This window comes from Passer domesticus, chromosome 15 (assembly GCF_036417665.1).
Source record: "Passer domesticus isolate bPasDom1 chromosome 15, bPasDom1.hap1, whole genome shotgun sequence".
Classification (NCBI taxonomy): Eukaryota; Metazoa; Chordata; class Aves; order Passeriformes; family Passeridae; genus Passer; species Passer domesticus.
In genome coordinates, this window is record NC_087488.1 from 16318064 (window position 1) to 16386842 (window position 68779).

At 52.7% G+C, this 68779-nt stretch overlaps 2 protein-coding genes and 1 long non-coding RNA gene across 19 annotated transcripts in view; all 3 read left to right on the top strand.

Moving 5' to 3' along the window:
* The first annotated feature begins 8539 nt into the window (after window positions 1-8539).
* On the top strand, window positions 8540-36604 carry RBBP6 (RB binding protein 6, ubiquitin ligase). 6 transcript variants are annotated; one of them, XM_064390616.1, is made up of 18 exons: window positions 8541-9286; window positions 14272-14371; window positions 16222-16260; window positions 16898-16934; window positions 21478-21522; window positions 23888-23976; window positions 24097-24193; window positions 24737-24876; window positions 25741-25913; window positions 26764-26867; window positions 27304-27656; window positions 28488-28581; window positions 28661-28739; window positions 28828-28873; window positions 29963-30325; window positions 30672-30773; window positions 32153-33898; window positions 34590-36604. In XM_064390616.1, exons 1-18 carry the CDS (start codon window positions 9121-9123, stop codon window positions 36181-36183), a joined length of 5367 nt encoding a protein of 1788 aa, XP_064246686.1. In that variant the 5' UTR covers window positions 8541-9120; the 3' UTR covers window positions 36184-36604. The 6 variants fall into 6 exon arrangements, with proteins under 6 accessions (XP_064246688.1, XP_064246686.1, XP_064246689.1 ...); XM_064390618.1 differs by lacking the exon at window positions 30672-30773 and having other exon boundaries at window positions 8540-9286; XM_064390619.1 differs by lacking the exon at window positions 29963-30325.
* Window positions 36605-39818: 3214 nt separating this feature from the next.
* On the top strand, window positions 39819-42031 carry LOC135281462 (uncharacterized). Its single transcript, XR_010348095.1, has 3 exons — window positions 39819-40588; window positions 41332-41400; window positions 41480-42031. It is a non-coding gene; the product is annotated as an uncharacterized LOC135281462 (long non-coding RNA).
* Window positions 42032-64771: 22740 nt separating this feature from the next.
* Window positions 64772-68779, top strand: part of TNRC6A (trinucleotide repeat containing adaptor 6A) — a 41072-nt gene continuing 37064 nt past the window's right edge. For 7 of the 12 annotated variants that reach the window (XM_064390724.1, XM_064390729.1, XM_064390732.1 and 4 more), the window contains exons 1-3: window positions 64773-64942; window positions 65599-65646; window positions 67881-67916. In XM_064390724.1, the coding sequence (XP_064246794.1) occupies window positions 64938-64942; window positions 65599-65646; window positions 67881-67916 (89 nt within the window). In that variant the 5' untranslated portion in view covers window positions 64773-64937. Of the gene's footprint in view, window positions 64943-65569; window positions 65647-67880; window positions 67917-68779 lie in introns of those variants that run through there. The other 5 variants (XM_064390725.1, XM_064390727.1, XM_064390728.1 and 2 more) reach the window with 5 other exon arrangements.

Below are 68779 nucleotides of genomic sequence, written 5' to 3' on the forward strand. Positions count from 1 at the left end.
GGCAGGTAGGAACTTCCCATGCAGAGCAAATATTATAAAAACATCTCCTGACTGGAGTTGTACAGTCACAACCCCAAGCCCCCCCTTTGCTGGTCCTGCAGCAGCAAAGTCTGGGTTGAGAGTCTGAATTTAGATCCTCTTCATATTTATTTCACAGTAATAAGAAGAAAAATAAATAGAGGTAGAAGAAGGGCATTGAGCTGGCTCTGTGTGAGTGGAGAAGCCATAAATCACTCTCAGAGCGTGTCCCAGAGGCTCTCACCTTGGTTAATAGGTGCTTTTAACCTCCCAGATCACAGAGACCCTGCAGCCACGCTGTTGGGCCCCAAAGAAGCCTTTGGGGCAGTTTTTCTCAGCTGAGTTAGAGTGGGTGCCCTGTACAACTGCCCCTCTCCCAGCCAGCCCCTTCAGCAGCCTCAGCTGCAGCCTCTCCTGGCTCTTCTCCCATTCCTCCCTGCTGATCCAGCTGGCAGGGAGCTCTCTGGAGTGCTGGAGCTGCCCCTGCCCTGGGTTAACTGAGACTGCCAGGACGCCAGGGCATAAAACCCAGAACAGAGAAAATTATATTAAACAACTGTGAAAGAAATAATTTATTTCCATATTGTCTGTGTTTTGGGCTGGAGGAAAAAGCCCACGACTTTTCCTGCCAAGCCACGAAGTGGCAGGCGGTTCGTTAGCTTGGATCATCACTGCTCAGAATGTAATCATCTTTAAAAGGAATAAAAATGTAAACCCCACTGATCAGAGGTTGCTGAGGGCTCTACACGTTCAGCATCCCCCCTCCAGCACCCCAGGGGTGTTCAGTGATCCCTGGAGTGCCCATTCTGGGGCCTTGTGGGGTAAGTGCTTCCTGCTGGGATGCTGGGCAGTCACCGAGCAGACCTGTCCTGCTGTCCCGACCTTCCCCTGCCTTCTCCTGCCCTCTCCAGAGCAGCTGGGAATCTGGAGCCTTTCCTTGTAGCACAGCAGGGAGCACAGGATTGCACTGGGAGCTGATGGAGCAGACACTGCCATGTTTGCTGCAGGGTCTTCAGAAAAAGGATCGGAGAATCTCAAACCGGTTTGGGCTGCAGGGGACCTCAAAGACCATCCCATTCCACCCCTGCCATGGCAGGGACACCTCCCACTGTCCCAGAGTGCCCCAAGCCTTGTCCAGCCTGGCCTGGGCACTGCCAGGGATCCAGGGGCAGCCACAGCTGCTCTGGGCATCTGCCAGGGGAGTGTTGGTCAAGAGCGTGGGCGAGTGCCACAGGGCGAGTGCCACAGGGTGAGCCAGGTGCTGGACCCTGCTGCTCTCAACAATGGTGTGACCCCACGATGGGCCAACGGGGAGCCCACAGGCTGGGCTGAGCATGCCACGAGAGGCTGTGGCCATGGGATGGAAAGGTCTGGATGGAGAGGAGAGCTCAGCACAGCACCCACTGCCAGTCTAGCACTGCCCTGCACCCACTCCGAGCTGGTCAGTGCAGCCCAGGAGATTTGGTGCTGGAAGCAGGGAGGGAAAGGAGTGTGGAATCACGGAGTGTGGAATCAAGGAGTGTGGAATCTGCCTGCAGGGCTGGCCAGAGCTGCGGGGCACGGGCACTGGGACAGGCCTGGAGGGGGCTCTGCCAGGCTCTGCCAGGGCTTCGTTGAATATTCATCTGTAGGAAATGGTTATTCATGAGCACAAGGAAGATGATCGTTCTGAATTCCGAGCTACTCAGCCCAGCTCCTGTTTGATGTGGTGAGGCTCTCGCAGTGCATTTGCATTAGAGAAAGCATTACTACTTTTGATGAGGAGAAGGATTACAGGAGAAATCTGCATAAATTTATTGGTAAATGTCATTTAGCATGTGTCCAAGTGTAATTCATCACAGGGCTGTAGTGCAGCCCAGTGACTCATACAGGGCTGGGGTTCTTCAATAGGCAGATAAATAACTGTTGGGACAAAATTACCTCATTGATATTAAATCACTAGAGTTGCAGGTGAGCAGAGCCTGCCCGGGACAAGCTCCTTGGGGAATGCCAGTCGCAGGGGAAGAGTGATGGGAAATGCCCATCCTGGGGGATGCTCGCTGCTCTTCCTCTGCCTGCTGAGCCTCACCCAGCTCTGCCTGTGTGCCACCAGCCCCGCAGGCCTCTCCATCTGCCTCCAGCCTCCCTGCACACTCAGCACAGAACCGTGCTGAGGACATATCCCGGCTGCTGCTCCAGCTGCCAGGGGCATCCCTGCCCTCCTGCCCTCCCTCCTGGCAGCCCCACAAGCCCAGCCACTGCCAGGGGCACTGAGGGACCTGCAGCAAGCTCCTCAGAGGGGCTTCCTTGCAAATCACCAGCTGGGTGCCCACCGAGGCTCTGTGGGGGTTCATTCCACAGCTGCAGGGGTTGCTGTGTCCTTGGTTAACTCCCCGAGGGAAGTGCTCATCCACAGCGTGTCCAGCTGCCTCGCCTTTGATCTGCTTGGATTTCCGTGTGCTGTAAGGATGTTGTACAGGCTGCCTCTGACAGGGTGGGGACTTCTGACAGCCAGCAGCAGCGCTGGCAAGGCTGGAGCCTGAATCCAAACCTCAGTGCCCCAGCCCAGGAACCCCTCCCTGCTGTGGGGCATCCATGTCTGCAGCGATTTCTGCTTGCACACATCTCTCCAAGCAAGCAAACTCCAGCTCCATCCTCACTGCCTGATACGCCTTATCGTCGTGTTAGCAATTAATATTAGCATGGTAGAAATTGCTAATTTGTGATATACAATAATTAGAATTCAATTTAATTGCTCTCAAACTCTGCATACAAATGTGGCTTCCACTCCCTGGGTTAGGGAGAACAACAGAGGAGGAGAACATCCTCCCTGGTGACACGGCTGAGGCCAGCAGAGCAGCGTGTCCCACCTGTGGGTGGGTGGAAAAGCTGGGAAAGCAGAGCAGCGTTGCTGGGGGCTGAGCTCACTGCCAGGGTGGGTTCTCTAGATGGGCTGGACCAGGGCAGGCAGCACCCAGCACTCACCTCTGCCTCACTGCAGGAGAGGATGGGGCCTTCCCTCCTGCTCCTGGGGCTGAGGCGAGGCTGGGAACAGGGATGCTGCTTCTGGAAACAGCAGAGGCTTCATGGATCACTGCAGGTACCAAAAGGAAGTAAAAGAGTGGGAATCAAAGAAGGTTCCCCAGGGGTTGATGCCCCTCAGAGATCAACCCCTGGGGATGGCAGGGCTGAGATGGCAGAGGGTGAGGGCATGGCCAGGAAAGAGCAGGAGCAAAGGGGAGCACATCCCAGAGCTGGGGAACTCTGGACAGGCTCGAGGGAGGGGGTAGGTACCAGCACACACGAGCCCAGTGTGATGATGTGGCTCAAGCTGGTCCTGGGTATCCACAGGCAATGTCAAAGCAATTCTCAGAGAAGTTTTCCCTGCACGGCACCAGTCAGACCAGTAACATCCTGGGGGCAGTGCTGGTATCTCTGCTCCCAGCAAGGCTGAGGAGCTGCAGAGTCCTGGCAGGAGCTGTGAGAGCTGCTTGAGGGCTGGAAATCTGCCATGGGTTGAAAGATTAAAGAGGTGAGTCAAGGGGGTTAAAGATCACTCCGTTGTGGTCTCCAGTTGCCATATAGGAAGTTTCTGGTGATGGATGGCACAAGCAGCTGTGTAACTGAAATATTTAAGCTGGGATAAAACACATTTTAAGAAAGGAGAAATTAAAGTAGGAACAATGTACTGACAGATGCATAGAAGGTGTTAGAACGAAGAACACAAAGGATGCTGGAGTTCAGCTCGCCCTCGCTGAGGGAGGTGTACCAGGCACAGGAGGGTCCCTCTGGTCCTGCTGCTGGGGATGCTGTGCTGGGGAAGGGAGGAGACCCCCAGGCCCTGGAGGAGAGGAGGAGCAGGCACGTTAACCCACGTGAGTGGGTGTCCCAGGGCTGCTGAGCAGGAGTGGCTGAGAGCCCTGGCTCTGGGGAGGCTGGCTCCCAAGGTGGCACGGAGCTGGCATGACAAGCCACCCCACAAGTGTGTCCTGGAGTGCTCCCACCTCAACCTCAGCTCACACGGATTTATTCCTGTTTTGAAGAGCAGGCAGAGGCAGCAGTACCTGCGTGGAGAGAGCTGGATGAGGCCCTTATCTCCAAGGGATTAGCGCTGTGTGACTCACAAGGAAGATGACTCAAAGACAGACAGGATCCAGGGATAAAGTCAACCATGGTCCCATCAGCAGCCAATTCCACAAACTCAGCAGCGTCTGCTGAGCGATTAGTGCAGCCGCGCAGGGAGCTGCAGAGGAGCCGTGCTCGGGTTGGCCCTCCCTCTGCTGCTCCTCGGCATCTGCAGCCGGCGATAGCTGCTGTGTGCAGCCAGCCGGGCACGGCCAGCCCGCCAGGGGAGGGCTCCAGGGGACAGCACAAGGGCCCTTTGATCCCCCTAATTGATTCTGGCTTGAGAGTATTGAGGAGTTGAGAGTGAGGAGGGCAGCTGGGGCTGCTTTGATGTGAGTGAGTGGATGATGCAGACAAGAGGCTGCACAGGGGGCAGAGATTCGGGAAGCAAGAAAGGCGGGAGGCAGGGAGCTTGGGCAGAAGGGGTGATGGTGCTGGCAGGGATGGACACACTGGTGCTGCCACAGGAGCTGGTGGCACTGGGAGCAGCGCAGGGGCTGCCAGTGCCCGGTCAGTGGTGCCCAGAGGTGTTTGCTCTCTGCAGAGGGCTCGGACACCGTGCCCCTGGAGCCCCTGGGGCTGCTTGGGCCAGGACTTTGGGAGCAGCCTCGTGCCCGGGGTTCTGCTGGCCATGAACCATTGCTGATTTTGCTACCGGGCATGACTGAGTTGTATGTCCATGACTGGACATTTCCTGCCCTTCTGAACAGAAACAACCACCCAAAACAGGCACCAGAACATTTTTTAGCTGTAAGGTTGTTCAGCCTGGAGAAAAGAAGAAGGCCTCAGAGCCCCTTTCTGTGCCTAAAGGGACTCCAAGAGAGCTGAAAAGGACTTTTTACATGACAAGGGGGAATGGCTCCAAACTTATATTAGATATTAGGAAAATATTCCTCCCTGGGAGGGTGAGGAAGCCTGGCACAGGTGCCCAGAGCAGCTGTGGCTGCCCCTGGATCCCTGGCAGTGTCCCAGGCCAGGCTGGACGGGGCTTGGAGCAGCCTGGGGCAGGGGAAGGTGTCCCTGCCCAGGGCAGGAGTCCCCGCCGGTCCCTATCCCGGTGCTCAAATGACCTCTAGTGGCAGGCGGGGACGGGGGCGGCGGGTTCGCGTTCCTTGAAAAAAAAAGACCTAAGCTAAAACAAAAAGCAAATTGCGTCGGGGTCGTTCTTTCCTCAGACAGCAATGGTCAGTTAATTTTCCCTGTTCTTTCGCCAAGCAGTTTAATTAGTGACGGAAATCCATGAAGCAAGGTCACCCCGGTGCTGTCACAGCGAGGCGGATCGGGCTGGGAGGTGGTGCCCGGCAGTGCCGGTGGGATAACGAGGCGGCTCCTCCCAGAGCTCTGCAGTGCCGGGAGGAAGGCGGGATGTGCCCAGCAGCAGTGTGATCCCCTCTGTGCCCACCGTGCGGGCACAGGGAGCGCAGGAGAGGGCATGCTGTGGGCTCTGCTCCCAGCCCTCCCTGCCAGGGCACAGCGCTCCGTGGGCAGTGCCAGACCAGGGCTGAGCTCATCTCGGGCATCCTTCGGGGCTGGGACCGAAGGAAAGCCCTCTGCAGAGGAGATCTTGCTCTAATTTGGGGTCACCACCCAGGGAGGGCACCGGCCCCGAGAGGATGGGTTCACTGTGGGGTGCTGGAGCCGGGATCCTCAGGTGGGAGCAGCCCTGCTCTGGCACGGGCTCCTCGGGACACTGCTGGAGCTCTCTGGAAGGCTTTTAGGGCTTCCCCAGTAAATTAGCTCTGATTATCAGGGAGGAAGTTCCTTTTACTCTGATAGTAACTCCTATGCTGTTCATGCAGGGAGGAGTTTGTCCTGCTATATTATATATTTCTGACTCATTCTGTGATGAGGAACAAGCTCTCATCTTTCTGACTCATTGATAGGGTAAATCTTCTCCTTAGTCCAGAGGGTATTAAAGTCAGGCTGCATGGGGCTGTCCAGGGTTGGGACCCTCTGAAAATGGGGTCAGCACCTGCCTAATCCCACACGGGTGAGCGGGGTCAGTGGTGTGCTGGAGGGCGTAAGCAAAGCCAAGGAGGAGCAGCTCCCTGCGCCCGGCTAATTACAGACTGGGTTTGCTCGTTTGCTTCCTTGTTTGTTCCTCACCTCTGACCTAAAAGCAGGTTTCTGGGTTTGTTTCAGTGTTCCAGCACAACTCTTTCAGTTTCCCTCAGTTCTGAGTCCCTGGAGCCTCAGGGAGCTGGCAAACACTCACGGATTGCAGGCTGGTAGGAGCTCTGGGAAGCCATCAGCCACTCCTAACTAAAGCCTGGCTTGAGGCAGCGCCTGCCCCAGCAGCTGGGCTGGAGTGAGGGTGCCGGGCTGAGGGAGCAGAGCTGGCCCTGGGCTCAGCCTCGGCAGGTGCCGAGCTGGGCTGGGGTCTGGGGGCACCCAGCCCCGAGTGCCCAGAGCAAGGCGAGCTCCTCTCCCCTTGCAGAGCTCACAGCTGAAGTCACAGAATGAAAACAAGTGGAGGCATTGCTGCTGACAGGACAAACCGGAGGAGGAAATAGAATTCCACACCCTGCCACCTCGTCAGCCTGCTTATCCAGGAGACCTGTCCGTGTGGCAGGGAAGGTGCCAGACCTGATTTGTCCTGCTCGGCTTTGAAGTTTTGTTTGTTCCTCTTTGTACTGCTCAGTGGTACAACAGGGACAGTTCTGTGTCAGCCTCAATCCAAGGCTTGGGAACGAACGTCACAGCCTTAGACTGCCAGAGGGCAGGGTTAGACGGGATTTGGGGAAGGAATTGTTGCCAGGGAGGGTGGGCAGGCCTGGCACAGGTGCCCAGAGCAGCAGTGGCTGCCCCTGGATCCCTGGCAGTGCCCAGGCCAGGCTGGACACTGCGGCTGGAGCACCTGGGACAGTGGAATGTGTCCCTAAACATGGCAGGGGTGGCACTGGATGAGTTTTAAGGTCCTTTCCCAACCAAACCATCCTGTTATTCTGTGAGTCTACAATTCAGGCATTTGTGTATTTGACAATTAAAGCAGCAATGACCAAAGCTCTGCCAAAGGTGCTCTGAGCAGCAGAACTGTGCTCAGATAAAATTGCTTATAAATCAGCAAAGTACTAAAGGAGATGAAGTTCCCACACAGCTCCCAGTAATCCATCATGGTAAACACTGAAACTCCATGTTACAGCAAACAGTTTCTGTTTATTGCTCTTTTTATTAACTAATGTCTGAGCATGACCTAAAAAGTGCCAACACATTTTATGTTGTTTTGCAGAACTTAGGGACAAGTTTACTGCTGAATGGATTTGAAGTGAAAGAGTTCAAAGTTTCAGAACTAATTTAAAGCCCTGGTGCCACAGGTGTGCAGAGACCACCAAGCTTCAACGCTGCTCTAGTGTTTGCTGGCTTGCAGAGTAACCCACCCCTCCCAAAGCCACGGGGTATTGCCTTGCCTCATCAGGAAGTTCGCATTTTGTGTTTTAAAGTTGTGAATGTGGGTGGCTGAGAACACTTGATGTGACATGAGCGTTTCTGTCGCGTGCAGGAAGCAGCCTGGAACAGGCACATCAGGCCTTTCCTTGGCTCTGACAGGTTTGTCCAGGGCACGGCAGCATTCCCTGAAGCAGGAGCTGCTGACACATCCTGGAGTCACGGACTGCTGTGGGTGGGAAGGGACCTTAAAGGACATCCATCCCCTGCCACGGGCAGGGACAGCTTCCACCGGCCCAGAGTGCTCCAAATCCTGCCATCCTCTCCTTTAGGAACCCCAGGCTGGCAGTGCCTCTTTGGGCTATAAAGTCAATATTCCCCTCAGTGCCACCCTCTCCTTTAGGAACCCCAGGCTGGCAGTGACTCTTTGGGCTATAAAGTCAATATTCCCCTCAGTGACACCCTCTCCTTTAGGAACCCCAGGCTGGCAGTGCCTCTTTGGGCTATAAAGTCAATATTCCCCTCAGTGCCACCCTCTCCTTTAGGAACCCCAGGCTGGCAGTGACTCTTTGGGCTATAAAGTCAATATTCCCCTCAGTGGCATCCTCTCCTTTAGGAAGCCCAGAGCCGGCAGTGCCCCTTTTGGGCTATAAAGTCAATATTCCCCTCAGTGCCATCCTCTCCTTTAGGAAGCCCAGGCCGGCAGTGACTCTTTTGGGCTATAAAGTCAATATTCCCCTCAGTGCCACCCTCTCCTTTAGGAAGCCCAGGCCGGCAGTGACTCTTTTGGGCTATAAAGTCAATATTTCCCTCAGTGACACCCTCTCCTTTAGGAAGCCCAGGCCGGCAGTGACTCTTTTGGGCTATAAAGTCAATATTCCCCTCAGTGCCATCCTCTCCTTTCCCGCGCCTTCATGAGGGGAGCACTCCACGCGCTCCGCTAGGGGGCGCACGGCATCAAGGGGGCGGGGCCGCCGCCCCCACGTGGCCCCGTGTCACGCGCGGCGCCGGGTCACGTGCGGCGTGGCGGACGCGCCTCCTCTGCGCATGCTCGCGCGGCCCGTGCGGTGTCGGCCGGGAAACCCCTCGGCGCAGCGCTGAGGGCAGGGGCGGCCGCGGGAGCCGCCATCGGGGCCGAGCCGGGCCGAGCCGAGCCGAACCGGGCCGAACCGGGCCGAGCCGGGCCGAGCGCGGCCGATCCTGAAGCGAGCGGGGCGGCGCCGGGCCGAGCGGGCCCCAGCCCGAACCCGAGCCGAGCGGGGCCGAGTGCTGGTCGAGCCCGAGCCAAGCGAGGCCGGACCCGAGGCGAGCCCGAGCCGAGCGGGGCCCGGCCCGGGTCGAGCGGGGCCGAGCGCAGGAGCCGGGCGGGCGCGCCGCTCGCCGAGGGCCGCGGTCGTTGCGGGGCGGGGGCCGCGGGCTCGCCACGATGGAGAGCTGAGGCCTCCCCTGCGCTGAGGCCGCGGCCCGGCCATGGCGCAGCGCCGCGGGCTCTGAGCGCCGCCCGCCGCCCCAGCGCCGCCGCCCCGGGCCCCGCGGGCCCTGCCCGGCCCCCGCGGGCCCTGCCCGACCCCCGCGGCCCCGCCGCGCCAGAGCGGGCGCCGCCCGCGCCCCGCCATGTCGTGCGTGCACTACAAGTTCTCCTCCAAGCTCAACTATGACACGGTCACCTTCGACGGGCTGCACATCTCCCTGAGCGACCTGAAGCGCCAGATCATGGGCCGGGAGAAGCTGAAGGCGGCCGACTGCGACCTGCAGATCACCAACGCGCAGACCAAAGAAGGTGCGTGGGGCTCGGGGCGCTGGCTGCGGGGGCTCGGGGCTTCAGGGCTGTCCTTTGTAGCTGCTGCTCTCCCGGCACCGTCCGAGCAGTTCTGCGTGCTGGAGGAGTTTGGGGTTCCTGGAGTTGTAGGTACAGAGGGGGGCGGGATGTGCGACCATAACAAACGTGCCGGCTTTCTTTGCAGTCTGGCAGAGAAATGGGAAGGTTACCACAAGGAGCATAGCGCGTGGCTAATTTGAATGAGGGAAGAAAAGTGTGTTTGATGACTGCACTTTGTCGTCAATTCCTTCTTGCCCCGCTTTATTGGAAGGTGCTTTGCTGCTTTTTTCACCAGCCTTTCATTGAACGCAAGTGCCCCTTGCAGTAATTGCTTAGAAGCAACAATTTGTATCGAGTGTATCGCCGAGTTACAATTTCTGCAGACCCTTGAAGCCTCTCCCACAATCAGCGTTCTGTGTGGCGAAATTACTCTGGGGAATTCCTGTTAATGTAAATTTCCCAAACAAAAGACACCGTAGTTTGGGTACTGCTGAGCATCATTTCATCATTCTTGTCTAATGGTTTGGGTTTTTTTCCTTCCTGGCACTCAGTGTTTGCTGTATCGGGGCAGTCATGAAGTTTTATGGCAGAACATTTACAGTGAATATGTGTAAGAAATGTTCATCGGGAAGTCATAAATTCGCTTAAATCTAATAAATAGTGCTTGATTCTGTGGTGTGAATATGGGCTTGTGTTACTATGGTGCTTCAGTTTGGTAATCTGCCGTCCTGCTAAGTTTGAATGTGATTAAAGATTTCAGAGTGTGACTTTTCAGAAATAAAAATAATTGTATTTTCATTCCTGCAATGTTAAACCTTTTTCTTTTTCCCCCTGTGGTTCTGTGTCTCAGAAGTTTTTTTTCTTTAAAAGTTGTAAGACAAAAAAAGATGCTTGTAAGTGTCCCCTGATAAAGTATGACTGCACATCCGTGGTACCAGATTTATCGGGGTGTTACTTTGTTTTCATGTGTAACCAGAGTCCTGGAATGGAAAGGGGTTTGCCTCAGGGTGAAGTTAAAAAGGATTGTCCTGGGTCCTCTAGGCAGGTTGTGCTGCACTTTAACCTCTGCAAAATGAGTGTCAAATTATAAATGTATAACTATGTGAAATACATCATTTTAAATTCTAGGTTAGTGATGCAGATGGTTATTGAAGCTTTCCTAAGGGTGTTTTCCACGTGAAAAGGCAAAAATCCCTCGGTGGTTTGCAGAGCATAGCTAGAGAATGTATTTCCAAAATCTGTGTCTGTCAGATCTTTGGTTCATATGCATAAATGTGAATCTCAGTTTTTATTAATCAGATGTAGATGCTTAGATTAACCTGCAGAAATTAAAATAACAACCATAGGATATTCTACATATGTGGGATGTTAGGGATTCTTACGTGTGGACATAAGTATTGGGTTTTTTTAACTTTGTCTATTCAGGAGTCTGAGTAAATGTTAAAAGGATCTTTGGAAAGAACAAAGTGAGCCATGAGTGGAGATGCACTGAGTATTCAGACTGGTCCAAGGTCCTGGAAGCTTTTACAGTTCTGGAGCTGTTACTTTTCCTAATGGAAGGGTAGTAATAGGAGAACTGCTAACACAGGCCAAAAGTACACAGGATTTTAAATATGGGTGGGAAAAAAGGATCTGATGGACTGGGTGAGATTCTGGGAATGCAGAGTGAGTGGGTGGGACCTGTTTTATGTAGGGGGTTCCTCTTCCATACCTGCCATCAAGGCGTGTTCTCCAAATCCTGTGCTCAAGATTGGTGCTTTTAAACTTGCCTCCATTTCATTGGATCTGGATTTTTCTACCTGTCTTCTGTAACAGGTGTTCCTAGAATATTGTGGAAGAGCTGCAAGCTCCACAGCTGAGGTGTCTGTGCTGTGACATTCTGAAACAGAACACTTGGAAAATGTGCCATACTTACAGGGCAAAATACAAAGAAAATAAACCCAAAAGTTTGCTCTGAGCTGGTGTGGGATGGCTGAATGGTTTTGAGGCAGAGTAATGCCCTGGCACTTCAGCCCCACGCTGACACCACACCAGAGCCGAGAGGGCCTCAAAGCAGAGCCGGGTGCTGTAATGAGATTAATGACTGGGAGCTGTGGATTTGATGGACTCATCCCTCCCGAGCAGGGGCTCTTGTGGGGCACAGTGCTGTGTGGGCACAGTGCGTGCAGATTCCCTGGGCTCTCTGACCTCCTGAGCCAGCTTGTTCCAGGTCAGGGATCCCGCTCTGGGGGAAGCAGAAAATCCAACAGGAGTGGCCCTGTCTGTTACTCTGGAAGTTTCAAGGCTGCTTTACAGCAGTGGCTTGTTCCAAAGTGAGCAAGTTGTGGTGATGAGAGCAGAGTTAAATCCTGTCTAGGGAGAGAATGTGTTCCAGGGAATTCCCTGTGTTCTGGTGGGCACACAGAATGTTGGCAGGCATTGCAGCTCGGACCTGCACATCCTTCCCCCAGCAGCTGCTTAGCAAGGCTCTTACCTGCCCTGGCACACCTCTCCGCTTGCTTTCCAAGGACTCCTGCTCAGTTGTGCACCTCACCTGAGTGAAAAACCCCTCCAAGTGCTCAGAGCTGCTTGGGCAGTGCTGGCAGATGAAACCATGGATGAAGGCAGGCCAGAAAATAACGTGGGAACTTCTGTCAGTAACTTGTTTATAGCATTCGTAAACAAAAATTATCAAAACTAGCAGAAATTCTTATAATAGATAAATTAAAAAATGGGGTTTTTAAATTGCTCATGCAATGTGAGGCAGCATAAACTTGCCAGCAAATCTGAGCTCTTGGCACTTAGCTGTAAGAAGGTTGTGAACACTAACACAGTAGTTGATGTCAGATTTCTGTGTCAGCTGACTAACTAACTAGTTTGCCTCAATTCATGCCTTGAAATACTTCTTTATCTGGCTTCTTTCAAGCGACTGTTTTCTTGTAGGGTAAACAAGCAAATTTTTCTTGTAGGATAGACAGTAAGTTTTAGACTGTTGTGTCTCTTCTGCTCTAACCTTTGAGATCCAGATCTTGGTTTTTACAGGCATTTTGCGTTAGTTGGGTTCTTTTAATTACAGTTCAGATTGAGAAATTCCAGTAGCCACTTCCCAGCCGTCACTGGCGGTAAAACAAGTTTGTGCTATATGGGAGTGGGCATGAACAATGCTGCTGCCTCCAGCTTTGAGCGTTTCTGCTGGAGCTCTGCTTGGACACGTGTGAGCAGTAGCTGTGTGGAGCTGGCCTCCCTGCTCCCCTGGAGGTGTGGAGTCCTGGAGAGACAGCGACAGGCACAAGTACCAACAGCTGCTCTGGCCTTCTGGAACTGCAGCTGGCAGCATCTTCCAGGTGTTTGTCTCGGCCTCAGCACTGCTTGAGCTCCTTCTGTATCAGAAAGTGCTGCTGTGGCCTCTTTGACAGGTGGCTGTGAGAGGAGCCGAGCTCCAGGGCTTGTGTCAGGATGTGACTTCTGCAAGAGCTGCTGTTTCTGTCACTGCTAGTCCTTTCAGCCACAGTTTCAAACTGCTCTGCAGTCCAGAGGAGTCTCTCTGTTTGGTTCCCTGGGGGGACGATCAGGAATTAGTTTCAGCTAAATGATTTCTCAGTTTTCTGAAGAAATGTTCTATTAGTTGGAAATATAAGTAAAATTTTAATTTCATGGTTGAAGTGATGTCTTCTGCTAGGTATGTTTTGGTGTAAGGGAGGTTCCTGCCTGTAGGAATAATATACTGGAAAATGGAGCATAAATTGTGAGGTACTCGTATTTTGTGTGTGATCACTGAGCAAACTCATCCTGATAAAGCTTGACTAGATACATAACAGCTCTAGGTTTCAGACCAGTGCTCTGATTCAGTCTTCAACAGTAAGGGATTGGAATAACTAACACTGCAGGCAGATCACAGGGAAGGGCTTCTCATGGTGCTTTACAATATTTAGTCATATCCAGCCTGTGTAAGTTTCATATAAAAACCATTCTTATGGAGAGGGCTTTGCATTTTAAATTTATTCAAAGTGTGTCTGAGAATTGGATTTTTGTTTGTGCCTTATGTAAAAGGTCAGGGGGCTTTTCTTCTTTTTGGACAGGCAGCACAGTACAGGCCCAGGCAGAGCAGGGATGGCTCCAGGCACATGCTGCTTTCCAAAGGCTTTGCAGGGCTGCCTTCAGAAGTCGTTTTGTTTGTCTCGCTTCTCTACAGAGAGTGAGTGGAAAGAACTTGTATTCCTTTGGTTAATTCAGACTGGATGGTGAGTTAAAGGGGGAGCTGCCCCTTTGGTTTGAGCCACTCCTTGTCCTGTCTGTTGTGGCAGGCTCAGAAACCCCCAGGTCTGTGTGCTCCAAACTCCAGTGCTGTCAGTTCTGGTTGCATTTCTCTGTCGGGCCTTGAGCAGCTGCCCAGCCGGGGTGGGAATGGGGCAGCTCCAAGCACAGAGCTGATGGCTCTGCTGTTCTGTCGGGCCTGAGCAGGGCAGCAGAGGGGAGTCGGGTATACTTGGCATGCTGAAAGCACTGCTGCAGAGTTTCCCTGCTTTAGCTAGTTCCTGCTTTGTTCAGGACAAGCAGGCACAGACTTCGCAATCTGCTTTATGCAGGTGAGGCTTGGCTTTGGTTTGTTTTTCTCCAGAGATCTCTTGGTTTCGTAGCCAGACAGAAGCAAAACCAGCTTAAAACAGATCAGGGAAAAGCCCCATGCATTATATTACTCTGCTTTAGTGTAATTTGAAACCATTTTGCTCACAGCATTCAGACTAACTTTAAAAACTGAAAATTATTTTGCTGCTTGTGCTTGGTAATCAAACCTGAAGATTCCTTGACAGGTGCTGCTGGTGTGTTGAGAGGATGAAAGCCTGATGTTATGTATAAAATTTTGCTTTTAGATCTGTAAAGGGATTCTCAAAAGTGCTCTGTAATTACACATTAAATACATTCTTACAAATCGAGTAATGTTTTTTCTGTGTTGATGTTGTTTCCAGAATACACCGATGATAGTGCTCTGATTCCCAAGAACTCATCGGTGATTGTGAGGAGAATTCCCATTGGAGGAGTTAAAGCTACCAGCAAAACATACGTTATGTAAGTACTGCAAACATTCTCTTTTGGGGAGGGGTCAGTGTGCCCACCTTGTTATTGACAGCACTTGCAGAGGCACTGGGCTTGTAACTTGCTTGTTAAAACTGCTGCTGGTGTTTGTTGTCATGGGGTAGCTTTCATGTGTCTGTCCCAAAGGAGACTTAGATTTTGGTGTTCAAACACCAACAGTGGTAACTTTGGAGATGATTCTGTTGAGTTTGGTTTGGAGTTTATTTTTCTGAGATTCAAATTTTCTGAGATTCCTGTTTCCTCTACATGGGGAGATTCCTTATAATATGTGTCTGCCTTTTTAACAAAGACAGGTACACATTGTAGTGTGAATTTAGCATTTGTTCATGTCTCAGAAGAGTTTGATTCTGAGTGTTGGACTGTCACCTGCATTTGGGGGAGGTGGGGCAGGATATGACAGGTGTTTTTCTGCCTCAGATCTAGGGGGCTATATAGTAGTTGTAGAGAACAGATCGAGGGTTGCCAGCTGGTGAACCATGCCAACAAGGAGTTCCATTCCTAAGTGATCCCTGTGTGTTTCCTAAACACACAGTGTCTGTTTGAGGCAAGAGAAAAGAGCCATACCCTTAAGGGTCCTGGCTTTTGTGCAAGTACCATGAAGAAACAGTTAATGCTGTCCAAACTCAAATCTCAAAAGCAGTTTAGCACATTACCAAATGTACTGGTTACCTTTCTGAGTCTGTCTGTACCCCAGCTGGGATCTGTGCTCCATGTTTTAGTCCTGTATTTCTAAGGTTTACACCCAAATCTCTGTCCTCAGTATTGATTAAAATCACAGATACTCAAATTCAATCCTGACTCCAGGATTATGGCTGCATTGATGTTCTCATACTCCAGATTTATAAGAGCTACATCAGCTCTGTTGGAATGGGCATGTTTTTCAACCTCCTTAAAGCCATGCCTCTTTACCACCAGCAGGAGATATTACTAGCTTGTGGTTTTGCCATGTCTTTCTAATGTTGGTTCTCAAGAAAGTACCCTGAGGAGTTACAGTGTGTCTTGAACAAACAATACAGCAACATCCTGGTACCCATGAACCATTTGCAAGCAAAAAAACTCCTGAATGGATGTGGCTCTGCATGTAACCTTGGGGCATGTTACTGCAGGAGTTGGTGCAGTGCTTCCCAGCTCTCCGTCGGATTGTGCCCCCACAGCTTTGTGCCTGTAAACACAGCCTTGCTTTGGGGCTCATTTCAGCTGAGTGCTGTCCTGCCAGTGCACCTCGCCTGGTGCTGTAAAATCAAAGCTGGCATCAAAGATTCTGTCAGTACTGGCGTGGGGGGATCAGGAGAGAACAGCACTGCTGTGGTAGAGTTGGAAATTATCCAGGCAGATGAGCCCTCTGTTCCCCAGCTGGAAACACTGCAGAAACCACTGGTAGGGTGGTTAATGTCTGGGGCTGGGGAATGTCTGCTGGAATGGTGAGAGGCCTTCAGAAAGGCATTACTCACCTTGCAGTAAATGGCTGAAGCAGCCATTGTGTGCTAATCCAAAGTATGTGCTTCCTCACCTTGGGAGGTGTAATTGGGAGCCTGGGGGTGTTCAGCAGGGGCAGGAAGCTGAGCCTCTCCATCGGCATGCTAATTCCCCAGCAGCCTTTGCATTGCTTCTGCTCATGGGACTCTGGATGATGCCTGCATTGTTCGTTAGCTCTCAGTGGCTGCATGTCTGGTTCATGCTGAGGAGCATGCAGGTCTAGACCACCGAGTATGTGGAATCTCAGCAAGTTTTCAAATGTAATACATATTTCCTAAAATATTGTAACGTATTCAAGATTATCTTATAGCAAATTCTGGCAATTAAGACCTTTTTTTTTGTCACAGGACTCCTAAATCGCACAAAATCCTAGAAACTACTTTCAGGTGACATTTCTACTACTACTTTTAGTCAATATAGCATATGTAACATGTGTAATATTTTGGCACTTTGATGGCTAAATATAGTAGATCTCTGAACACAGTGCTCGGGCTTCCACAAAGAAACTGTTCTGGCACTGTTCAGTGCTGCTGACACTGTTGTGTTGCCCCTTTGTCACGTGACTGTGTTTTTCACTTGAGCAAACTTGCACTTGTAGATTCTCACTGTCCTTTCACAGAAACTGAAGCCCTGTACCTGGTACCTGTGTGCCTTACAGGGATGTACATGATGGCCAAAGCTGCCCCGTGCTTTGGTGATTGATTATTTGAGAACACAGAACTCTAGTACACACTTCATGGATTTGATACCTAGAGAGCAGAGACAGAATGTCTCGTGACTTCCTCTTGCACTGTTGTGTTCTAGATCTGTAAGTCTTGAGTAATTTGTGACAATGTAGAAATGTGGTTTTTGGGGAGTTTTTTAGTTGCACCGAATGTACCAAGAGAGAACAGTTTATGTTACAAATAAATGTCTACATTCACTAGAGTATTGGAGCATAATGTGATGTTCAGGTTCTGGAATCTTTGTGTTGGGTACATGTGATTTGTTTGAAATTCTGATCACCTTTATTTCTTCTTCTAGAAGTCGAAGTGAGCCAGTGAGTGGAACATCAAAAGCAGTATGTAAAAACACACTCTCACACTTTTTTTCCTACACACTGCACTTAGTTCTAAACAATGCAGCCTTTTCTTAATTTGCCAAACGTTAACTTAATATATTTTCTAGTAAAACCTAGTGTATGTTGTAAATACATTGTATTTGATTCAGCATAGTAAAAACTGGGTAATGCCATCATTTGCAGAGTTCTAATGTGAATATTGGTATTTGTGCCTAGTAATGCATTGTATTTCATATTGAATATGCCAGAATCTCTCCTGTATGACTCTGTGTTGTACAGATAATGTATGATCGTTTCCAGATCCTGTAGGCTCGAGGTTTGCACACTGAACATGGTGCCATGTTCTACATCTGTCTGTCTATAGCTAGTGATATGTATGTTTGTATAGGTTGTTGTGTGCTTTTTGTTTCTTGCAATAAAAACTGTTTGGAGTGTATTTTTTGCCATTTTCACATTGTATCACTTAGCTTTTGTTTTTAAATACCTTTTTTTGCCTAATGGTTTTTGAAAATGTTATCAAAAACCACTGAGAAATCATTATTGTGAAACTTGGTGCTGTTCCTTACTTTTGACTTGGGGGTTCAAACAAATACCAAACCCAGCATATCCCAGATGTTTTCAGGACAGTTCTGTGCAGCTAAATGATTCCTTCTTATGTCCTTAAATATTTGGGTATTTGTTCCTGAAACTGTGTAATTGAAGTGATATTGTTTGGGCCCTCCTGAGTACAGAAATGTCTTCAATAGCCTGACGTGAATTTCAGTGTCGCTGCTACCCAGAGTGGTATTCTAAAGTTCTGCCTTTGATCTCTCCCCTTTATCTGGTAAAGCAGTTCAGTTCAACAGTTTGTCTGCAAATGACAATATGTGACACAAATTTTGGCACCAAGTTAGAGCCTGGGGCATTTGGGAGTGAAATCCCTGTCACTTTTCTTAAGTTCTGCCTGCAGCACATTTTTGGGTCTGGGTGACTCCAGGGCTGGCTGCTGCTGTAATTCCCAAAGGTTGAGCCTTTCTTTAGTATACCACCACATGGAATTCACATTTGGAAAAGGAGCAGCATTTTCCTTCAGGTTTGCAAACACTTGTACTGCTGCTAACATATAATCCCACACGGAAACCCGTGCCTGGTGATGGGCTAGATCTTGGTGTGCCACTTGGGTCAGTACTGTGTGCAACTGTGCTTTTCCAGTAGTCCTTAGAGTATCAAAGTACTATTTGGTGGGCTTTATTTTTTATCTTTATTTTAAGTATAACTGCTTCTACTTCACTAGACTGGTGTGAGGCATTACACTAATCCTGGATCATTGGTTCTGATCGCGTGATCAGCTATTAGGATAACTTAATCTAGAAATTCCTGAACTCTGGGGCTGTGTTCTGGGAAGAATACAGCCTCTGGTTCCCGTGGAAACAATCAACTTCAAATTGCAAACTTACTGTGTGTAGGTCTAAAACCACTAAATGTAACATCCGTAATTCTGTTGCTGATTGATTGCAATTCCTTTTGGAGATGAATGCCTCTCATTGTGAGTTGGAGTTAGTTGCACTGGCCCAGTGACCCTAGCAGTTCATGTAATGCATTTATGTAAACCACGTTTATAGTATTTGATCTAATTCAGACGGGTTTTTATTTCTTGAAAACAGTTCTTTTTCTTTTTGTTTACTAGCATGTGTATAAACACAAACCACATGTTCATAAATAAAGTTAACATTCTTTTAGCCTCGTGTGTTCCCTGGCATGTCTGTATTACATTGCTCAGTAGCATCTTACCGTAAGCTAACGTAGATGTGTCAAAAAGAAAAAAGGAGAAATCCCAGAGTGGGAGGGAAAACAGTGTGAGTGAGAACTAACAGCAAGAAAGGAAAAGCAAAGCCATTCCCTGGTGTGCTCTGACTGTCCCTGGTCTGGGAGGGTGGAAGGCTTGCATCCCTCTGTACAGGCCCTCTCTCACTGGAAAAGCCCTGCAGCAGCTTCTGGAGCTAGAGACACAAAGAGTTTATTCTTAAAGCTAACTCAGGTCTTGGTGTGGGGGGATTGTTTGCTTTTTTTTTTTTTTTTGTAAACACAAATATTTCTGCATGTATTTCAGAGCAGAAGCTGGGTCCTGTGCAGTTGGAGTAAATCACTAGGAATCTTGTCAGTTATTGATGGAGAGTTAAGCTGCAAAGTTAAAATCTGTTTTCTTTTTTTAATGGATGCACAAAAGCTACTTCTTTTCAGTGTTTTTTCATTGTCACACTGTTGTGCCAGCTGCCATCGCAGCCCTGGCCCAGGCTGGGGTTGGTGCCTAGGCTGGTTGGAGGCTGCGGCTGGGCCGGGCTGTGCTCGTGGGCAGCGCCGTGGGCACAGCTGGAGCCTCCCTGGCTGACCTTCCCTGAGCCAGGCTTGGACTGGGAAAGCCCTGGCATTCCGTGTGGCACTGCAGCAGGGAGAGCAGCCTGTTCCTCCTCTCTTCTGTCCTCTTGCCCACTTGGCTTCCCGTTAGTTTCTGTTCAGTCTGCTGCACAACACGGGAGTTAAAACATCAGCTGTTGCGTTTAGGATTTGGGGGTTGCTTTTTCTGGGTTGTGTTTTGGGGTTTTTTTACAATACTTCTGCAGTGTTATCTTAGGGTTGCCTACAATTCATGGAGATGTTGTTTCTACTTGACTGTTTTGAGGGACTGCCATGAAATACTTTGGTAGACGTCTAAAAGGAAAAAAATTGGAAAAAATGTAGGATGGTTGAAGGATGGCTGAGGGCAAATGCACTGAGGAGCACATTAATTATCTGTTTGCTGCTTCTGGTAACTGCTCAGTATCACCTCCTTTAAGAAATTAGACTGTTGCCTGCAGGCTGTATAGTAGCAGCTTCCTGAAAAAACAGAGGAAAGAATTAATAGTTTATTAACTGTTTGTGTTTCAGTTCCTGGTCAGTACTAGACTATTTAACCCTAGAGCTTTCCTAATTTCTTGTTTGTTTCTGAAAAAAACCACAAAATTATAGCTGTGCTTGCCCTGAGAGAACAATGGTCTGCTTTTTCACATGTAAAAGAGTGGCATATGGAGCGTGAAGCTTCAAAATGCTTGTGCAGACCTCCTTCTGAACAGAACTAGGTACAAAGCATCCTGGAAGGAAGGAGAGGTGAATCTTGGTACGACTTGTAGTGGAATTGAGGTCTTTTTGTCTAGATCTGTGTTCCTCTTCAAAGACACTTTAGTCTCAAAGCCTCAAGAGCTCTTTAGTCAGTAAATGCAGGAATGCTGTGTGTACTTTCTTGAAAACACAGAACAGGAACAACTTAGTGGTGTGAGGAATCATCTTGTGCATGGAAATACTTTTTCCTAGTCTGCTAAAACTGTTCCCTCGAATTCTCCGCTATATTAGGTTGTAAAGGACAAGACCTTTTTCACGGGAAGGTTTTAATCTCTTTGCTGACCTGTTTAGTGACTTCTTGAAGAGCTGTTCACATTGTGAAATTTTATTCTACATTTTTGAGCAAGTTAGATGTAATAAACAGTGATTCAAGTATCTTTCTGGTACTGTTGTGCTAGCTCAAATGCTACTCTTGGAATGATAAAATCCAATCTACTGCAGAAGGAACTAGATCTAGTTAACCTTTTTACTTGTGGCAAAACTCTTCTTCAGCATTAGTTTTCTGGCTTCTAGCCTGAGGACATAATTCCTGAGAGTTGTTCCACAGGCAGCTGGGAGGAGAAAAATGGAGTCAAAAATTCCAGGCTTGTGCTCTGAATCCATGTTTTTGTCATCAAGAGTATGCTTTGCACTTTCCTTTGTTCATTTAGCACAGGACTGCTTTGAAGATCAGGTTTGGTCTGCTTGCAAGGAGTCCTCTAAAACCTAAACTCTCACTGATTTGGGTGGTAGTGCTTGTAGTCTAGTAACATACAAGAAATCAGTCTCAGTTTTTATAGCCTACTCTGTCATTACAAACACCTTTATATAAATGATTTAAGCAGTTGGTTTTTTTTTCCAGAAGTGGCAGGTTGCGGCTGCTGTTCTAGATTGGCTTTTATTGGGGTTTATTTGGGTACTGACAGGAGGGCAGAGTGTGTGTTTCGGGGCTGCTGGGGATGGCCTTCATTCTGACAGGCAGATGTGGGTTCACAAAATCATCACTGTGTTCATATAGAAATGATGAGCCATTCACTGATTCATTTCCAAGCTACACTAATACTGTGTTACCTGGAGTGATACTTCTTCCTCAATTAAACTTAAATATTTTTTAACCCTTTTTAGTTAAAAATTGACAGCTTCCCATTAATTACCCTTTTGAAAGAGGTCCCTCTCTGAGATATTCTGAGCAATAAGTAGATCTCCAGTGGGGTTGGTTATTTTAACTTCTTCTCATAAGCACGTAGATACTCTTAAGCCATCATAGATTGGGACTTTGTTTTGAATAAATACAAATGACACTGGGTTGGGATTTCCTTTGGGTGACACTCAGGGGGATGTAGTGCAGGCATTCACACTGTGGTAGAGGTTAACTGTTGTTGTGTTTTGACTGTAGAACTTGAATATGTGTTTAATTTTTTGTGAACAGATTGATGACTCTTCTGCATCTATTTCTCTGGCCCAGCTTACTAAGGTATATATATATTCTTGTCAAATACTTAAAAAGTGTTTCCTTCCTATTTTTAAATTGATACTGTGACCTATAGGTAAATAACTGTTGTAATTGAAAGCCCCCTTTAATTTTTATTAACTTAAAGTATTTATTTTAACTTTAAAATGTGTGTATATTTTGATACTATCCTGTAAAGAGTAGTTCCCAGTTTGGGAAGATAGAAGGGGAGTACCTTATCAGCCTCAGCATAATGTTGCAGTATTACTCATCCTCAAGACACAAAGAAGAAGCTCCTCAGAAGCTGTTTTACCGTTTTTCATACGTTTCATTAATTTTGCGTTGGAAACTAACCCAGTTTGTACAGAAGAATTTAATTGGCTGTAAGTTACGGACATTCCAGGGGGGTGTGACCAGCCACAGGAGAAGCGGTTCTGTACCATGGACAATTGCATGGCTATTTTTGAATCCCTAGTCATAGTTACAGACCCATTCTCTGAATGCTGCACAATTCCATAAATTGTGGGATCTATACAGTGGACAACCCGACCTAATTTGTTTGAACGCAGACTGTGTAAATTGTGTAAGTGTACCTCATTGTTTATAGGAATATACCAATGTGTATGTGTGGCATCTGAGCAGCTGTGACCTTCTGAAACTGTTGTAATGCCATGTTTTGCTCGGGAACTGCTTGCATTTTTGCTCACCAATGTGTAATTTGTCTGGGAAAGCACTAGTGACTGCACTGTGTGGACAGCTGAGTGCTCAACCACCAGTCCCTAAAGCTGCAGGCAGCAGAGTAGGCAGGGCCTGAGGCAGGGCAGCTAGTTCTTGGTCATCAAGATAAAGGCTGGGGTTCATTTCTAATAAAAAGAAATCTCTTCCCACTGGTAACTTTCCCCCTCTTCACTACAGAAATTAAATTGTATACATTTGGCCAAAAAAAAAACCCCATTATATAGATAACTATCTCTAGTTTGGAAGGTAGCCACCCCAAGAATTGGTCCCCATTACTGCTGTCCCTAAAAGTGTCCTCGGGTCTGTAACCTCATGTGAAGTTTTACTCTAAAGTGTGCAAAGCTGTCCAAGGGGTGGGGGTGCACATTTTAGCTTTTGAGGACATTTAAGCAGTTCAGAGAAATGCAGGAAGAGGACACCCAGTGGCTCAGCACTGTTCCTCCCTCTAACGGCTCTAGTGCAGCCCGGCTCAGCACAGAGGCAATGTGTTAACAGTTCTCTGGTGATTATTACTATGTATGAAATGCCATATTTGAATTTTGGTCTATTCCTACTAATGTTTTGTGGCTTTTGGATGTGTTTTGTAAACCGTTTGGGTTCAAACAAATTAGTCAAGTATTATCTGTAAAGCTTTCTGTAACTGTTAATGGAAATTATTTCATAGTTGGCGATCCGGATTCTGTTACTGTGGAGAAACTGTGTATATGAAACAACCATTTAATAAAATGTTGAAACTAGTTGGTTGCTTTTGTGAATGAATGCATACAAAACCAAACCATGAGTGCTTGAGCTGAGTGATAGGTGCTTGAAGGCCCAAGTCATTTACAGTCACTCCCTTAGACCCTGCTTGTATCTGGACTAGTGTGTAATAAAAACATTTTGACAAATACAACTTAAAAATCAGCTGACTTCAGTAATTTGAAGGTCTAGTTGTGCAGAAGGTTTATATTACAATTTGTGTGTTAAAAGGACAGAGTCAACTGGAAAAAAAACTGAGATAGTCTTCACTGTAGTTAAATCACTTCACAGGAAGAAGTTAGGAGGGGGAACATGCAGTTTGCACTGCCTGCTGCTCCTGCTGGGCAAATCTCTGCTGAAAAGCCTTGCTGAGGGATTGTAAAGTCCTTTGGTCCTTTTAATACTTGTGTGTCTGAAGCTGAGTTTCAGCAAACAAACCTAACTGCCCACCTCTGCAGTTCTGTGTCCTTTTAATACTACAAAATGTAAATAATGCTGCTTGTATCCATCTTAATTCCTTGACATGGAGAGCTTCTCCTGAATATAGTCTGGAGCTTAAAAATCAGTGTAAAAATACTGGATATTGTTATTTATCTACACATAGCTTCAATCCTCTGACGGAAATTGGATTGGTTACACAAGTCTTGCTGTAAGGTACAAACAGAGCCTAAGGTTTGAGTGCCCAAGAGTGCTCTTTTCTAGTAGGTTCTCAGGCACATAAACATCATGTCATGGCATAAGGACTCCCCAGACCATCTTCAGCACAAATCTGTTTGGTATAAGCAGCTGCTCTCATGCAAGCTCAGCTAGTGTAGTGCTGCTCTTTACAGGATTGGATGAGTGGTGTTGTCTTGGGCTGCGTGGGCTTAAATGTCTTTCTAATGTGTGTGTCAAATAATTGCCTGTTGCACAGACTGCCAATCTGGCTGAAGCCAATGCTTCCGAGGAGGATAAAATAAAAGCTATGATGACACAGTCTGGCCATGAATATGATCCAGTCAAGTAAGTGTTGCTAACGTGAAACTTGTTCTTTGAAGTTGATGTAAAAATTGTAGAGATGGTTTGTTTTAAACAAGAGAGACACATGAATCTCTTTTCCTTTTTTTCCCCAAAACCTTGCAGTTACATGAAGAAACCCGTGGGGCCACCTCCACCCTCCTACACCTGTTTTCGCTGTGGCAAACCTGGGCACTACATAAAGAACTGTCCAACGAATGGGGTAAGATTTGGGGGACTCGGGGGGTGCTGACTTTTTAATTTTTATCTGGAGAGTTACATAACAAACATGAATACTCACAGTAAGAATTCTGTCTTTTGGTGTGGAATACAGAGGTTACACGGCAGTGTTTGCAAAACCCTTTGGAATTAAGAAAAACCTGGAATTGTAAAATTTTCTTTTTGCTAGGTCAGAGACACTAAACATTCCCATAGATCTTTCTCTGTGAACCCCTGTGTTTGATATATCTCAAAACAAGTTTCTCCCTGAGTGCAGCTCCCTCTGAATTGCCCTTTGGAGGAGGAGCCAGTTTGAGGGATTTCACCCTTAAGGAATCTGTAGTTAAGCCAAAGAATGTCATTGAGTTCAAAACATTGCTCCAGCCTCTGGAACACCCTGGCTGCATTCATTTAGGGAAAAGAGTATTCTAGTCCAACAACCCTTACACTAGGTAGGAGGAGAGGGTTAAAGGTTTTTGTGGTTAAAATAGTCACTGAAATCTCATTTTTAGTGTGGGTCTTGAGATACATCTGCATTTCTTAACAGGACAAAAATTTCGAGTCTGTTCCCAGAATTAAAAAAAGCACAGGAATTCCAAGAAGTTTTATGATGGAGGTGAAGGACCCGAACACAAAGGGTGCCATGCTGACCAACACTGGGAAATATGCAATTCCGACCATAGATGCGTAAGTATGGGATTGGTTGGACTGATCCCAAAAGGGAGTGAGAGGAACCAGGCAGAAATGCACGAGTGGAGGTGCAGCCACATTGGCCAGCACCTGGAATTGTGGGGAGGAGGCATTGGCACTGCCTCTCAGCTTTAAAATCCATGCTGCTGCCTAACATTGAAGTGGGAGTCCTGCTGCTCACACCCCGGGGAGCTGGTTCAACGTGGGGTGTGCTGAGACTATTTCTGCAGAACGTTTCAGCAGCATTTGTAATTGGGATTGTTCTCTCTGGGAGTTCCTTTTGCTTCTAGTTTGTCTTTCAAAGGTTTCATGTAAAATGTAATAAAGCAGCTGTTGGACTGTGACTCCCTCCCTCAGATGTGAAGCAGGCTTAAGTTTTCCTGTTGCTATAAACTAGGAAAACACTTGTGTGTGCTGAGCACAGTGGCTGTTCTAAAATACTCTTGGTAGCCCTTCTGGTTTCTCACCTGGATGTCCTGTTTTGGAAGCTGTAACACAGGCTTCTTTCAGTTGGAAAATGTCATTACTGGGAGACCAGCTTTATCCTCAGCCTCCAATTTACATTTAGCCTCTGGCAAAGGAGAGCTGCGATTCATGTCACCTGATATGAGCTGTCAAATGTTTTTCTAGTCTGAGCTGATTTCTTAGTTGATCCAATGAACTGGATAGTTCTGCAGGAGAATTCCTCCCTCCCTCTTCTTGTGTTAGGGCTGTGGAAAAGTGGTCCAAACTAAACAGCTGTGTTTAGGAAGGCCAGTGGAGAGGGAGAATACCACATATTATCTTCCTTTGATAAAATTTAAAGCTTGGAAGAGTTTTCCCTTTAACTTCTTTCTTTTGCTTTCCCCATTCTACATCCAGGGAAGCTTATGCTATAGGAAAGAAGGAGAAGCCTCCCTTCCTACCTGAGGAGCCATCCTCCTCCTCAGAAGAAGATGATCCTATTCCAGATGAGCTGTTGTGTCTCATTTGTAAGGATATAATGACGGATGCGGTTGTTATTCCCTGCTGTGGAAACAGTTACTGTGATGAATGTAAGTGTTACTGCCAAATTTGTTAATTCCAGACATCAAATTTGATCTTCTGAGAGCAGAAATAGGAGATAAGGAAATTGCTGTGTTAGTTCTGTTGAATACTTCAGCATGTCATGAGCAGTGAAAGACTCTTGTGTAGATGGTAGAAAAAAGGCAGAAAGCTTTTTTCCCATTTCTAGTTAAATCCTCTTTACCTGCAGAAGGAAGAGGATGAGGGAAATGCATATTAGTGCCGGTGGTTACAGTATTAGATATAGAATGCATTTATTTTGTCCACAGCCCTTTCCCTCACACAGAATTATGTCTCCAACTTTTGGCACTTAATGGGGACTACAAAGAACTGATATCGAGGCATTTCATCCACGTGCTTCCCTAGAGCTGATCAAAACCTTCAGAAATCAAACCTCCTCATGGGTTTTTGAAATATGTTTTTATTCATTAACATGAAATGACTTTTTGCTGTACTGGAGTGGAAAAAAGACCAGTTGAGCTGTCACATGCCAGTCTGCTCTGCATCTTTGCATATTACCACAGTGAAATATTGACCCTTTGCTGTATGCTAGAAATTTTTGTAGTACTTCAGAGTGGTTTGGGTTAACCTTCCACTAGCCCAGGTTGCTCCAAGCCCCATCCAAACTGGTCTTGAACACTTCCAGGGCTGCTACAGCTTCTCTGGGCAACCTGTTCCTCTGCCAGTTTTTTCCACTATAGAACATTAACAGCATCATGCTTTCCATTTAAGACCATATTTCACCATTAATCATATGCTTGTTTTTGTAATTAATGAGAACCAACCAAAAAGTTTACTTAGTTTGGCTATAAACTACTTTAATATTCTAATTTTTCCCAGGTATTAGAACAGCACTGCTGGAGTCCGAGGAGCACACATGCCCTACCTGCCATCAGACAGATGTTTCTCCTGATGCTTTAATCGCCAATAAGTTTCTGCGCCAGGTAATGTGGTGACTTTGCTCTGAACTCTTTGTTAGAAAAATCTATTTGTAAAGAGCTGAAAGGGATGGAAATGTTAATTTAGATCTCCTTGAGCAAGGCTGAACTCAACAAGGCTAAGTTTACTTTTCAAATACATTATCTGTTTTTACAGATACTGCTGATTAGAGGCAATCTGGCAAATTCAGGGCACACTTGGGTTTAATGGGATGTCCTCACTTTCAAACTGGGTGCTAATAGCAAAGTGCTTTTAATGCAGAGACTGAGGTACCAGCGATTGATACCAGAGTTCCATGGGATGTGTTCATAGCTGTGTGTAGCTGGTTTAGGATTAATAGCACTTACAGGAGCACACAGTGATTTTCCTGTAGAAATGCCTGTGTTCATATGTCTACTGAAGTTTATTATCACCTTTTCAAACATGTTTCCCTACCTCTAGGCTGTCAACAACTTCAAAAACGAAACCGGTTACACAAAAAGGCTCCGTAAGATTCAGCAGCAACAGCAGCAGCAGCAGCAGCTGCCGCCACCACCACCGCCGCCGCCGCCGCTGATGCGGCAGACGATCACGCGCACCCTGCAGCCGCTGATGCGGCCGGCCCTGGCCCGGCAGCAGGAGCCGCTCATGATCCCGCTGGCCTCGCTGGCCTCCCGCTCCGCCCTCTCCTCGCTGGGCCCCGGGCCGGCCATGGCAGCTGGGCTGCCGGTCAATCCGTCTTCTGTGGTTGTCTCCGATCTCCCTCCAGCCGTGTCCCTCTCTCTCCGTGGGGAAAAGCCAGATGGACCTTTTCGGTAAGGAGATCTGGAGGTCAACAGCAATGCAGGAGAAATCAAAATGCTTAGGTTAGATTTTTCTTGAGCTTTGCAGCTAGCACCCTGTGTATCATTAATGACAGCTGCAGGTCATTGTGGAAGTTGTGGTTCTGTTTTTACTCGGAATGAGGACACTTCAGTAAGTAGAACATGTACCTCATGCAGGAATTTTCTTGGCAGTATTTCTGTTTGGTTCCCCCACCAGTCATTCAGCACAGGTTTGCCCTGAAGGAGGGACTGGTTTTGATTTGAAGTGGCCAGCCATTCCTTCAGTAGACGTTTATTTCCACCTTAGTGTCTCATTGATTTCTCTTTATTACTGAGGAAATAATACTTTCATGCAAAAATCTCTTACCAGTGTTCTGGGTTACACCCTTTAACCCTGCTGCCTTGGATGCACAGAACCAGTGTGTCCAGAGGGGTGCCAGGCCCAGCTGTGCCATCAGTACAAGGATCACGATTCAAAGGAGCACAGAAACATTTTCTAATGGAATTTCAGTTCTTGCATCTTCCAAAGCTGAGGTTCAGTGCACGGGTTGTATGGATTCTCGTCCTTTCAAGTGCTGCTTAATCAAATACTTTTCCAGAGAGCTTCCTCTCTAAATGCCAGCATCCAAACAGACTCCTCAGCAATGCTTCCACTGGAGGTTGCTGACTTCACAGGTGTAAATCTGGTGAAGATTATTTTTAATATATTTTTTTCATTTAGTGAAATCAGCCTTTTCTCACCTTGGACTTTATATTTAAAAATATGTATTATATATCACTTCAAAGCAGTGTTTCAATAATAAAAATGTGTTGTTTTTATAGTGATGCCGATGCTGTTCTGCCTCCTGCTCTGATGACTGCTGCTGAGCTTTCCAAATCTTCCCCTTTGTCAATCAGCAGTTTGTTGGAAGAGAAGGTAAATTTTATTTCAACACATGCAATGATTCTTGTGTTCTGGTAGAGTTATTTTGTGACTGTTTGCATTTATTCCCAAGGGCTATCAGGTTCCTGTGCTGAGACAACCAGCGATACCAAGTCTTCTGGGCCCTCAAGGACAATCAATACCTACAACTGGTAAGAAACTAGAACTTTAGAATTTCATCCCAAAAATTGTCTTCAGATAAACTTACTGGGATTTTTTTTCCTGTTCCTGCTGCAAAAGGTCATCCAATGAGAGCTGGTGCACTTCGCAGGCCAGGCTGGGAGCTGTAAGTATTCAACAGAAATTTAATGTATTACTAGTTGTAACTGGTTGTAAATTAATCTGTAACACATCACTTAGACAACAGCTGATTTATAATGAAATAATAGTTGTGGAGAATTCAAGTGGTAATTAATTTTCAAGTGGCTTCATTTAAATTAACTTTAACAAAGGGGACTTGTGCTTACAGTAAGATTATTGAAAAATAAAACTCCAGTACATAATTGAAAAGAAGATTCTGAATAATGAACACTTTTTGGGAAGCCTAAATTACATATAAAAATTAAATGTAATTAAAAGATCAAATGGAAAAGCACCCTTTTGGTTGCTGACTGAATAGGGCTGAAGAAATTGATTTCCCAGTAGAAATCACCCTCCAACATTCTTCTTTAACAACTTAGTTGGTACTGATTGAGCAAATTATTGAAAAATTAGAGGCTGTTATTTTATGACAGTTTTGTATTTCTGCAGTTTAGTCATCTCAAAGTGCCAGGCTGCTTTTTCTCATTAGAGAGAGGAGCCTGTTTATCTGTTATTGTGGTGTCACATTAGTCCTTCATTTGTTACAGCCATGCTGTAAGGGTCATTGTTTTTATAAAGTCTGAAAGAAAAATCAAAAAAAATCCATCTAAAATCTCAAATCCAGTAAAGAAGAAATAAACAATTCAGGGCCAAGAACAGGCCAGTGCATCGTGAGGCAGGAGCTCAGGAAACAGACGTGGGCTAGGTTAGGAGAGTTCTGAGAGGTGAGTTAGTTCCTGCACAGTGCTTGGAAGCTCGGGAGCGCGGAGCTCGAGGTGTGTCCAGGAGGGCAGAGGAGCAGTGGGTGCTTGGCTCGTGGGAGATGGGGGTCTCGTGGCAGCCTCGCCCGCAGTCCCAAAGCTGAGTGTAAGGAGAGAAGGCTGAGGGAGCTGCTGGGGCGAGGATGTGCAAGGCAAGTACCAGGCTCCAGGACTGAGTGTAGTCTCGAGTGAACAGAAAGCCGGAGACCAGTGAGAACCAGGAGTGCTCCCGCCGTGCTGCCGCTTCGCTTTCCTGTGTACGCTCAGGGCAGGCTGTGACAAACAGTGACACGTGTTTTTGGGTTTCTTTAAAGTTCAAATCGAGGACGCCCGCACAGTGACCGTGCCCAAAGGACTCAGGCCCCATCACTGCCAGCATCAGCACCAGTCTTTGTGCCTGTGCCTCCACCTCCCTTGTATCCTCCACCACCCCATGCTCTTCCTCTTCCTCCGGGGGTACCACCACCACAGTTTCCTCCTCAGTTTCCACCTGGGCAGCCTCCATCCGCTGGGTACACTGTCCCCCCTCCCGGATATCCCCCAGCTCCTGCAAACATGTCATCAGCTTGGGTCCCAACAGCAGTGCCAGCGGCTCATTCAAACACCATCCCAACGACACAAGCACCTCCTCTCTCTAGGGAGGAGTTTTACAGAGAGCAACGGAGGCTTAAAGAGGAGTAAGTATTTGGCTCGCTAACGTTGCCTTGTTTTCGTGTCTGTATCGGGGGAGCGTATTGGACTGCGGTTACACTAAAGTGCATCTGACCTAGCAAAAGTGACATAGTGTTTCTTCCAATATACTTTTTCATTGCAGATGGTAAATATGCAAAGCTAAACCAAGACAAATGTAATTCTAGAACTTTTCCTAAAACTTGTAGGAACTGTTTTTGCTTAAATAGGATGTTCACCTTTTGCATTGCATGCAGTAAACATTTTCTCATATTGGCCATGTTTTGTTTCTTGATGTCTTTTGTAATAAAGGTCAAACTATAATTGTAATAAAGGTCAAACTTATTTTAACAGGGAAAAGAAAAAGTCCAAACTTGATGAGTTTACAAATGATTTTGCTAAGGAATTGATGGAATATAAAAAGATTCAAAAGGAGCGTAGGCGTTCGTTTTCCAGGTAACTGCTTTACATGTCCGTAATGGAGAAGCAGATTGTCTAGAGGAATCAGGAGGAGTTCCACTCCACCTCCCTGTCGTTAGATGGATTGGATGATTGAGGGATGAGCAGTGACAGGAGTGTCATATGAAGTTATTGGCTCCAGTGTGGCAGAGATTGCAGGTGACTGAATTAGCACTGGGCAGCAGGCACTAAGGAGCGCTAAGGATCTGTCTTGCTAAGGTGTCTGCAGTGGTGTACTTCACTGCCTGACAGCCCTGAGGAGGCCAGGAGCAGAATAGCTGTAAGGGCTGGGTTTTCAGCATCTCACTATTCTGATTGTAACCGAGCAGTCCAAGCAGTTTGGAGGAGATAGGCGAGAGAAATCGTCCTCATTTCTGCTTTTGTCCATCTCATGTGGATAGACAGGATGTTTGAACCTGGACTGCAGACTGGGGCTTTCACTTTTTGGGTGACACTGTTAAAATTTTCTTGGGAATTAAAAGCTCAGACTTATTTGTAAGGAAATCTGAAATTGGTGAGGGACTTGGAGAGGAGGATTGATGCTTATGAACATATGAATCATGTGAAATGATTCATTAAAAATAGTAGAAAAAAAACCTGCGGGTAGCTGCTGTTTTCTGTCCCCAAAAGTCCCTTGGGCAGGAGTAGTTGTCAGCAGTGCTGTCAGGAGCTTTCCCAGAGTCATGGCACTGGGGCATGTGACTAGAGACTGAGGTTAGAAGCTTTTAGATGGGATTTTTCTTGCAATGCGGTCACTTGCCTTGGTTAGAGCTGGAGGGATGTGCAGGATGTTTTTGGGACACCTGCCTGGCAGTGTGGATTCCACAGGCCTGTCTGTAGGTCCTTTGCAGCATTAGGATTGTGCATCCTGTCCGAATTCCCAAAAAAGGGTGCAGTTAATAGACCGAGCTGGCGTTTTAACATTGGGCTTTGCTGTCTTCAGGCTACGTGGTGTTTTCTTGGTGTGATTCTGCACAGTAGCCACTCAGATTTGCTCTTTTTGCATCTTACTGCAACAAAAATGATTTGCACTGCATGTGGTTGCCGAGTAGTGACGAATGTGCGTGTTCCCGTACCAGTAGAGGCCAGTGTAACCACCTGAAATCTGTCTGTAGCTCATGTGGTAGAGTGAGTGGAAGTAGACTGACCCTTCTGTGTGTTCTGACACTAACAAAGCAGCAGCTGTTCTGTCTTGTGAGCAGAAACCTTTATGTGTTATCAAGTTCTTCAATTTGCAGTAGCTTTATGTCAGCAGCTGAAAGAAGCTTTGACATAAGCATGTGGAGAGGAAAGAAAAAATAAATGTGGGAGGAAAAGATTTGAGGAGAAAGACTGTTTGGAATTAACTTCTGGTTTTCTTGTTGTGTTTTTTTAAGGTCCAAGTCTCCCTATAGTGCTTCGTCTTACTCTAGAAGCTCGTACACCTACTCCAAGTCACGCTCAGGTTCGTCGCGCTCCCGCTCCTACTCGCGCTCCTTCAGCCGCTCCCATTCCCGCTCCTACTCGCGGTCGCCGCCCTATCAGAGACGGGGCAAAGGGAAGAGTCGGAACTACCGCTCCCGCTCCCGCTCGCACGGCTACCACCGCTCCCGCTCCCGCTCGCCCCCGTACAGGCGCTACCACTCCCGCTCCAGGTCCCCGGTGTTCCGCGGCCAGTCCCCCACCAAGCGGACGGTCCCGCAGAGCGAGGCCGAGCGCGAGTACTTCAACCGCTACCGAGAGGTGCCCCCGTACGACATGAAGGCTTACTATGGCCGCTCGGTGGACTTCAGAGACCCCTTTGAGAAGGAGAGATACAGAGAGTGGGAGAGGAACTACAGAGAGTGGTACGAGAAGTTTTACAAGGGCTATGCCGTGGGTGCTCAGCCACGGCCTCCAGTGAACAGAGAGAACTTCTCTCCAGAACGGTTTGGCCCACCTGGCACCAGACGAGAGAATTCACCCTATGCTCGGGGACGGAGGGAGGAGTATCCTGCTGGGCAGAGCCACAGGAATCGTAATGTAGCTGGAAACTACCCTGAAAAGCCTGGGAGAGAGAGCCACGGCGTCAAAGATCCTACAAAATCAAAAGAGAAGGAGGTGGAAAATCCACTGGGAGATAGCAAAGGCAATAAGCATAAAAAACACCGGAAGAGAAGAAAAGGGGATGAGAATGAAGGATTTCCCAACGTTGAGCTGTTGGAAGGAGCAAGAAAACCAAGAGAGCCAGTTCCAACAGAAGATGCTAAAACAGACTCTCTATTCATGCTGCCAAGCAGGGATGATGCCACCCCTGTAAGGGATGAGCCCATGGAAGCAGATTCCATTGCTTTCAAGCCAGTGTCTGAAAAGGAGAAAAAAGAGAAGGATAAGCCAAAAGCAAAGGTTGAGAAAACAAAGCGGAAAGTAGAAGTGGCAGCTGCTCCAAAGAAAGACAGCGTAGCAAAACCAGCTAAAGCTTCCCAGGAAAAGGGGGACCCTGATCGCGAAAAATCTCCTCGAGCAGAACCTCCTGTGAAAAAAGTCAAGGAAGAGCTGCCAAAGACAGACAGTGTTAAAACCTCTTCCTCTCAGAAGGATGAGAAGGCTCTTGGTACACCACGGAAGGCTCATCCCAAAGTGACAAAGGACCACCCAGAAACCAGACCAGCCAAGGAGGAGAAGGCAAAGAAAGACCATCCTAAAGAAGCCAAGGCAGAGAAGCCCTCCAGCAAGGAGGAGAAGTCAAAGAAACCTGCTGAGAAAAGCAAACTTTCAGATGCCAAACTTGAGAAAAGGAAAAGAAAAGCAGAGGAAAAGGCTGATAAAGAACATGAGGCCACTTCTGCAAAGGCCTATAAACCCGAAACTGCAGAATCGAAAACATCACCCAAGGGGAAGGCTGAGCCCGAGGGGGACAAAGGAGAGCGGACCCCGGAAAAGGATAAAGCTGCTTTTCTTAACAACCCGTCCAAAAAGATTAAACTTAACCGAGAAACTGGAAAAAAGATTGTGAGCGGAGAAAACGTGCCACCTGGAAAAGAAGCTGTGGAGAAACCTGAGCCCAGCAGCAGCAAAGTTAAAGCGGAAAAGACAAAGGGAAAAGCAAGGAGGAAAGTGACGGCAGCTGATGGCGCTAGCTCGACTCTTGTGGATTACACCAGGTACCTCAGGCAGTTCTTTTCCTTTTCTTTCTTTCTTTCTTCCTCCTCCCCTCCAATTGTTTATGGTGCTTAAGGAAAGGAACAGCTCAATTTGTGCTAAACAAGGGAATAATCCATGATATTCCTTATGAGACTATGCTTGGGTCACACTCAGCTGTTGTTAAGGAAAATGAGCAGTTTGTACTGCACAGGAGGCTGGTAGGGTTCATTTGTTGGTGATGCAAACTCAAAACATTTGAGACATTTGTTGAAGACTTTAGATAGTGTCTTGATAATCTAAAAAGCTTTTAAAATGTCCATTTTTCTAAGGAAGAACTGGGGCATAAGGATAAAACTTTGTCTGTCTGTACCTCTCCGTAATTGCTTGCTTTCATGTTGAAAGAAGAATGGATATCTAATTTATCTGCCATTGGGAAAAATAGGACATGAAGGAATTACCAGATCAGACAGTCCCCAATCTGATAATCTTGTGTCTTTGTTAATTGAATATATAGTAGCAAGATACTAAATTAATTGATTGCTCATAATCTCAGCCAGTGGACTCAGCCTTTCTCTTGTCTGTTCCCTTAATTGAACATCCTTGAGGAAAATGCTGAGAATTTAGAATTGAAACACAAGCCAGTTTATAAAATGTTCCCAAAGCTGGCTGTGTGTACATCCCATTACTAATGTCCGTGTTTTTTCCTCCCAGCACGAGTTCCACTGGGGGAAGCCCTGTCAGGAAGCCCGAGGAGAAGCCAGACACCAAACGAACTGTCATTAAGACCCTGGAGGAGTATAACAACGATATAACAGCCCCTGCTGAGGATGTCATTATCATGATCCAGGTCCCTCAGTCCAAGTGGGATAAAGATGACTTTGAGTCTGAAGAGGAAGACATCAAATCCACCACCCAGGTGCCCCCAACTATAGGAAAACCCACCAGTGTTATCAAACCTGTGAGTGCAAAGGCACCAAACCCCCTCAAACACACTGAAAAGGAGACAGAGCCTCTGGAGAAAATACAGAAAGCTGCAAAAGAGGCAAGTTATGAAAGCACCCAACATGATGCCAAGAGTTCAAAAAGTTCCTTGTCGAGTGAAAAAGGTAAAACCAAAGACCGGGATCATTCTTTGTCAGACAAGGACAGTTCTGAGAAGAGGAAGAGCAGTGTTCAGCCAGAAAAAGAGCACTCAGAACGCACAGCTGAGCAAGGAAATGGAAAAACTGTATCCCAGTCTTCTAAAGATGGCAGATCTTCAGAGAAGCATGACAGTGGCCGTGGCTCCGCTGCGAAGGACTTCACTCCCAACCGAGACAAGAAGTCTGACCATGATGGCAGCAGGGAGCACTCGAGTTCCAAGCGCAGAGATGAGAAGAGGAAAGACTCCCCGTCCCGCATCAGAGACTCCACAGCCGTGCAGAAGAGCAAAGCAAGAGAGGAGCGCGTGGAGGCGCCCAAGAAGGGCCCTGCAGAGGCCAAGCGGAGCAGCTACAGCCCCCCGCGGGAGCGCAAGCCCGCCGAGCACAAAGCTGTGCACGACCCCAAGCGCCCCGCCGAGGAGCACAAACCCCCGGAGAAAAACCCGGGCAAGGAGAAGGAGAAAGAGAAGGAGAAGGAGAAGGAGAAGCATGTACCAGAGGTCAAGAGCAATAAGGAGAAAGAGCCAGGTGGGAGTAAACCACCGGTGAAGCAGGACTCGCCAGAAGTGAAAGCGGAGAAGGAGAAGGAGAAGGAGAGCGCGGCGGCTCAGGGCGACAAAGGCGCGGCGAAGCCGAAGCCGCCGGCGAGCAGCGCCGCGCGCCTCTCGTCCGACCTCACCCGCGAGACCGACGAGGCCGCCTTCGTGCCGGACTACAACGAGAGCGACAGCGAGAGCAACGTGTCTGCCAAGGACGAGGAGGCTGCCGGGAAAACGCCCAAAGAGGCGAAGGAAAAGGCCGTGGAGAAGGCGAAAGAGGAGGCGGCGGCCCCGGCTCCCGCCGAGCAGCCAGAGGCGGGCAGGAGCCAGAGCCAGAGCAGCCCCAGCGTCAGCCGCAGCCGCAGCCACAGCCCCTCCGAGAGCCAGACACGCAGCCACAGCAGCAGTGCCAGCTCAGGGGAGAGTCAGGACAGCAAGAAAAAGAAAAAGAAGAAAGAGAAGAAGAAGCACAAGAAACATAAGAAGCATAAGAAGCATAAGAAACACGTGGGAAATGAAACAGAATTGGAAAAGAGCCAAAAACACAAACACAAGAAGAAAAAATCGAAGAAGAGCAAAGATAAAGAGAAAGACGACCAAAAAGTGAAATCTGTCACGACATAAACCGACAGATAATGAAAAAATGACTTAATTACTAAGTCATCTGTATGATCTTTGTTAAAATGTAAACGACTTCAAGCGTTGTAAATAATGACATGAAAGACCCTGTGCTGCACTTAAAATATTGCTGCTTGATTATTTGATTTTTACATCAGAGCTTTATAAAAGTGAACATTTTGTACAGAATTGTGAGTTGTGACCATGTAACATGAAAGGTTTTGCTGGGGCATCTTCTTTTTAACCACCGTTAATTATTTTGGGTGGAGTTTACTGTACTGTGAAGATTTTCACATTCGGGTTTTTTTTAATTGCCTGGCAGAAGCAGCTGGTACCAGTTACCAAATACCAGCGGATAAAATGCAGAATACATTACAGCCCTGTTATGTCACTTTTTGATTACAATAAAAAAGTTTTCAGTAAATGATCCAATGTGAGATTTCCAGTGGGAATTGCACGTGAGCAGGGAGCATCCCAACCCTTCCCATTCCTGGAAGGTTGTTCAGGGCTTGGAGCAGCCTCGTGTAGTGGAAGGTGTCCCTGCCTGTGGCAGAGGTGGGACTGGGTGGGCTTTATGGTCCTTCAACCTGAACCATTCCAGAATTCTGACAACAGTGCCAGAGAAAAAGCTTGCTGGGAGCTGTTGTGTGGGAAAAATAACTTAGAAAGGGGTTTAATTTTGGGAAAACTGGCAGGACCTGCCCTGGTGGAGGGTGAGGGGTGCTGGGGTGGTGTGTGCTGCTCCATGTGCCACGGAGCTGGGGGTTTGTGGGGTGGAACGTGGGATGTGGCCCCAAAGCTGCAGCCCCTCTCTGCTGGCACTGGCTGCTTCAGGTAATGTCACACACGAAGCTGCCACGTGCCTGCTTTGTTCTGGTTTCTTTGGAAAGCTGTTCTCCACTGGGGCTGGAGCTCTGGTCACTGAGGCCCCTTCCAACTAGAACCAGTCCAGAATCTGGCAGCACACGTTTGCACGCAGGGTTAAACTCCCTGTAGTTTGCATTTTGTCTCCCAGCATCTCTCAGCAGATGTTGATGTTTAAACAGAACTGTTAGGTGAGTGTTGGCCATGGCAGTGACACCTGGCAGCCCTGACCCCTCTGTGATGTGTGGGGCTCAGAAGGGGCAGGACAGGGAAGCCTGGAAAGGCAGGATCCTGCTCTGAGCAGTGACAGAGGATAGAAAATGGAAATCATTAGCTGGACAGTTTTAAGCTGTACCTTTAACGAGGAGGTGGCAGTGGAGGTGCTGCTCAGCCATCAAAGCCAGCCCAGGGGAATGGTGTCTGAGGGCACGATGGTATCCCAGTGACCCCGGGACCGAGCAGTGGCAGCCCCGACTCCCAGGCGGTGACCCGGGCCCGGTGTCCCGGCCTGCCGAGGGCACCGCGGTGCCCCTGGGCACAGCCCCGGCCCGTGGCCAGTGTGGCACCTCGGCAGAGCCCGCACGGCCGTGGAGCAGCGCCCGCTGTGCCGTGCCGGGCTCTCTGCGCAGGGCGGCAGGGCTCTGCAGGACGAGGAGGAGGATGGTGATGGAGAGGAAGGCGCGGTGCGGAGCCGGGGCTGCCCCGGGGCTGCCAGGTTCCCCGGGCTGCCGCCAGGCCGGGCACGGGGGGACAGCGTCGCTGCCGAGCCCGTGACCCGCGTTCCCTCCGCGGGGCCGGGCTGCGCTCGCCGGGGCCGAGCTCTACCCAGCGCCGCTCCGCTTCTGCTGCCCGAGCCCGCCCGCCGGCTCCGAACGGGCCCCCCTCCTCCTCCTCCTCCTCATCCTCCTCATCCTCCTGCTCCGTGGAAATGCCCCCGCGAGCTCTGCCAGCGCCCGTGCCTTTGCGAGGTAAATGAGAGTTGGGTAATTAGCGGTGGTGCGTTGGGGGGCGAAATTCCTCGGGTTCCTTTTCCGCCGGCTCCGCTGCGGCTGCCGCGCGTCCCGGGCTGGGGCAGCTCGGCCGGGCACCCTCCGCCCCATCGCCCTCCGAGGGGCCGGGCACCCTCCGAGGGGCCGGGCACCCTCCGCCCCATCACCCTCCGCCCCATCACCCTGCGAGGGGCCGGGACAGGCCGAGGCTTCGCCGGCGTTTGTCCATCCGCTCCTCCGTGTGTTTGTGAGCGTGTGCACACGCCGGGGCTGCTGCCACCCCTTTGTGAGCGAAATGGCTCTTTGGTACAGCGAGCGAGGGCTCCTTGCCAAGCTGCCTAATTAAGACCGAGCATATGCAGATTCGCCTTGTTTTCAGCTAATGACAGCTGCAAACAGTTATTTGTCGGGCTGGCTGGTGCTGGCTTGGTGACACGAGGCCAGCGACACCCGAGGGGTCTGGTTGTGCCCAGCAGCACCACGGGCGAGGGCCTGAGAGGCAGCAGCCCCCCGGGGTCCAGCCGTGCCCTCGGTGCCCCCCAAGGCCCCCACAGGCCAGCCCAGCCTTGGCATCGCCCCCAGCTCCTTGAGCTGGGAGCTGCCAGAGAGGGGATGTTTTGCTTTGCTTTGTTTTGCTTTGTTTTGCTTTGTTTGGTTGTGAGCGTTGCCAGCAGCACAGACATCTCGTGATGTTTCACAGCAAAACATAAATATGTGTGCAAACGTGGGTGACATCTGTGGCTCCCATGCCAGCGGCCTTCAGCAATGCTCTGCCAGCTGAGAACAGAGGCAGAGGCTGAGGAGGGAGCTCCCTCCCTGAAGCCCTGCCCGAGGGCAGCTGGCAGCCCTGCAGAACCCCGGGCTTCCTGAGGATGCTCTCAAAAAGAGCGTTTCCTCTGGGTTTATCGTGGCTGGGGTGGTGCTGGTGGGAGCAGAGCCTTGCCCAGCACGGGAGGCCTGAGCTCGTGGAGTGCCCCACGCTGTTCTGAGGATGGAGGAAATGAGGGCACGGGAGAAGTCACCGTGCAGATATCATTAAACCCTGTCTGACACATCCTGAGGTGAGCTGTGCCTCGGGGCTGGGACGCTCTCTGTGTCCTGTCCACACAGCCTGCCAGGAGTGGATGTGCTCGGGTCTGGAATCAGAGGATTTGGGATCCCAGCCCTGTACATCTATTCAGCTCTTTCTAACCCAGGGCATGGGGCAGGGGTGGGCACAAGGACAGCTCTGCTCTGCCCCATGGGCCTGGGGTAGCCCAAAAGCTGGGAGCCAGGGCTGGGCTGGGGCCCTGGCCCTGTTTGTCTGCTGGTATGTGTCCTTGACCCTGAGAACCAGGAGCAAACTGCACTGGCAACATGAGCTGGGCTGACACCAGCAGCCTGAGGTGGGGAGGATGCAGAGGCACCCCCATGCCATGCCATGCCATGCCATGCCATGCCATCCCATCCCATCCCATCCCATCCCATCCCATCCCACACCACCCCACCACTGCCTGGTGGTTACTGGCCACATTCCCAGCCCACCAAGCCCTCCAGCCCTGAAATGAGCCCATGTTCCTCCCACAAGGAGCTAAGTGCTCAGAAGCTTCTGAGAATAGTTCGGAGCATTCCTGATTTTAATTGGGTTTATTTAATTATTGTTTACTTTGACTGAATAAACTGTTGTGTTTAAATACCGCTGGTTTTGCCAAAATGCAGTCAGGGAGAAGCTGCTTTCCCTTCAGGAGCCCTCAGATGTGGGCTGCCTTCCAAGCCCTCACTCGGCAGCGTGTGGAGCATCCTCTGCCCCAGCCAGGAGCGTGCCCTGGGCACAGGGATGGCCCTCTGGGCACAGGAGGGACACGGCAGCCGCAGGGCTGTTTGCAAACACATTTCCAAATACAGCATCACCTGTGGGGCCTGGCAGGGCTGGAGGGCTTGGCTGTGACCGCCCTGCAGCCAGGCAGAGCCCAGCTCCTCGAGAAGTTGTGAGGCAGAGGGAGAACAGATCCAAAGAGCATCTGAGCCACGGGCAGGATGAACAGCTGAGCTTGGAAAACAGGGGAGAAAAGAGAGCTGAGCTCCAGGGATGGAAGCAGCTGGTGAATATTGACAGCACCAACCAGCAGTGGTGAAGCCGCAGTCCAAATCCACTTGTGGAGTTGGTTCTTGTTCATTTATTTTCTTCTTTTTTATTTTTTGATCACAGTTAAATCCCACAGAGGCAGTCTGGGAGAGCTGGGGGTGTTCAGCCTGTGGCACTGTGTTGAGTGCTGGAATGTCACTGCAGGCCCCCAGCAGGGTAATAATTAGCATTGACTCCATGATTCACAGAAGGCTGATCAATCTCTTTATTATTCTACACTTATTAAGAACCCACTGCTTTTATAACAGTTATGGTACAGGTGGACCCAATTGGTCCTCCAGCCCAAACACCATCACCATTGGCTAATTAAGAAACCACCCTGGGGTAAACAAATCTCCACAACACATTCCACGTGCTCACAACAGCAGGTGCAGCAAGCTAAATAAGGATTGTTTCTCACTCTTTTCTCTGGTCTCCTCACAGCCTTCCCCAGGTCAGTGCCTGGGAGAGCTGTGCCTGCTGCTCCCTGAGGCCACAGAGCTGCTGCCACTGGAGCAGCCCTTCCCTGGAACAGGAGGGGCTCAGGGCTCTCCCCCTGCCCTGCAGGGTGTGGGGTCCCACCAGGGCAGGGACACTCTGCCCTTCCAGCACGTGGGGGTGCTCTCTGCACCAGCAGCAACTTTTCCATCACTTGGTTTCCTTATTTGGTGTTTCTTTAATAATTAGTGGCAGATTTTGTACTTATGTTTGCAATTATCTGGATGCCTCTGGGACATGTTCTGCTGGATAATTGAATCTCCTGGTCTGTGACTGCAGCATGGCTGGGGAGAGAAGGCTGGAGCCCAGCAATGCTGCGCTGCCTGTTGGTGTCATGTTAAGACAAATTGAGCTTTTTAATTAAAAAAAAAATACTGGAAACAAAGCATTTTGCTTTGCTGTCCTCAGCACAAGATTTGCTGGAGCCTGGACTAGAGAGGAAAATGCATGATTATCAGTAATTAACTGGATAAATGCTTTAATTAGATGCAGCAGATCTCCAAGTGCCCAGCTCCAGTGACTGACACTGGGGAGAGTGGGGCAGTGGGATGGGGGTCCTGGGGGTCCTGGACAGACAGACAGATGGATGCTGTGTGCAGCCTTTGCTGGGTGGGCAGGAGAGGGGCACCCTGTGCTGGTGCCAGGACCCAGCTCTGTGCAGGTGTGTCCCTGTCCCTCAGTGTGTCACTTGTGTCACAGCAGGTGACACTGGTGTGCAGAGTGCCAGGAGGGGGAAAAGGAACCTCCGTGTCAGAGCTGCTCTCCAGGGTAAGTGCAAAACTGCTGGGCCTCTAAACCTCTCTAATTTAGGGAGACTCAGTGAAACCCATTCCATTGGCATTGCCAGTTCTTGTAGGGGCTTGTAGTTCTTGTAGAGCCCCTTCAGCTCTGCAGAGCAAGGAGAGACCCTCCAAGGGCACCTGTGCTGTGTTCCCATGTGGGTAATGGAAGAATTGGCAAATCGTGCCCAGGAAAATGTAACCAGGGATCTTGGGAGCAGAGAGGAGCAGGTAAGAGGTGCTTGAAGTCTGATTTTAAAGGTGGTCTTGGTCCCACACGAAGGGAGCCACAAGAAATGGAACAATATCAGCCTCAGGTCCTGGTCTGTCAGGAGTTCAGGGGCTGGTGTCACTCCCATGGGCACCCCCATGCTGGTTTGGGGGACTGGGGTGACCTGGGGTGGGGGGCAGCAGCTGTGACCCCCCATCCTTGGGGCTGGGCTCCTCAGAGCCGGCCCACGGGCACCCAGAGCTGCAGGCTGCCTGATCCCAGTGGTTTTGCTCCCCTTTTGGCTCCCCAGAGCAGGATGCTGCTGGCAGTGACCCGGCTGTGCTGCGGGCCCCGAGTGCCTCCTGCCAGCAGCACCTCCCCAAGTGACCCAGGGCGGGGCTGAGGCACCAGCGAGGCTCTGGCACGGCCACCACGGCTCCAGCAGCCCCGTGCCAGAGCTGCGGTGCCAGGAGGGGCCCAGCAGGACCGCTGGTGGAGCCGGCGATGGAGAGGGGGATGCCCGCTCCCCGTGCCCCCCGTGCCCGGCCTGTGCAGTCGCTGCCGCAGCGAGGCACGGCTCCGTGTGCCGGGAATGCCGATGAGCGCCGGCCCAGCCCGCACTGCAGCATCCCCGGCACGCGGGGCTGCGCTGGAGCTGGCGTGCCCTTAATTAAACTAATTGTGAGCGGGCAGGGCTGGCAGGTAGCGCGGCTGCACCTCGACCCTCTCCGCAGAGCCGGGCTCTGATTTCGCTGCCCGGCTGGATTTCCAGAGGGAAGGTGCTCCTCTTTGTTTCCCTGGGCTGAGCATCACGGGCAGAGCTGGGCTGGCATCGCAGCCCGCGGATGCCGGGGCCGCGGCAGGTTTGTAACGCTGTCCTTGTGCCGAGTGTCGCATCCCTGGGCCCCCTGCCCCGGGATGTGCCGGCAACCCTGCTGTGCCCGGTACCGAGCGGCCCCACCCGGGGAAGGTCGCTCCGGTGGGGAGGGGGGCGATGTTTGTGGAATTGCAGAAGTGCACGTGCCTTGCTATTTTCTGCTTGAAATTAAGAAATAATGCAAAATTCTGCTCTTAATACGGCAGGAAGGAGCCTTTGGAAGTACCCTCAGCTGTTTCTGGCCGGGAAAACAAGACATGCAGAGACATTTTTAAACATAAGTGTGTGCATGTCGGTATCCTGGGGCTGCAGAGGGGCGGCAGGGTGGGGCCAGCCCGGAGCGAGTCCAGCCCTGGGGATGGGCGGGTGCTCACCGAGCCCCTCCCGACCCGCTGTGACAGATTCCAGCTTGACTGAGGCACAGGCAGCACCCAGGACAGCAGTGTGGGTTTGGTTATTAACAAAGGGCGGATCCAGACGGTGCTGGCGCCGCTCCAAGCGCGGGAGCTGCTGAGGAGCGCGGAGGGTGCATTAAATATTCATCAAAACCTTGGCACTTCGTTCCCATCTCTTGCTCTCCTGCCCCCTCCCCTCGAAATTACTTGGTCCTAAGTGTTAGAAGCCCGATTGGAAAATTAATTATTTCATTAACCCCTTTATAAATTAGGTTTTTCAGCTAAGGTTTTTAGGGCCGGCGCAGAACGGGTCCTGGTGGCCCTTCACCAGGTGAGCCCCGACCCCAGCACGTGGTGGTGCCACCGATAAATTAAATACAAAAATACCCAAAAACACCAGCGGGTTTGTCTGCTGCCTCCCCCTGCCGTGCCCGCTCCGTGCGGCGCTGCCAACCCTGCCCGGGCAGCACGGTGAGGGAGAGATGCTCCCAGCAATTAATTGCCGCGTGCCTCATTAGCAGGCGGGGCACACGGCCCCGGTCGGGCTCAGGCCCCAGGGCGGGGTGGCTGCCCCGCCGATGTCCCACGCCCTGTCCCCAGGGTCCTGGTGCCCCAAGGGCGCCTTGGGCCGGGGTCAGGGCTCGAACCACGGCGTGTCCTGCGCGGGCGGCTCCGGGGCCGCTTCCTCCTCCTCCTCCTCCTCCTCTGCCCCCGAGGGCGCTCGGTGCCGGGCTGCCAGCCCCCACACAATGCGGGTGTTGTGTCAGTCTCACCCCGTGCCCTGTGGCTCCCCAGCGATGTCCCCAGCGGTGCCCGGCTGATGTCCCCGCTGGAGTGGGGCTGGATCCGCGATGCGGGGCCGGGAAGGGCCGGAGGAGCCGCGCGGGCGTGCCCGTCATTGGGATGCAGATCCATCGCCGTCTCCCTGGAGACCGTGGGAACACGGCGCGGGTGAATCGCGGCTGGGAGCGGGCAGCTGCCGGGCTGGGGATGAATCACCGCTCGGCCTTTGTCCCCGCTGTCCCAGGGCCGGGCAGAGCCCCGGAGCCAGCCCAGGGCACGGCCGGCCCCGCGCTCCGCTCCGCCCGCCGGCAGCGATCTCGCATTTTCTGTCCTTGAACTCATTATCCACAAACGCTCTCTGGGGCTGACACCGATCGGAGCTGCCGCGGCTGCGGTCCCGTATTTAACACCGGGAGCACTCCTGGCCCCCCGTGCCGCCGAAGGGAGCCCTGTGCTGCAGGGGCAGCTCCGGGGGTCCCGCTGCAGCAGCACAGAAGGAGATTCCTGCGTGCTGCCAGCCCCCCGGGTCCCCTTCGGGCGCCCGGAGTGCGAGCCCGGGCTGGCGTTGGGAGCCGGGATTCGCTCCTGGGGCAGTGAGCTCCGCAGCTTTCCATCGGCAGCGGGTCCGCCCTGCCCCGCTCCCGCACTCGCCGCCGCTCAGTTCCGTGCCGGGGCCGGCGGAGGCGCTGCGGGAGGAGGATTCCCCGCTGCTCGCACAGCCTGTCTCTGCCGGGCAGGCGGCTGTCCCTGAGCTCAGCAGCCGGCCCCGCTCGCTCCTCCGCTCTCCCGCAGCGCTTTGCTCACATTCCGGGTTTTTATTGGGTTTAATTGGCTCCGCAGTAGTTTCATGGCAGGAATTCTGCTCCCGTCAAAGCCTGCTCCTGTGAACGCCCCGCTGTGGAAGGAGGGAGATGAGGCAGAGGATGGAAACCCCGGCAGCCCCTCCAGCCCGGGGTCTCACCTGCAGCCGCGGGCACGGCTCCTGGCAGGCTGAGGGACAGCCAGACCCCCTGCAGCAGCTCCTCAAGCCGCAGAGCCACCCCAGGCAGGGAGCCTTCCTCCCCTCTCCTCCTCCTCACTCCCGTTACTCCCTCCCAGCTCCGGGGCCGGCGGCGCTGGGCCCAGCCCTGCCACGCTGTGCTCTGCTCCCACTGCTCCCTGAGCATCTCGGGCTTCAGGGCCATCCTCAGGTGCTTCTCCTCCAGCCCCTGTCGCTGCTTCCAGCGCAGTTCATGTGCTGATCTCTCCTAAGGGACTGGGAGCCGCAGAGCTGGGAAGATTCCTGATGCAAAGAGAGGGAGCAGCCCCCCTCCAGCAGCCAGCTGGGTGCCACCACCAGGGACCTTCCACCAGGACCTTCCTCCGGGACCAGGAGCCAGCTCTTTCCTCAAAATCTTCCCACAGGAGCATCCTGACTATCCCCCTGCAGCTCTCGCAGCTCCATCCCCACGGACCCTGTGCTGCGTGACTCCCACGGCCTCTTCTGCTTCTGAGTTTGCTCCAGAGTGCACATGCTGCCAACACCAAACCTTCAAACACGAGAGCTGAGCTCTGCAGGACACCAGGACGCTGCTGGCAGACCTGCCCAGCACCCTCAGTTTCCCAGCCCTTGCTAAAGCCAGAGTCAAGGAAGCAGAGGAGAGCCCCCACGGACAGCTCAGAGAATTAAGAACGAGCCCATCAGAGGCTGTGAATAAATGGTTGGTAATTAAGACCCCCAGCAGACACCAAGTGTGCTGCATGCAGCCCAGGGAGGCTGGGGTGAGCAGGCTGTCCCTGCAGGGGAAGGAGCCCAGGGCAGGCAGCCTCACCCCACTGCTGCCCCGGGAGGATGGACCACGAGGGCCTCCAGCTTTGGCACAGCCCATTCTGCTGAAGCTGTGTCCCCACAGGAGCCCCCCAGCTGCCTCCTGAGCTGCCCACGGCGGGCACAGAGAGCAGCTCTTCCTTCCCCCTCTCTGTGCATCACAGAGGGGGCAGCAGCTGGGCCTGGGCCCAGGCATGGCTCATGCAGCCTTTAACCAGTGTGGGACAGGGATGGATGGTGCCCAGCCAGAGGGGCTGGGCACGACGAGTGGGGTGAGCTGCCAGGGCCTGCCCAGCTCTCCTTGCCCTGGGGTTTTCTGCCTGCCCATCTCTCCTTGCACTGGGGTTTTCTGTCTGCCCAGCCCTCCTTGCTCTGGGGTTTTCTGCCTGCCCAGCTCTCCTTGCACTGGGGTTTGACTCCTTCTCCTGCTTCTCTCACCCACATGGGCAGGGTTGGGGCACCCACCCCCCCCTCACCAGCCAGGGTCCACACACCCCTCTCCAGGCACCCCCAGCCGAGTCTCTGGGATCCTCAGCACACAAAGCAGAGCTCTCCCTTTTGATTTAATAAGGATCTGGAAATGTCATAAAAGACGTGATAATAAAATATCAGATGCAGGGAAATGAGCAGCCAAAGGCACTGAAAACAGGGACAGGGTAAACGCAGTAGATTAAGACACTAATTCCCATTCCTTGTGTGTTCTTCATCTTCCCTGTGTCTCGACAGACAGAAATAAATGCCCCCACCTCCCAGGAAGCACTATCTGCCTCTCCCTGCTGGATTGTCACCAGGGTGCCCCCAGCCTAGCAGCCCATTTGTCCTCCAGGCTCGATGCTTTATCACTTTCAGAGGAGAGGCTGCGCCGGCTCATCCCCCTCCCTCATCAGCACTCGCTTAAAGGGCAGGTCAGACTCCAGTGGTGACGGCTAAATTTGATTTTTACTGCTCTAAGGTATTTCTGCAAACTGAAGACCCGATTTGTGCCTTTGTTTGGACAAAGCAACAGGAGCAAAATCAGAACTAGAAGGGAAAATAGTCTCAGGGATTTTGGAGAAGCTGGCAGGTCTTGCTGTAACTCTGACACAGTGAGAGCTGGGCATGGGGATTTTCTTCCCAATGCAGCTTTGGAGCAAATCAACTGCCAGTAAATTCCCAAGCCCAGCACCGTGCTGTGAAGGTGGGAGCAGCATCAGCAGCAAGGTGATGGATGTGTTCATGCTTTAACAGACCAACCACCCCATAAATAATTTGCTGGGTTCTGGAGAAACTGACCTGGTCACTTCGGCAATAAAGGGCTGTCCCCTGGGCTCTGCTCAGGGGTCCACAGTCCTCCCAAGGAAAGGCTTAAGTGGCTTTTAACAATGTCTGTTTTATACTGTCAGAGCCCAGTGCTGCACTGGTGCTGCTGTCTGTGCAAACACCACGGCTTCAGGGGCAGGGATATTGCAGATAAAGGGCCCAGCAATGGTCAGTGAGAGTGACGGGCATGGCTGAGCTCCTGCTGGGAGCTCAGCTGGGTGGGAACCCCAGCAGTGCCCAGCCCGGGGGAGCAGGGGAGGTGAGCAGCCTGGGGACTCCACAGGAACCCACCGGGGACAGGCCCACAGCCACCAGCAGCTCTTGCAGGCAGCAGGAGCAGGTGGAGCCGGGCTGCAGCCAGGAGAAGGGGCTGTCCTGGTGGATTCACTGGTGTACTGCTGTTCTGCCTCTGCCCTGAGTGCTCCTCTGGTGTGCTGCTATTCTGCTTGGGTTTTGGGTGCTCCTGGGGCACACTGGGTGTTCCTGTCACTTACCAGGTGCTCCTCTCCTGCCCTGGGTGTCCCCACCCTGCGCTGTCCCACCTCCAGCGTGGCCCTGGGAGCAGGGCAGGGCTGCTGCTTTGTTCCCTGGGCTCCTGGCCCTGCCACGAGTGTCAGGCTGGCCGTGGCCTCTGCAGCTCTACCCACAGCACGGGGATGCTCTGGGATTTCTGTGCTGCTCCTTGGTCAGTTCCCAGGTCTGTCCCAGCTTGCAGCACCCAGTTCTGAATTTGTCCCAGCCTGCTTTGCTGTGGGACGGGCCAGGTTTGTGTTTCTGTAGCTGCAATAAGGGACATTCCAACCCTGGAGTCATTTCTCAAGCAAAATAGATGGCAAATGTCTCCAGCACAAGGACGGGACTGAGTGGGGAGCAATGAGGAAACAGCTGTGGAGGATGGATCAGCACGGGCAGCCCATTCCCTGCTCCAGCAGCAGGGGACAGCCTGCAGTGCCCATCCTCATCCCTGTCCAGCTGTTCCTGCTCCCTGGAAGGTGCAGCTGAGGAGGAGGAGGGTGGCAGTGCCCACCTTGGCAGAGGCACTGGTGCCCACAAGGAGCCAAGGTTGGGACAGGAGTTGAGGGGGGCTGGTGTGCTCAGTTTGCTCTGTCTGGGCTGTGATCTGCACCCGCTCTCGTGCTGCTGCTGGTGGCACAGCAGGAGCAGTTCCCTCCTGGCAGCAGGAGCAGAAATCCCCCCTGGGCAGTGTCTGGCAGCGGGTCCTGCCCTCTGCCTCTCTGTGGGCACTGCTGAGCCTGCCCTGTCACGGCTGGGGCTCCCTGCCGTGGCTCACCCTCAGCAGAGCCCCTTCCCCGGAGCATCCCCTCGCCCCGCCGGCCCCGCACGCACAGCTGCCTCCCAGCAGTGCAAAGTAAATCTCATACCCTCGCCCCTATTTTTGCAAATGAGTGCAACTGTCAACTGCAGAATAAATGACACCTAATTAGTGTTGGGGGGAGTTCAGGCAGGAGGGCTTGGCTGGGAGGGGATCACAGGGAAGCTCCGTGCTGATGGAAAACGAGCAAGATGCCGGCTGTAAGGAACCATAATTACAGAGGACTGACACACTGTGAGCTGTTTATGGTAATGAAGTGGTGCATCAAATCAAATTAACCTTAGTTATTTAGCACAGAATGCACCGAGGACTTGGCTCGGGAGACGCTAAATCCAAACCCGGAGCCGTGCCCAAGCCGAGGAAGCGGCTCCGGCTCTGCACGGGCGTCGTTTTGATTTAGGATCCGATTTAGGATTGTGCAGCGAGCGGCGATGGCGAGCGCGGGCGGAGCGGCGGCTCGGGCGCTGCCCGGAGCCCCGGGAGCCGCCGAGCCCCGCGGCAACGGAGCCCGGCCAGGTCAGTGCCCGGCCCCGGGACGGGCATAGCCGGGGCTCTCTCGGTGTCCCGGGCTGTCCCTGCCGGTCCCGGCTGTCGCTCTCGGTGTCCCGGGCCGGGCCGGGCTCGCCGCTCTCCGCTCGGGTTCTCACTCTCCTCTCTCCTCTCTCCTCCGCCAAGGCTGCGGCCCCCGCAGGAGGAGCGCTCCCTCCGGGACCCCGCGCCGCCGGGTGAGTAACCCTTGCAATTAACCCAAGCGCTCTGGTAGAGATTAATGAGCTTTCGGAGCTCGGGGCGCCCCGTGTGCGCATCCCGAGGGAGGGATGGCCGTGCCGGGGCACCGGGGGCGCCGGGCCGGGCAAAGGGCAGGAGCTCCGGGCAGCGCTCTGTGCAGGATGCTCCGGGGCTGTCCGTGCCGGCGGAGTGTCCTGGGGCAGCGCTCTGTGCAGGATGCTCCGGGGCTGTCCGTGCCGGCGGAGTGTCCTGGGGCAGCGCTCTGTGCAGGATGCTCCACGCTGTCCGTGCCGGCGGAGTGTCCTCGGGCAGCGCTCTGTGCAGGATGCTCCACGCTGTCCGTGCCGGCGGAGTGTCCTCGGGCAGCGCTCTGTGCAGGATGCTCCACGCTGTCCGTGCCGGCCGCGTGTCCTCGGGCAGCGCTCTGTGCAGGATGCTCCACGCTGTCCGTGCCGGCGGAGTGTCCTCGGGCAGCGCTCTGTGCAGGATGCTCCACGCTGTCCGTGCCGGCCGCGTGTCCTCGGGCAGCGGGGGCAGGAGGGGCGCGGCGGCTCCGCTCGGGGTGCCGGGGTCGCTCGGTGCGGGCACAGCCGGGCTGGCTTTAGGGGCAGGAATGGATGCTGCTGGCAGCGAGGGAGCGCCCCGGGGAGCTGCCAGCTGCTGGCACGGCCCAACAGGTGGTTCTCGATTGGTTTGGATTAGGAAATGTTTATTCAGTGCCCTGCGTGCCGGCGGGGGCCTCCGGGGAGCCGAGTCGCTCCTCGGGGAGGGGATTCCTCTGCAGGACTTCCCACTTGTTGGAACAGCACCAACTGCATCTCCAGCCGAAGCTTTCCTCTGTGTGTTTCGCAGGAGTTTGATGATTTTGGAGTGCCTGCAGCCAGGCCTATCCTGAATTAAACTCTTTCCAGGAAGCTGGTGGTTCCCCTCCCAGGATGCAGATCTCACCCAACAGCATCCAGAGTGCTGAGCTGCCCTGCGGCTCCTCCCGGCCTCTCCTCCTCGGCCCTGGGTACAGAGGAGCAGCCCGGCTGTCATCCCAGCAATTCCTCCCCCAGGACAGACTCCGAGTGCCGCTCCGTGGTGGAGGCAGTGGATTTTGTGGTTATGAGTTCATTTCCATCAATATGAAAGTGCTGTGTGAGTCCGGAGAGTTAATCACTACTGTAGGGGTACAAAGAGCAGAGATTTCCTCTAATCCCCTTTAAATGGCCTCCAAATGAGGACTCAACGAGGATGACGAATGACAGACACGATTAAACTAATTCAGTAGGTGAAGCTGCAGTGGAAGGCCCGAAGCCCAGGTACAGCCTTGGGCCAGCTCCCCCAGCTCTCTCACAGCCTCTTTGCCCTCACAGCTGAGTAAAACAAACTCGTTAGTTTTGTTTTGTTTTGACCGGAGGATTCCCTTTCTCTATTGAAAATATCTTTGTCTCTTTCAGCAAACCTTTTCCGTGCTGCTGCCAAGCCTCCCTAATGGGATGCTAAATGCAGTTTCAGTTAACAGCCAGCTGCATCCTCATCCCTCACCTGATCCCGCCCCTCCAAGGGCTCCCTCTGAACACACATCAGCCTCACCAGCTGACAAGAGAAATGAAAGAGAAAGTCAATGGAATTTCTCTGGGGATCTCTGGAATGTCTGGGGAAGGTGTCTGGGGACGTCTCTGAAGAAGGTCTCCTTCCAGGCCCATACCATACCAAAATCTATGCAGAGAAAAGGGCAAAATTGGGGTCCCATCCCCACGCGATTGAGTGGATTTATGGGTGATGAATGGGGCACCAGTGCTGTCCATCTTGCTTTTGTTTCATTATCTGTTCTGTATCTCTGGTGTCTCCCCAGGCCCGAGCGGGCAGGGATGGTTTGATGGATTATTTATGATATCCAGGTCAACACGTCCAAGTGTTTCTGCCTCATGATTTGCTGCGCCACAGAGGCCAATAGAGATGCCTTGTGTTATTAATTATGCCAATACATTTTCCTGAGCAATGTGATTAATTAGGCAGTGCATGGCAGGGCTGCAGCCTCTGCTGTGGCTGTTTGTTCTCTGTGGAGGGGGCTGGAAGGGGGAGCAGGCAGCAAAACCTGCAGCTGCTCTCAGTCCTTCTCTCCCGGAGCATTCAGGGGGAAATACAATTCCTGATTTTGCATTTCGCATGCCAGGGAGCCACAGGGCTGCAGGGAGCTGCCTCTGGCTGGGCAGCTGGTCCAGGGGAATGGGCAATGCCAGAGGCACCACAAGAGGCACGCAGCACCTCGTGTTCAGCACTGCAGGGGTGGATCACACTCAAATTGCAGAGACCCATCTGTTCTCGCTGAACTTCTGAAAAGTGGGTGCACCAAGTTGCTCCTGTAACCCATCTCATTTTCTTCTGCAAGCTCAGGGTGCAGTCTGTGCTGTGCTGAGCGTGGTCCCTCAGCCAGGGCTCAGCACCCTCGGGGCACAGGAGGGCTGGACCCATCCCGGGTGATGTCCCAGCACCTGCCACCACCCTGCAGGGTGGAGACAGCACAGCGTTTGCAGCTTAGCCACACTGTGAAAATATGCATAGAAAACCTTTTTTTTCTGGCAGAAGCCTCCTCAGCCTGCCAGGCACGTTCACTCAGCCTCAGGGCTCCGGCCTCCCTGGCAGCCTGAGCTGTGTGTCCCTGTGCCAGCAGCAGGGCCTGGGCAGCGTGGGGTGCCCAGCCCAGCACCCCCAGAGCTGGTGCTGTCGGCAGAGCTCAGCTCTGCTGGGTTTCCCCTGGGGATGATCCCATCCTTGGCCCTGCCCCGGCCCCCAGAGCACTGCTCCTGCCTGCAGGGAGCTGAACCCTCTCTGGTTTTTGTCTCCATAAAGGTCAGAGAAGAGCTGTCACTCCCTAAGAGCCAAGAGTGTCCCAGCCTGCGGTGACAGAAGCCTGGAGCAGTAAGGCAGCTGCTGGCTCCTGCAGTGCTTGCTCTGTGCATGTGCCCCGGGCTGGCTCTGGCTGCTTCCCCCTCCTTGTCATGAGTGTGATTTTGATGCTTTGTGCCTTCCATGCTGCTCAGGCCTGGCAGCCACACAAACCTCTGTGCTGGTGGGAGCTGCCCTGTCCTCCCACTGATCTCACAGACCCTGAGCTGCAATTTCCCCATCACCAAGGTATCCCTGTGGCAGGAGGGGCAGAACACGGGGTGAGGGGCTTCCCCAGCATCAGAGCCCCTCTGAGCACATCGAGCAGCCCTTTGAGCTGTTAAACACTCGAACCACAGTTAAAATCCCTCAGAAAAGGAGCTGCTGCTGCAGAGCCCCGGGGCTGCCCGGGGTTTGTGTGCTCTGGGCAGCAGGAGCTCCCCGTGCTGTACCTGGGCAGGCACCGTGCACCCTGTGACCAATTTCACACTGCTGCGAGCTCGCCCTCACTGAGCTCGGGAGATGAAAAATGTCTGCACTAAGGGAAGTCCCAGGGCCCTGACTGGGAGCTGGAAGTTGCTTTAATGTGGGCAGGGAGGGAGCCACGGTGGTCCCCGGGCTGCCCTGTGAGCCTGGCAAGGCTCAGCCCCTCCCAGGAAGGGACTGGCCCCTGGTTGTGCTGCTGCTGGGACGTCTGGAGAAGGCTGTGGCGCTCTCTTTGGCCACTGAGGTGCTGTGTTCACCTCGCCATTGACCCCCGTTTCCCGGGATTTCGGGAAGGGCCCAGGCTCGGTGTCCCCGCAGCAGGGCTCAGGTGGGCTCCCCATGCCCCGTGTGATGCTGCAGGTGTTCCTCTCCCCTTCTGTCAGGGCTCTGTCCCTCCCCACGAGTCCCAGCTCAGCTCTTCCTGCCGTCCCCTGTCCCAGCCCTGCTCTGCAGCGATGTCCCCGGGCCAAGGTCCCCTTTGCTCAGGGACAGCACAGAGCCCCCCGCAGCGCTCGTGTCCCTCGCTGTCCCCGGGCACGAGCCCCGGTGGTGGCCGCGGGCTCACCGCAGCCTCGGGGCGCCGTGCTGCCCGGGGAGCCTCGCGAGTGGCCGTGGGTTCACGGACCCCCTGTGCCCCCCGTGTGGGGTTCACGGACCCCCTGTGCCCCGCGTGTGGGGTTCACGGACCCCCTGTGCCCCCCGTGTGCGGCACACGGACCCCCTGTGCCCACCCCTGTGAGTGCATGAGCTGCGGCTGCGGGGCCGTGCCGGGCTGTGCCGGGCCGTGCGGGGCCGTGCGGGGCTGTTCGAGGCCGTGCGGGGTCCCGCGCTCCCGCTGCCCCATGGCACCCGGGAATCCCCTCCCTCGGAGCCTTTCCCTCGCATTTCTGTCCCGTCTCTGCCCCCGGAGCCCAGCCCGGCCCCGTCGCCGCTCGCGGCTCTCCGGCTCGCCCGGGGCTCCGTGATTATCCCGCATCCCCGTAATTAGCTGCTTAGGCTGTGATTGCCCCATTGTCCGCTGGATGGGTTTAATCGTTCTTTTCTCCTACAGTGGCAATTTTGTTCCAATTAATTATTTCAGTTTGAACAGCAATAGCTGGTTGAGTTTAGAGAGAAATTAAAAGGGTAGGGCAGGATAATGAGGAATGAGCTGAGCGAGAGGCGGCAGACGGGGCTGCACGGGTCCCTGCTTCTCCTCCAGCCTCTCGCTTGCTGCCCCGAGAGCTTTGTAGGGTGGGAAACGCTCCTGGCAGGGAGCTCAGAGACCTCTCACCCTGCCGGGCTGACCCAAACATAAAACAATAACTCATCACCACATGGCCCTCACTGACACAACGGGGTCACCCAGCAGCGCAGGTGACGTCCTCAAGGTGATTTTGGACAAGATTGATCTGGATTACTAAGAATTTAAAACCAAATAAATTTAGAGTTAGCCAAAGTTTTGAAAGGAGAAAAAAAAAATTAAAAATAATGCCTTTCAAGATTTACAAAAATGCTGCGCGGGAAATTCATGTATAATTCAATGAATTCCAGAGTAGTTTGAATATTTAAATTATGTATGGTCAAAGCAATATAAAAATCTGTATTTCCTCACTCTGAGCCCCCAGATGGAGCTCTCCCCAGCGCCCCCTCCCCAAAGGCAGCTCCTCATGGCTCCGAGGAGATTGGGCTGGCAAAGCTCTGCAGGCTCGGCTGCTGCTCCCGGGGCAGCCCGGAGGGGCGGCGGGCACGGCAGGAGGGCTGCTCTGGCCCCACTGCGTGTTCGGTCCCACCCTGCAAACCCCTGCATGTGCCCTCTCCTGTCAGCCCCCGGCTGGGCCGTGGCGCTGCCGCTTCTGGCTGCGGCCAGGAAAAAAGGGAAAACACCGACAAAGTGCTCCCCCTGCCCCTCCCTCCACCCTCCCTCCAGATGCTGTAAATTTTCATTAGTATTCTGTAATTTAATGATCTGCTCCCCAGAGGAAATTAGTCTCCAATTTGCCAAAACTTCCCTGTTAATTTAAGCGTTATAACGGGGAGCTGGTGCCGGAGCCCCTCCTGCTGCCCCTCCCGCCGGGCAAGGACGGGTGACAGGGACAATTCCAACGGTGCCCCTCGGAGACCTTCCATCCAGGACTGCAAACGTGTCCTGGGAGCCAGGGAAGCAATTTCCTCCCGAAACAAGAGTTTATTTCGAGCCTGGCAAAGGCCAGTCCAGCTGGAGGCTGATGCTGGCAGGCTGCAGAGGCGGGATGGGCTGGGAATGATCTAGGAATGGGCCGGGAATGAGCTGGGAATGAGCCGGGAATGGGCTGGGAATGAGCTGGGAATGGGCCTGGGATGTGCTGGGAATGGGCCGGGAATGGGCTGGGAGTGAGCTGGGAATGGGCTGGGAATGGGCCGGGAACGGGCTGGGAGTGAGCTGGAAATGAGCTGGGAATGGGCCGGGAACGGGCTGGGAGTGAGCTGGGAATGGGCTGGGAATGGGCCGGGAATGTGCTGGGAGCCTCCGTGCGGGGAGAGCGCTGCAGGAGGAGCTCATTAACTGAAGAATTGGGTCCAGAGGGCTCATTTGTCTGAGATCAGTTCCCTGTTTTCTCTAGTAATGCGGGAAACGAGGGAGGGGGATGTGGGCCTGTCCTCAGTACGGGCTCTGCCATGTAGCCCTTTCTCACTCCCCTTCTCCCCTCAAATTGCCTTCAATGCAGTTTCCTTTCCACCGGCCTCGAGCCCTCCCGTGTGGAACATCTGCAACCCCTCACTCCCACGGAGCTGCAGAGCCTGGCACAGGCTTGTCCAGCCTGGCACTGCAGGGGTGCTCCCTGTGTCCCCTCTGTCCCCTGGCCTGCTCCCCGGGCTCGGGGGGGCTGGTCCCGCTCTGCACAGGCTCTGCTGTGGTGTGGAAGGCTCCAGTGCCAGCTGAAGCCTTACTGGGTGATGTCCCTTGGCTTCTGAGCAGGGCTGGGGCAGAGGTGGCTGAGGGACACCCGTGCAGGGGACACTCCTGCCACGGCCAGGGCTGACAGCAATGTCACCCCGGCCTCGCTCTGTTAACGAAGGCAGAGCTGTCACATCACAGCAGGGTTGGAGGGGAGCCTGGAGCCACCCCCTGCCAGCCTGCTCCCCTGGCCCCTGCCCCTGGCAGGGAACGAGGCTGAGCCCTCTCCATGGGCGTGGGAGGAGGATGAGGAGAAGAAGACGTGGGAGGAGGCCACGCTTTGGGCTCCCTGGAGCTGATGGAGTGAGGGCTTGGCCATGGGGCTGCTGAGCCCCTGCCAGCCCTGCTGCAGCCACCAAAGGCACCTCAGCCCCCCTCCCACCCCCACTGCACCTCCTGATCCCCCCAGCCAGCCCTGATCCCCCAACCCAGACATGGCTAAATCAGAAGGGAAATCTATTTCCTGTTTTAAAAAAAACAAAACAGGGGAGCAAAGTCAGTGTTAAATATAGATATATGATATGTAAATGAATTTGACAACTGAGTGAATAAAAAATGAAGGCTTGAATTATTGAAGGGTGGGAGGAGATGGCGCATGCAAATAGCATTAATGTGGAAAGAGGCAGTGCTCAGAACAGGGAAAGGAGGATTTGAAACGTAATTATTTCTTTTTTAAAAAAGGGCTACACATAAAATAAAAGCCAGCGGAGCTGGTGCATGTTTGTCTCAAAGCCTTTTCTCTCCTATCTGTCCCTTTATCCTTCTGGCTCTTTTTTCCCCCCCTGCAAAGCAAAGAGAGAAATCAAAGGCTACTGCATTTTTTTTGCTTTAATTAAAATAAGATAAATTAAGTTTTAGTTGCTCACAAGAACAAGTGAGACGCAGGGGTGGCTGATCACAAGCTGCTGCTGCTGCAGGAGCAGCTGTGTGGTAATTGGGCTGGTGGGGACAGGGCCCTGTGGCTGAGCAGTCACAGCCACCCCCTGGAAAGGGTGGGGAGCTCCAGCACCCTGCAGAGGAAGCAGAGTTAACTTCCATGGAAGAACACCCACCTGGCGATGCCGCCTGGGAGGGTTTCAGCCCAGCTCTGCAGTGCCCTCCCTTTGCTGGGCTCTGCTCCTGCTCCTCTGAGCTGCAGAGCCCGTGGGGCAGGATCAGACAGCGTGGGGCTGCATGTGGGGGCATTCACAATCCAGTGCTGAAAACAGGAAACTCACTGGGGATTTTCATCAGCCAACAAGGGATTCTGGTGTTCACTCTGCAAGCACAGAAAGTGTCCCCATCACCTTCCTTACAGCTGGGTTTCTGCCTCCTGACCCTCTTCACAACTGGCGGGGCAGGTTATGGGTTCCCTTTCCCCAACTCGGGATGTGATGGCTTGGGACGACCTGTTAAACTGTAGATCAAAATGTCATTTGTTAGCAAAGTGCCTCCCTGGGGATTCTTACCCTGCATTCATTATTTGTGTGTGCTGACAGGGAGCTCTGCTGTGTCCAATCTGTCTTTCTGGCTGTTCACACAGCCCTCACTGGGCAGCACCTGAGTGTCTCCCTTGGTTCACAAAATGCTGGTTTGCTTCCCTCTCCTCTCTGCTCTTGCAGAGCCACGGGGGCTTTGGGCTTTATGGAAGGCACGTGGGACAGATGTTCCTGTTCCCTTCCAGGACACCAGAGGTGGAGGGGCATCCCCAGGGTCTGCACAGGCTGTGGGGACGTGCAGGGCTCAGCCCCTGCCCAGGACACTGCTGTCACAGGAGCTCAGCTCTGGGGCTGTCTGTGAGCTCAGGCTGGCCCTGGCACGCCCCACATCAGGGCAGGGTGCCCTGGCTGAGCCCTGCCCCGTGTGGGCCACGGGCAGGCAGAGGGGAGGGCGAGGTGCTCTCCAGGCCACGCTGGGACGCCCAGGAGCTCCCTGGGGTGCTCAGCTGCTCCTGGCAGGACACACAGCAGTTTGGACAGGGCCAGGAGCAGCTCCTGCTGCCCAGGTGATAAATGACCCTGCAGCACCATCAGGCACACACATCTGCTCACCACCACCAGCCTTCCCTGCCATGACTGCACAGGGCTGTTGCATCCCTCGCAGGTGACCTGTGATCTCTGGGGTGTGTGGGATGGTTTGCTCTGTCTGTGCCATTGCCCAGCCCAGCCCAGGGCTTTGTGCCTCCTGCACGAACTCATTAAAGCAGCATTCCCCCCCTAGACAACTTTTGCATCGATGAAATAAGGGGAAAAGAGAATTCCTCCACGGATCCCCCCTCGTTTGCACTGTCTGCTTGCCAGGTGCCATTCGTGCCCCTTGTCAGGCCGGGCCTGGGGTGACACAGAGCCGGCTCTGTGCAGCCCCTGTGCGGGCTCAGGGTGGCTCTGAGCCCCGCTCCGCGCGGCTCCCGGGGCTCCCGGCGCATCCCGCTCCCTCCCGGCCGTGTCTCCATGGCGACGCGCTCTCCGTGCCGCAGAGCATCCTCGGCTCGCCGCTCCCAGCGCCGCGTTTGTGCTCCCAGCCTTTGTCTCCCGCCTGGCGCTGGCAGCCGGCCAGGCCAGGCATCCATTTCAAAGCAGCCTTTGTTTTATCGGCGCGGTAGCTGCTCAGAAATCCGTGGGATCCAGCCCGGGTGAGAACACTGTGTTTCCCCGCTCTCCTCCTCCCCCAGCGGAGCCGCAGCGCCTGGCAGAGGGCAGCAGGACGGCCAGGAGCAAGGGGGACAGGGGATTTCCTGCTGTCCCCTCCCCAGGCACAGCTGACGTCCCCTTGCACAGGCAGAGGTGCCGTTTTCAGCCCTGACCCCGAGGCTCGGGGCAGCCAGAGCTGCTGAACCGAGAGAGGAGTTGAGATTCCAGCCCCCAGCAGGGGAAGAAGTGCTTGGGGTGAACTGGAAGCCCGAGCTGGGGTCCTGCCCAGCCTGCTGCCTGTCTGCCCTGAGACTGCCAGCTCTGCCAGGAGCTGGGCAGGGGCAGCTTGCTGGGCAGTGCAATCCATGAATTGTAATATCTGTCCTTGCTCTGTAGAAGGGATGGTGTCACACAGCTGCTCAGGTGAGCAGAGATGGATGCAAAAGTATGTGCACGCATCCACAGCTGTACTTTTCAGGGTTTGTGGGGGCTCTGGTCTGCAGGCATTCGGGTCCCTGTGGATCTTCCCCAGGGCACAGGGAGGCAGGCAGGAGGGGACACAAAAAGGGGCTGTGAAGTGTCATTGCTGAGGTCCTGGTGGTCCCCAGGGTGTCCCTACAACCCTCAGAGCACGGAGTGGGGCAGGAGGAAGTGAGAGGATAGCAGGAGAACAGGGAACACTTTGCTGAGAGCAGAAGCAGCAGCTGTGTGTCAGCCTTGCCCAGAACAAAAAAGTCTCCAGGAGAAGCTGTCCCTGAAACAGACCCCTGGGAGGGCAGCAGGAGCTGGGCAGCCAGGGCTGGGGCAGCAGCTCAGGCAGTTTGTCCAGCAGTTTGTGCTACCCTGCTCTCTGGGCAGAGGCTGGGACTCCTTCAGCCTTGGGCCACACTCAGAGCCTGAGTGCCAAGCAGGGCTGCAGCTGGAGCGGGCACGGGGGGCTGCTCACCAGGGTCTCACTGCAGGGACCCCTCACGGTGCTGAGCCTCAGACACTCTCCTCAGTGATTCACTGCAGCGTTGAGGTGAGATGTAACCATCAGTGTCTGCAACTGGGACCACTGGGAGAACTGGGAGCAGGGGAGTGCTGGGGCCACTGGGAGAACTGGGAGCACGGGGAGAATCGTGAGCTCAGGAGTTCAGGGTCCCACAGAAAGACCAGGGCAGGTGCCAGCTGTGCCTCAGGCACGACGTGGCTGGAGGAGCCGCCCTGGCAGCACTGACATGACTTTGCACGGGGACACTTCCCCACCTGGAGACAGTCCCAGGAGGTAAAAAGTGCCAGAGCTCTTGCTGTGGTCTCTGGTGCTGCTCAATAAAGTGTGTCCTGGCCCCATTTTATTCTCCATAATTAGGAAACCCAGCAGACTAATCGCTCTCTGAAGCCTAAACCAGCACAGTGCTGGCACAAAAAGAGCTGGTCTGCGACAGAGCAGGGATCGTTTGTGCACTTCAGTGGGAAGTGCAAGGGAACAGGTGAAATCTGTTAACCTGGCGCTGGGGAAGGGCAGGTGTGAGCGAGGTGATTGGTGAGCATTGATCAGGAAGGGCTCGGTGCTGGCATGGGGGGCAGGATGGGGCACAGAGCAGGGTGGGCAGCCCAGGCACAGAGCAGGGTGGGCAGGACTGGCACACAGCAGGGTGGGCAGCCCGGGCACAGAGCAGGGTGGGCAGGATGGGGCACAGAGCAGGGTGGGCAGGACTGGCACAGAGCAGGGCGGGCAGCCCGGGGCATACAGCAGGGTGGGCAGCCTGGGCACAGAGCAGGGTGGGCAGGACTGGCACACAGCAGGGTGGGCAGCCCAGGCACAGAGCAGGGTGGGCAGCCCGGGCACTGACCCCTCCTCTCCCGGGCTCTGTCATTTCTCTGGAGAAGCAGCTCACGTCTCTCCCCAATTCACCCGCCGAGATCAGTCCAGAGGACGGGTGAGCTCTGCCATGGATGAGGCTGAAGGCAGGGGAAGCTGTTTCCTCTGTGAACATCAGTGATTGCATGAGCCCACCACAAACAGCCGGGGCTGGGGGGCACAAACAGGAGGGGAAGCACTTCGCCCTGCATGCATCACCTGTGTCTTCTGGCTGCTGGTTTGTAGCTCTGTGGGCTCTCCAAAAGTGCCCCACTATTTTTTGAAATTGTATTTTTGGTTAGCAAAACCCCAGAAACAAGCTAGAAAGAGCCATGGCTGTGGAAGGGAGTCCAGCACGTGCAGAGCCAGCAGACTTCAGGTGGGCAAATCAGCTGAGCCACCCACGGGGCAGGTGATGCCCAGGGTGGCTGGACCCACTGCTGTGGCAGCACCTCGAGGGAGCCTTTGGGGCTGGGGGAGAGCCCCACCAACCCCCGGAGGGGTCTGGACTGGGCCATTCCCTGGCACCTGGGCAGGGCAGAGCACGGGGCTGGGGAGGGCTGCAGTAAGCCCAGCACCGTGATTCCCTTTGGAAGTGCAATGCAGCCCTGGCAAATAAATAAAGATTGGATCTTGTCAGTCTCCTGTGCTGCACCACTCCAAGCTGCCGTAATTGGCTGGATGCAGAGCGAAATCCAGGCTCAGCGATTCCATTTTGCAGTTGGCAGCCTGCCCAAAGGCAGATCAGGGAATGCGAGTTGGACTGCCTTTAAAACACAGGGAAATCCTTCATCTTTGATAATTTTTTTTTCTGATTTAAAGGGCAGGATTAAATCCTCATTTAATAACCCCAAGTGCCTGCTCTGCCCTGCCCTGGTCGCTCTGAGCGCTGCCAAGGCTCCGGCCCGGAGGAAGGCAGGAATGTTCTCCAGGGCACAGACCCCATGGCTGCTCGCTGCTGCTGCAGCGCCTGAAACAACCCAGCTGTGCAAGCCCCAGCCTCAGCACGGGGTGCTGCTCCTTGCTTTGCAGGTCTGTTTCCAGCTGCTTTCAGGGCTGATTGGAAGGCAAGCCCAGCGCTTTTTGCTACCATCTTCCAGTTATGTAATTTGTGGGTTTTTCTCCTAATTAAGGCTCCTCAGAGCCCCAGATGTTCCTCTCTAGCACACAGCCCAGCTGACTGCACTGACAGGCTCTGGGGCAGGGATTGTTTTATCAGGAAGTGCTGCCTGTTCAGTACCTTTATATTGCCACCTCTTGCTGTTGCCTGGGCTATTTTTAAATCCTTAAATAAAGCGTCTACAATGAAAAAGAAAGGAGCCTCCTTGCAGAGGAACACAGAGCACCACATTGACGAGGAGACTGTTCTCCCTTGTCTGTCAAATCAGCTCATTTAGATTATTTAAGTGGAGAGCAATTTTGAAAACAATCTGTTTTGCCGGCGACAGCGGCTCCGCTCTGAGTGACAATGCTGAATGGAGCAAGCGGCTGCGAGCTATTGATGGCAAATCCCCCACGTCCCCGGGCCCGAGCTTCTCCTGAGACAGCCCAGCTCTGTTTTCCCCAGACGTGAGGCAGAAAGTATTTTCTAACATGTCGGCTTCCCTTGCCTTGAGAGCAAACTGCAGCTGAAGGGGAAGGGCGGAGGGATGGGAGCGCTGAAATGGCGCCAGCTCTCTCTAACTGTTTTCAGGCAGCGCATTTCTCTGCCTCCCGCAGCTCATTCCCTTGCTCTGACGGTATGAAAATCCCAATTAAAAAGTGAATGGGGGTGTGACGATGGGAGGACCTGTGTGTGTGCCAGGCTGGCAGGGTGCAGGTGGCTGCTGTTGCTGGGAGAGGATATTTGGGGATCAGTGCCCAGGAGGGCATGTTTGCCCAGTGGTGAAAGTGTAACTGCACGGTGCAGCCCTGGCAGCTCCTGAGTGCGGGCCGGCTCTTTGCCCTTGAGGAGTTCTTTCCACCATTCCTGATTTCTGATGCCATGTGTGACCAGAGTGCTGCAGAGCCGTGCAAACCCCGCTCAGGGCAGGGCAGCAGTGCCAGCGTGGGGAGGGAGCATGGTGGGGAACACCAGCTGGTTCCTCCCTGCACACGCTGCCCGGAGGGCTCCTTCCCACCCAGGAGCACGGGGGGTCCTGGGGCAGGGATCCCACGAGGAAGAGGAGCACGGATATGTCACAGATGGGGGCTGAGGATTCATCTACCCTTCAGGCTGAAAGCAGCTCCCAAGCCAGCTGGTTACGAACATCATTTTAAGCACAGAGGTGTTTTGCTGTCCCTTTGCTGGCAGAATCAGAACCTGGGTCCTTGACAAAGAAGTCCAGAGGTCCAAGCATCAGAGAGCACCAAGGGACAAAGAACAAGCCAAAGAGCTGTAGTAAGCAGCAGAGAACATCCTCCAGAACCCCAGTTCCCAAATAACTCTGTACTCAGCACGTATTAAGGATAAGACCAGGAGTGGTTGACACCTGAGTGCTGCTTCCAGCCAGCTCCCAGTGCCACAGCTTTGGATGATGGGCTGCTGCATGGATAAAGTTCAATCTGCTGCTTCTTCTGGAAGAAAACATTCTTCCTGTTTGAGGATTCCCGGGTTTCCCTAGTGCTTCTAGGAATTCACCAGTTACATACGTGGCAGAACTCAGCTGAGCAGAGTGCTGCTTGTGAGGGTGAGAGGTGAGAGCGTGAGGCTGATGCAAGGAGGAGATGACGGGTAAGTGATGGAGGGCTGGTTCCTGCAGAGGCTGTGCTGGTGGTGCAGACCCTGCTGCAGCACTCACATGCAGAAAGAAAGCCACTGCTGCAGCAGTCTCGTTGCTGGGAGCACGTGTGTAAATAACATTAGAGAACAATCTAAAATAATAAAGCAAGCTGCAGACCTTGACTATGAGTTTTATTGACAGTGGCACAATACAGTTAACAAACTGACATAACAGGAGTACATAATGAATTCATCAGCCTTCCCAACTGAGGACAGACTTAACAGCAGCCCTCCTACACCACGTGTAGTGCCTCCAAAGAGACATGAAACAGGGCTGCTGTGAATGGAACAGCGAGAGAGAGCTGAGTCACACTTCAGGAAATAATGGCTTTCAGTTACACACAATTACATGACAGTCCAAACTTTTTCATATGAAGAAAAATAAACAGGACCAAATTAACTTACAAGTTATTACAAGACACCGAGGAGCTGATTTCAAACTGCCACTTCAGGGCCGTGCCTGTTCAGCTCACAGGGATGCACTCTGCATTACTGAGCCTCTAAGGACAACACCACCCTCACTGGCTACTCTGCATTGCCATAAACCGTGTCTCTAATGCTCTAGGAGCTTCTTCAGCTGAAAAACGCTGTACTTTGCTCATGCTGGCAGAAGGACAGGGGGTGCTCAGCAGATCTCCAGGGACAATGGCTCACGTGCCCAGGGCACCCGTTTGTCTCACAGAGGAATCAAACAGCATCCCTTTTCTCACCAGCACTGGTAAGAATGGTACAGGCCAAAAACTGGGCTGGAAAATGCTGCTGCCAACGTGCAGCTGGAGCCTGGGAGAGAGCGAGAACTTCCCCATGGCAACAAAACCTTGGTTGGGAGTGCTGCAGAACCATTCACTGGGAATTCCTGTCCACTCTCAGTTTTGTGTGTTCTGACATTACCACTCTCAATTCCAATCCGTTATCAGCCCTTTCACCGGTTTGATGTTTCTAATTTCTGTGATAGTGTTACTGAAGCCTAGTGCAGTAACAGAGTGTGGTTCACATACTCCTCACTCTTCATTTACTGTATTTGAAGTATCTCTGTGTGTTTTGGATTAAGCTCCATATTCACATACACTGATCTGTCACCAACTTTGCCAGTGCTGGGGACTCTTCTATTCCCTCCCTCAACCCAACAGTCAGTGGAAGGTTTAGAGAAAACCTGTGTGGTTATTTAGACATGAACTCCTTTTACCTGCCACTTACTGACGCCCCAGGCTCAGCACAGAGCACCCTGGGGGAGCTGCCCCAAACAGGGATGGAAATGATGTTATGTGCCCTGTCCTGCATCACCTGGGGAACAACCGTGTTCTGCTTGATGAGACAGTGCCTGCAATCCCTGTGTGTGACCGGGATAAATAAACACTGCACCGCTGTGTGGGTCTCATCTCTCCCCAGCCAGGAGGGTGTACTGAGGGGAGGCTCATCCCCTCCACCGTGCTGCAGAGGGAGGAATGAGGACATGGCCTCAAGCTGAGACACGGGAGGCTCAGATTAGACATGAGAAATTGTTTTTTCACGTTTCAGGCGGTCAGGCTTTGGAAGGGGCTGCACAGGGAGGTGGTGGAGTCCCCATCCCTGGCAGTGTTTGAGAGCATCTGATCCAGCAGTGGTGATGTCGTTTTGGGGTGTAGGGGTTACGCTGGCAGTGCTGCTGGAAGGCTGGACTGGATGGCCATAAAGGTCTCTTCCAGCCTTGACCACAGACTGACAGAGTCTCCTGAGCTGGGAGCGATCCACAGGACCATGCAGCCAGCTCCGGGCTGTGCACGGACACCCCGCGATCCCACCGGCATCCCTGCAGCGCTGGCCAAAGGCTCCCGGAGCTGCGGGGAGCCGGGGCTGTGCCGCTCCCCCGGGGAGCCCGGCAGTGCCAGCACCTCCGGGGCAGAGCCTCTCCTGATCTCCAGCCTGAGCCTCCCTGGCACACCCAAGGGATGATTCCGTGGCTCCGAGACCCGGACGGGACCCGGCCCGAGGCTCCCGAGCCCCCAGCCCCGAGGAGCGGCCCGGGACGGGCTGGGGGTCCCGCTCCCTGCATGCCGGGGAGCCCGGCTCCCGTTCCCCCGTGCCGGTCCCTCTACCCCATTCCCCCGTTCCCAGTCCCGCTCCGCCCGTCCCGGTCCCGGTCCCTCTCCCCTGTTCCCAGCCCTGCTCCCCCCGTCCCGGCCCCGCTCCCCCCGTCCCGTTCCCGGTCCCGCTCCCCCCCCGGTCCCGCTCCCCCGTTCCCAGCCCCGCTCCCCTCGTACCGGTCCCGCTCCCCCGTTGCCGGCCCCGCTCCCCCCGTCCCGGTCCCTCTCCCTCGTTTCCCCGGTCCCGCTCCCCCGTTCCCGTTCCCGGTCCCGCTCCCCCGCTCCCCCGTTCCCCCACTCCCCCGTTCCCCCGCTCCCGGCCCCGCTCCCCCCGCCGGCGCCCCGGAAGCGCGGCCGGGGCGGGTTCGCTTCCTGCGCGCGGGGCGGGCGGGCGGCGGCGGCAGGAAATGGCGGCGGAGCTGCGGCTGCAGCTGCCGGGCCCTCCCGCTCCGCAGCGCCGGGCTCAGCCCGCCTAGAGCCGCCGGCCGCGCCGGGCCCGCGCCGCAGCCTCCGGGACGGACTCCGAGCACTTTACATACATGAGGTACCGGGGCGGGCGGGCGGCGCCGCGCCGGGCCGGGCGGGGAAGGGCCGGGCGGCGGGCAGCGCCGCGGAGCCGCGGCCGGCGGGCTCGGGCTGCCCCGGCAGCGCCGCCGGCCCGGGGCCGCCCCGAGGGGCCGCGGCCTCCGCCCGCAGCGCCGTGCCCCGCTCCCCCGCCCCGGGCCGGGCCGTGCCCTCCGCGGCTCGGAGCGCGCTCCGCGGGGCCGGCAGCGCCCGGGGCCGCCGGTGCGGAGCGGCGCGGAGCGTCCCGGGGCCGCGTCCAGCCGCGCTCGAAGCGCGCCGGCGGCCGAAGTGATGCAGCAGAATCGTTTTCCTTGAAGTCCTTGAGGCGGTGGAGTGCGGGAGGGCGCGGGGTGGGTGTGGGGCTCCGGGCTGGCGGGGCGGCAGGTGCGGGGACACGGGTGCTGCGGGGACACGGGTGCTGCGGGGACACGGGTGCTGCGGGGACACGGGTGCTGCGGGGACACTCCGGCCCGTGTTGCCCGCTCCCCTCGGCCGCCCTGGGGCCGCTGGTCCCGGCCATCCGTGATCCCTCTGACCGACCCCGCCTGGAGCTCCCTGTGCATCCTGACCCGCGCCGGTTTTATTTTCCTGCTGCATTGCTGTTGACATGGAAACCAATACCACTTTCTGTTGCAGAGAATTGGAAGCTAAAGCTACCAAAGAAGTCGAAAGAAAACTAAGCAGGTAAGAGACTCATTTAAATTCCCTCCCACAATTTGGATGGAAAGGTGGCCTAGGGCTAGGAGTAGTTGTGGGCTTTATCAGGAGCTTTAATCTCTTGTTAATTGCAAGGATAAAAAAAAAAAACTCTGAATTTGAAAACGTTCTCTGTTGCATAGGCAAATGCCTGCAAGTTTAGTTAATTCTGTAGACTAAACACCTTTTTAGCTGGTTTTTTTTGTTTGTTTGTTTAACAACTTCAGATGTTTAATACAGTTTCTTTAACAGGGGAGGTTTTTGAAGAGAAAAATAACTTTTCTGCACTAAGTTGTAGAGCGTAACAATAACTGAAAAATGAGTGAAGGGTTTGGGGTTCTTTTACACACTTCAGACAAATATTGTTTGCAGGCAAGACAGTTGTGGCGAGAACTGGAACAAACTGTGTGTTGCCGTGTATCCACTGGCTGTGCCTCCAGCCATGAAGTTAGCCGGTTAATTTCCTGTTTGCTGTAGTTTTAGAATGAGAACTTAACAGAATGGGCTGGGGAGTGAACTCCTTAGCTCGGGAGTTCAGAGTCACGTTGAAGGAAGGTGTATCACTTTTGTGTTTAAGTAGGTGTTTCTTCTGCACCGTTTGGTTTTGGTCAGGTGACTTTCTCACAAGTATCTGCTCTATGGGTTACGTTCTCTGTTTCCAACTTCTGTCCTACTTCCTTTTTGGGTTCTTTTTCAGTTAGATCTTTAAAGGCCTTTTGCTAGTGATCTGTTACAGGGATTTCCACTGGGGCCATTTGAGATGTGCCCAAACCCTGAGTATAGCTGAGACTCTCAGGTTTTGAGATGTGCCCAAGCCCTGAGTACAGCTGATAGACTCAGCTTTGGTGCTCTGCTTTCTTCCTCCTTTCCTGTGCCCGAGCAGTCTCCAGCTTCCAGGGTGAGCTGTGGTTGGACTGTGAAAACTGAGCACTGCTTTGCTTCCCCCTGCTCTCAGTGCATGTCTTCCTTTTGTTTTTTTGGTAATACACTTAGGAGTGAATGATTTTTCCCACATTGTTGTTGAAATACAGGGAATAACTGGGAACCTGAGATACCTTTGGCACGTTGCTGTTAACCCGTCAGTGTCCAGGGACTCGCTGCAGTTGCTGTGCCAGAAGTGATTTCAGAACTGTGTTATTCAGAGTGACAGAGTGCTGAGTTCAGAGCACTACTTGGTGCCAGTCGTAGTAAGTCAGGAGATCTTCACATTTTTATGACCTTAGCAGAGATCTCGTCGTGCTGGCAGGCAGTGCCGAGAGTGAGAGGAAGTGAAATAAAATTCCAGCACTCCCAAAATTCGGTGCTTGGAGAGTAAATTCTGCTGTGGAACGGGTCCCCATGTCTCTGACACAGAGGAGTATGTTTTACTCATTTAAAAGATTCAGAACTGGTTTGAAGTTCACATTAATGCCCTGGCTGGTTTATGTTTAGCCAGGGAGCTCTCGTTGTGTGAGCACACAGCTGATAAACCGTGGCATGCCTGCGCTGGATAGACCTGATTAATTGTTTTACTGGGGTAGAGCTCAGCAGATAGCCCTCGTTCTTCCTCCAATGTCATTATTTACAGGCTTATTAAATTTGCAGTGACCTAGTCGAACTGTAAAAGAGCAAATACCCTTTCCTGGAAGGTACACAGACCTGTGCTAGAGTTTATGTTAATCTCAGATTTCACAGTAGACTGTGAACTCCACGGGATGTTGGCTTTGTTTTGTGTGTATGTTCTGAAGTCACTTTTGGAGTTTATGCTTATAAATTAATGGGTGGCAAATACACTTTTTAATCTTACTGGGAATACTGGCCTAGACTGTGGGTTTGTGATAGGAAAAGTATTGCAGCTTTCAGTGCAGCTTGCTTATCCCATTGGGGTGATTGCTGTTTTACACTCAGGGTTAGCATTTGGCTTGTCTGGCCTTTTGGACAAGAATCCTCATTTGGTCTGTGTTCTCTCTAAAATTCATACATGCCTGGTGCTGTGCAAATATTCCTGGTCTCAAAAATAAGCCGAGTGCATGACTTGCAACAGTGATTGACATAAATCCATCCACACTCTGTTGTGGCATCATGTCACAAATTAAATGTCACCTGATCAGCCACAACAAGAGCTGTCTGCTGCTAGCTGGGGAAATCTAAGAGTTAAATTTGGTTAAAATCAGGACTGCTAAAAGTCACCATTTAGTTCTTCTGATTTAAGCAATAACTTTTCAATTCTGTTTGGTAAACAGGGCTTTCCTGCCTCATTTATGTGGAACTGAGAGAAGGTAAATATCTGAAATACGTTGACAATCATGTTCCCAAACGCAGGGCTTTGCTGTTGCTTCACAAGCATGCAAACCATAGGGCAGAGTCTCCATTGCTTCCATTCACCTGTGGTTCTGCCACCTTGGTTGCAGACTGGCCATGTTTTGGGAGAGCAAGCTTCTCACCTCTAGCTTTCATCCATGTGCTCTGTGAAGTTATTACCGTACAATTGATTTTTATGCTTTCATGTAATAATAACTGCCATATTTCTGTGATATTTTTCTTATCTGCTGCAGGGAAAACATAGAGCTGGCCCAGTGATAGAGACATATAAACCAGGGAGAAATGTAGTTGTTTCTGTTGATGTGTAAGCATTTGATTTTCTGTTGGGCTTCTGGGGGTGGGTCTTTTTCCTGATAAACTTTTTATGGAGAGATGGCTGCTGTGAAATGGGAAGAGTTCATTGCAGAGAAAACACTCTGTTCATGTTTTCAGGATCTCTGCAGACACTTGGGTAGAATGACACCCCCCTTTCTCCTGCACAGACACTTTTGGGGCTGTGCAGGGCTGCCATGGGGGTCCCTTTGGTGTGTCGGGGTCGCAGCAGCCCCTGTGCAGGCAGTGCTGCCTCTGCAGCAGCAGCACTGCAGCAGCCTGGAGCAGTGCTGCTGCTGGGCTGAGCAGCTGATTATGGAGGAGCAGTTTACTGTGCCTTCCTGAGTCATTTGTCACAGGAAGATAGGGATTGTTTATGGCTGCTGCTGGACTCCCGTGTAGTTGGATGATAAACTTCTTGGGAAAGAGATCTGTCCTTCGTCTGCTTGTGCAGCAAGGAACATCTTGGGTGAAACTCGAGGGCAGAGCCAACACAAATATTCCAGAA

What these genes read in the sequence shown, in the direction of transcription:
- RBBP6 (XM_064390616.1), top strand. Translation starts at nt 9,121, where the DNA reads ATGTCGTGCGTGCACTACAAGTTCTCCTCCAAGCTCAACTATGACACG. An exon ending in AGAACTGTCCAACGAATGGG is followed by an intron (nt 24,194 to 24,736) that starts GTAAGATTTGGG and finishes ATTTCTTAACAG; the next exon opens with GACAAAAATTTCGAGTCTGT. An exon ending in ACAATCAATACCTACAACTG is followed by an intron (nt 28,740 to 28,827) that starts GTAAGAAACTAG and finishes CTGCTGCAAAAG; the next exon opens with GTCATCCAATGAGAGCTGGT.